Source organism: Mesocricetus auratus, unplaced genomic scaffold, assembly GCF_017639785.1.
Source record: "Mesocricetus auratus isolate SY011 unplaced genomic scaffold, BCM_Maur_2.0 Super-Scaffold_100021, whole genome shotgun sequence".
In the NCBI taxonomy this organism is placed as follows: domain Eukaryota; kingdom Metazoa; phylum Chordata; class Mammalia; order Rodentia; family Cricetidae; genus Mesocricetus; species Mesocricetus auratus.
The window spans coordinates 9654601-9726689 of record NW_024429202.1 but is presented as its reverse complement, the minus strand read 5'-3'; the positions used below and the strand labels follow the sequence as shown (position 1 = coordinate 9726689).

The 72089-nt window shown below is 45.2% G+C and overlaps 3 long non-coding RNA genes across 13 annotated transcripts; 2 read left to right on the top strand and 1 right to left on the bottom strand.

Moving 5' to 3' along the window:
- Positions 1-19518: 19518 nt before the first annotated feature.
- Positions 19519-21132, top strand: LOC121133349. Its single transcript, XR_005870195.1, has 3 exons — positions 19519-19642; positions 19789-19913; positions 20931-21132. It is a non-coding gene; the product is annotated as an uncharacterized LOC121133349 (long non-coding RNA).
- A 9385-nt stretch (positions 21133-30517) lies between these two features.
- On the bottom strand, positions 30518-48872 carry LOC121133348. 10 transcript variants are annotated; one of them, XR_005870189.1, is made up of 6 exons: positions 48324-48872; positions 46448-46634; positions 35990-36113; positions 33871-33980; positions 31259-31357; positions 30518-30685 (listed from the first exon to the last, which is right to left on the bottom strand). It is a non-coding gene; the product is annotated as an uncharacterized LOC121133348 (long non-coding RNA). The 10 variants fall into 10 exon arrangements; XR_005870185.1 differs by lacking the exon at positions 35990-36113 and having other exon boundaries at positions 30519-30685; positions 48324-48847; XR_005870187.1 differs by lacking the exon at positions 35990-36113 and having other exon boundaries at positions 30519-30685; positions 48329-48845.
- An 8614-nt stretch (positions 48873-57486) lies between these two features.
- Positions 57487-66465, top strand: LOC121133260. 2 transcript variants are annotated; one of them, XR_005870072.1, is made up of 3 exons: positions 57487-57694; positions 61552-61714; positions 66266-66465. It is a non-coding gene; the product is annotated as an uncharacterized LOC121133260 (long non-coding RNA). The 2 variants fall into 2 exon arrangements; XR_005870073.1 differs by lacking the exon at positions 66266-66465 and adding an exon at positions 63661-63731.
- Positions 66466-72089: the final 5624 nt, after the last annotated feature.

Genomic DNA, 72089 nt, shown 5'->3' with positions numbered 1-72089 from the left:
CCTCAGCCTCATCAGCAAGATGGAAATACCAGAGCTGGGTTCACAATTGTACCACCCACGGGCTTCCTCCCTTCTGCCTCTGGGAAGTCACCCACCCACCACAGGTCCCTTGCTCTGCCTGGCACTTTTTCCTGGGTATTAATGGCGAGACAGTCACCTCTGGCCTTGGCCACTTTAGGTCGCCCTTACGGTGGTTCTTCCCCAACCCTTGAAGTCCAAATGTTCTCATCTTGTGAGACCTCCAGGCTGGAGGCTTGGAGGGCTGAAGTTGCCGAGAATTATGGTATGCCCTGCCTCCATTCAAAGGGAATTGAAAGGAACGGCCGGCCCTTACTACGTAGCTCTTAGCAGATGACTCCAGGGAAGGGGCTGCAGCATGGGAGGCTTTCCAGCAGCCTGCAAGCCACACCACTCACACTCAGCACACACTGCCCACCCCACCCCCCCGCCCCTGGGAGCGAGTAAGGTGCCGGAAGAGGAGAGAGGGTAAAAGCCAGTGGCCATGGGACACCTGCAAGGTCCTGCATGTATTAGCATTTCTCATCGCTGTGACAAAACGTCTGACGAAAGCCACCTGCAGAAAGAAGTGTTTTTTGAGCTCACGTTTGGAAGGTGCCATTTGGCGCACTGGGAGGGGGGGAGGTGCGCTGGTGAGCATGCCAACAGGCAGGCTGGCCACACTGCTCTCTCACAGTCCGGAAGCAGAGAGAGCCTAATGCTGGTGCTCCACTCCCTTTCCCCAGTTTGAGGGACGGGGCCCTCCACATTCAAGGTGGGTTTTCTCCTTCCTGTAGACATCTCTGGAAACACCCTCACTGGTGCACCCAAGGCTGTGACTCCTTGATGACTCTAAGTCCCACCAAGTCCTCAGTGGAAATGGGCCATCATAGAATACCCAGCATCCTTCAGATCTTTGAAAAGCGATTTAGCAAAGCAGTCAAGTGGCATTCTCCTCACCTGAAGCCCCACCACCTAAAGGGAGGAGCAGAGAGATGTGCTCAGAAGTCCAGGTATTCTCAAGATGCATGAAAATATCAGGTGAAGTTTGAGCAGTTTGAAATTAACTGAGTTTGTTCCCTATTAACACTCCAACCATGGCCACTTGTCATATATGTTATGTATGCATGTTGTATGTACATACATATATTCAATTATATATACATACAGACAGACATATAGACATTTATAGCACTATAATAAGATAGCAGTGACACATTTTGTGGACTGAAGAATGCACTGTAGGACATGATATAAACACAACACACCCTTGAACACTCTGGGCACTAAATCAATTCTGGTACTTAGTATTTCCCTCCAAAAGAACCAACCCTGTTTTCTGTTATATCACATATATGGGTATGGAAAGCCCAGAAAGAATCACTTTATACTGTACTGCAGAGAGTCACCTATTCAAATCTATTAAGATTGATTCTGAAATGGATAGTAACCATTCATCCATTCTTGGAAAGTACTGTTAGGGTTCTCCTGACCTCTAAGAAATTATTATGTGTGGATGGATGCATTATAGGGATTTAATACACATGAAGCATGAGTATTATTAATAGCATATATAATACACTGTACCACATGGAATTGTATACAGGAATAGATGAAGAATAGATGACACAATGTATATTATGGATGTCACACATACAAATTCATACATGTTTACACATATGTACATATTTTTATATACAGATGATAGATGATGGCTGAATGAATAAGTAGATATATGGGTGGGCCCACTGATGGATAGATGATAGGTAGGTAGGTAGGTAGATAGATAGATAGATAGATAGATAGATAGATGGATGGATAGATTATTGATAGATCAACAAGTTCCAGGTGATTTCCTATCAGCCCTACCACTTTGATGAGATTTTTTCTAGAGAAAGCATAATGAAGCCCTGGCACTTCTTGGCAATGCTCTGCTATGCAGCTGTGCCAGGTTCTGGCTCTGGTTCTGCCACTAACCAGCTGTGAGACCGTGAGAAACACAACAGCTCTCTGATCCGCAAGAAGGATTCACTAATGACTTGGGCTTCCGTAATTCTTTTTCAATCTGCCTGATAAAATTCTGAACAAAGGAGTCGGAGCCATTGTGTTCAGAGTCCAGAGGCACTGGAGAAACAATGTCAGCAGTGACACTTGCGAAAGGAACTGTTCATACCTAAATAGAAACACATGGCCATTTCCCCCTCTCCATTCCAGAGCGCAGCAACACGTGGGTGGTCCTCACAGGGAAGTAGGAAAGAGCACACACCTGTTCAGGAGATTTTTCCACATAAGAAGAGTCCCCGCTCTCTCCCCAGACCTCCCACTCCTTATAGCCTACTGCCCTACAAAGAACACCTAGTGGGGAAGCTTCTAGCAAGGCCATGTTGTCTTAGTTTGGGTTTCTACGGCTGTGAAGACACCATGAACGCACCAACTCTTATAAGGAAAACATTTAACTGAGGTGGTGGCTTCCTCCAACAAGGCCATGTCCACTCAAACAAAGCCACGCCTCCTAATAGTGCCACTACCTACAAGATTATGGGGCAATTACATTCAAACATCATACTACGCGATACCAGCACTGGTGAAACTGGGTGACGATCTCATTCAGTTGAAGCCACCCAGCCTTTGCATGGGTGCTCTAAGAACTTCAGGTGGAAGCCACAGATCTGTCAGAAGATATGCTAGTCATCACTCACTCTCCTCCTTCATTGTGTGCCAGTACATATTAAGAACTATCTCAAATGCTCCTAGTCATGGGGGACTTGGAGCCTAAAATGAGGCAATATTTCCAGTGGAGGAATTGGATCCCAACCCAGCCACATACAATTTTCCCTGCCTACAAGATTTGCTGGCATAAAGGTAGTGCAGAAATTATGGGATAGCCAACCAATGACTGGTCCAGCTTGAGAGTCATACTATGAGGGGGACCTTACCTCTGACACTGCCTGGAAGGACCCAGAGTCTAGACATCCCAGAGACCTAGGATGAAGCCAAATATGGCTGGCAAAAAAAAATGTCAGTGAAATGATTCCTAATGATATTCTGCTATACTCATAGATTATTGCCTAGCCCATCTGTCATCAGAGAGGCTTCATCCAACAACTGATGGAAACAGATGCAGAGGCCCAATTGTTACCTAGTGGTGAACGAGCAAAACCAGCCTTTAGCTCAGCAAGTGCTCAGCCTTTAGCAAAACACACCATCAAGAAACATACAAATAAAGGCAGTGGGTTTAGACTGAGGAAATCTGAGTTGCATCTTGATTTGTCACTGTGATTACCAAGGACCCATGTCCTCAGTTACAGGATGGTGAAAAGAATGGTGACAGCAGCCTTGAAGGGACTCTGCTGTTAAGAATAAGTGGGAGTGGGGCTTTTAATAGCACACATCCTGGGAAGATTAAATAAAACAATACACGAAGTTCTTGGTACTGGGTAGGCACATGGCAGGAACTCAACAGTTAATTGGTATTCCTCCTGTTATCCACAGATCTGCCTTCTAGATATAGCTGGAAGTAGGTGTAAGCCAGATGCCTTAAGATTGTTATTGCATTCTTTCAGAGAGATGGCTCAGTGGGTAAAGGTGAGTGAGGCCTGATGACCTGAATTTGATCCCAGGATTCATGTTGAAAGGAGAGAACTGTCATCCAAAAGAGAGAGTCACATAAGTCACAAATAAATTTATGTAAAAGCAAACTTAATTTTTCTTAGTATTACATTTTGAGGTGCAGAGTAGGAAACTGTAGAATGTGCTGCCCTAAATGGGAGTTCTTTACCACACCCTTTCTCCAAGGTTCTGGAACTGTTGCAGAAGGCAGGGTGAAAATGTTGTCAGAGCAAAAGGAGCACAAGCATCTGTCCCCAGAGCCTCACTGGCAAAGGGACTAGAGACTGTCATTGAGTTAGAAGAGTCAGAACAAGGCCCTGGGACAATGGGAATGTTGAGGAACTCTGTGCTAAAGACAGAAAGAAGCCAGCAAATCCCTCTCAGGGAAACGAGCCCACACTCCCATCCCCACTCAGAACCTACCCTTGCTTTCTGCTGCTCTTCCACGGGGTCTCTTGGGGTTCTTTCTCTGACTTGACATACCCAGGCCCCCTCCACTTCCTCTCTGAGTGGTTACCTCCAGTCACAATACCAGTCTCTTGGGACCTTTTTGCTAATGACAGTCCTCTTCAATGACAAAGCCCAATCACAACTCAAATTGTTCCCTAATAAGGACAGTCCACTACACTGTGGCCTGAGTCCTAGATTCAATAAAAAAAGAAAGAATGCCTTGCACCAGAAGCCATCTCTCTAATCCTTGACTATGGCTACAATGTGAGCCGCCTCACAATCCTGTGACCATGGCTTTCCCATAAGAATGGGCTACACCCTCAACCCATGAGCCAAAATTGCCCTTTCTTCCTTAAGTTGGTTTTGTCAAGAATTTTGTCACAGCAGTGAGATAAGTAAGTATACATCTAATGAAGACCCTCCCACGTTGCATGAACTCTAGAATACTAATGACACAGTATAAAGGAGGACTGGCTAGGCTAATGGTCACTGCACAGACTCGGGCAACAAAGATTAATTGTCAAGAGCAAGGAAATATGAACGTGTTATTTGAATGAAGCAACGAGGTCATATGAGGCACTGATTGTGTGATGGTGACTGCCATATCTTTCCACAGAAGGCCCATGCAAAGACTGGACCAAGGAGAATGGCATTAGTAAGGACCACACAGATGCTCACAGGACTTTGAATGGAGACTTAGACAGCACTGATTAAGTCAACAGGGGCTTAGCACCTCACAGTGTTTAGTTGGCAAAGGAAGGTGACTGGAAAATTGCAGGATCCTTTCATGGAAATTCACTATCTCTAAGTATTATCAATGCAAAAGGAAGTCATGAAAGGAGCATTGTGAATTGTTTTTATATGTCCAAAATTGTTTGTTGAAAGTCTAGTCCATGCACAGCTCACTGGTTCTGTCCTTGACCCTGTGCGATTTGATGTGGGATGGCAACCAGGACAGTGTCAAGCCCGTGCAAAAATACATGAAGACAATCACCCTGCAGTTTGCATGGGAGTGCTGCCAAGAAGGATATAATATGATTCCAATCCTCCTTTCACAGAGCACTTTGTGAGCAGACAATGAGAGAAGCCAGCCTGGCTTTTGTAAAGTGGAGGGGGGCTCAGTGAAAAGTGTTCCTTGGAGAAAGAGCAAGAAGCGAGAGGCCCAGGCACTTGGTAGCAGCATCTGATGATGCTGCCGAAGGACCCGCCCCTTCTGGAGAGTCTAGTGTTCTGAGAGAAGAAGCTAAGCTGCAGAGATGAGCAATCTATGTGAGGAGGTGCCATGCCTGCCTCTTAGTACCTGCCCCGACCTAGAGGCAGGATGCCAAACCCATTCTGGGCCATGGAGATGGGAACAAGAGTCTCCAGGGAGGCAACTGGTATGTATGTTTCAGAACTCCAGACTGGGGGAAGCGGGGTGAGTAGTCTGTCTTAGCGTCAGACATTTCTCGTGTTTTTAAGCATTCAAGTTTCCTGACTCACACTAAAGTTTTTAGGTGATCAATATAGTCATGGTCATACCTCTACAACTAACCCAGTTATCCAGTTATCCCCTTGGGAGAGAACTACAGAGCCACCCAGAACTCCAGTCTATAAGCACCCCTCCCAGGATGTGCACTTCTCAGCTATAAGTGCCCGTCTACAATGAGATGTACTTTATTCTTCCATTGAGGAAGTTTTATGTCAGCCATGTCATTAATCAGAAGAAAATTGGTGCTTGCCATTAAATGATAATAGAATAACATATTGAATGGCAGTCACACCAATTTTCCTGGAAGCTGAGAGAACAAAACTTTAGAATCAGAAGCTTCATCCAAGACTTAGATGTAGATCAGCTGAGGATCTTGAACATCTAAACTGGAGGCAGTCAGTTCTCCTCTTCTGTTTCGTTCAAATCCCTCCAAGCAAGCACTCCACCCAAGTTGCTCTATTTTCTCCTGTGGCTAAGGGGGTGTGGTTCAGCCATATGAAAAGTGCAGAATTAGGTAAAAAATCTGCAGCATCTGGTACCCAGTAGTATAAAATGGTAGCAATGTTCATGAATAGAGAAACCATCTCAAGGTATCTATCTCACATCCACATAGGTTTTTTCCTTCTCTTTCTCTGAACTGGTCCCTTAAGCTCATCAGTTCATTGAAACCACCTAGGTCAATGAGGGATGCTGAGACCAGCATCCTTGCCTCTCAGTCTGGGGCCATTTTTCTTAGGGCTCCCACAAGCCAGTTCATACTAGTGGACCAGAATAAAAGAAACACTGAGAAAACTTCTTCAACGGTAAATCCCCATTGCCAATCAGACTGCATTTGCCTAAGAGATATACCTGTGAATAAGAACTCCTGAAAATAAGTTGGGTCTGCCAAGGTTGGTTCATGGGTTAGAAATTTAGTGATGTAGAAACATTGGAATGTTGCATATCCAGAGCACAGTTACAGTTCATTTTGGGCTAGCCTTAACCTCCTGAGGGCATTGGTACCATGGAGGGACTCTGGTATCTTACACATTTTGTTGTTGCTATTGAGGTCATTGCAATGACCACTGTGAGTTTTAGAATAGAGAGTCTCTGTTCTGTTCTCAGTAGGTTCTGTATCCTGGCTGTGGTGTCTTTTCTGGTGTCCCTTCATGTTCCCAACTGTCTGTGAGTCCAGCCGGACTCATGCTTGCCTAGAGAAATTGAAACTCTCAGCAGCTCAAGACCCATCCATGCCTTTTCGGTGGCTTGTCCCCTTCAATCACCTACTAACTGCATTTTATGCTCACACACAGTGGGGGAAAGAAAGGACAGTTAACCAGAGGGTCTGTGTTACAGGAAAAGTGAATATTCAAAACACAAGAGACTATACTCAAGCTCAAGGAGCAGAGTCGATCTGGAAGTAAATATGGTTTCGATATGCCTCTCACATAACCCTCCAAATATAAGGACCCACTATCTCTAATTCCTTTATTGCAATTTTCCAATAAAAACTGGCAGGGGCCCAAGTTCTCCAAAGGCTAATAGGCATAAGAATGTCCCTGATTTCCCTTCAAAATAAGAAATCATTTCAACGTGAGCAATCCAGCCGCAACTGGCATGGTCCCCATGGGTCTCTGGGTTTCAGGAAAGGGACCTGGGCCTTTCTCCGGGCATCCCAGAAGCCTCCCGGACTTATAATCTTTCAGTAAACATCCCAAGAATTGTGGCCTACTTAGTTTTCTCTAAAAGCATTTAAGGACGGTTTAATGAAAGGAAAGAGCAGCAGAGAAAGGGGAAAAAATGCTTTTTTTAGGATCTGAACAAAATATCATGTTTTCTTCTTCTTCTCTCTCTCTTTTTCCTTTTTTGCAATATTTCTCCTCAGAGAAAATTACAGCCTTGAGGGCCAGCAGTGTGCTCTGTGTGTTTTGCTTATTACAGTGGTTAAAATGAGAGCCACGGGTGATGGAGTATCATTATAGCATTCTTGGTACCCCTGATATATTTGCGCAAACATAGTTGTGGGCTGAGCACGCACATGGATGGATGTGCCTACGTTGTCTGGGATGTTTCTCCCTTTTGTTTCTTTCCAGTCTCTTCTATTACCTTGAAATCCATACTTGGTGCTTTTCTTTCTTCCTCTTTTTTTTTTTTTTTAGTTTCGTTACAATTTTTACCTCTTTGAATTACCCCCCACCTGTTTTGTTTTTTTTCAACTTGCCTCTTTCCAAGTTCCTCAAGCGGTGCCCTAATGCTCTCTGGTCAAACAATTTGCAAAGGAAATGGTTCAGGTTAGGAACCAGGCAGCTCATAATCATGGCCCAGGGTTTCTAGGTGGCAGCGCTTCACTTTGGTTTGTGTCTGTGTGTCTTCCTCAGTTCCCTGCTCCTGTCGGGGGGGGGGAGAAGCCCAGGAAGCGGTCCTCTGGCCTCCCATAGGAGGGACCAGAGAATGCAAAACTAAAAACAAACAAGCAAGCAAACAAACAAATTAAAAAATGACGTTACTCCGAGTCAAATGCTGTTGGGATCCAATGAGCTCTCCCCACCTCTGCCCCACTCCCTGTTCTGAAACACTTTAGAAGCACTGAAGGAAAGACCCCAGTTTTTAGATATCAGCTCAGGTATAGAAGGGTCTTTGGGGGTGGAGGAAGTGCTGAAAAGCCCCACTGAGAGTCCTGAAGGACAGATGAACCTTGCAGGGGGCCTGGGAACACACAAGAGAAGCAAGGGGAAGAGAACTTTCCAGACAGAAGGAGTGATAAGGCCATGAACACATTTTAGATGAGTCACTGTTCTGACCAGCTCAACACTTGAAGGCTCGCAGAGGTTTCCACGGGGATTTTTTTCATTATAATCATTAGTGCATATTAATTAATGGTAGAGATGAATCGGTTTCTCTGTGAAGTTTCCATACAGGTTTCTAGCACACTTCGACTGCAGCTACCCTTCCTCTTGCCTCCCTCCCTTGTCTCCCTGTTCCTCGTGCCCCTCACAATCCTCAATCGTCCTTCTATCTCCAAGTCTTATTTTACTTTTAGTGTTAACATATGAGGAAAAAATGTGATGCTTGTCTTTCTTCACTTAAAATGGTAATCTCCAGCTCCATCCATTTCTTTTTCTAAAACTGGTGTATTTTCCGCTTCTGTATGGCTGGACAAAGCCCCGTTGTGTGGGAGAAAGAACCATGGTTTCTCTTTGCACCCCTCCTTTGAAGGGCACCTAGGCTGAGATCACGGACTGGCTTTTGTGACTAGGTCAGCAATGAGCATGGTTGCCCATGTTTCTTGTCTGCTAGATGCTGACTTAGCTTCCTTCGGGAATTTCGGGAATAGATGCACTAATATTTATGGTTCATATGTGAATCTAGTTTTTTTTCTTTTGTTTCTCACATTTTTGTTTTTTGAGACAGAATTTCTCTGTGTAGCTTTGGAGCCTGTCCTGGAACTTATTCTGTAAAGCAGGCTGGCCTCGAACTCACAGAGATCCTCCTGCCTCTGTCTCCTGAGTGCTGAGATTAAAGGCATGCGCCACGACCACCTGGCTCCCATTGTGGGTTTTTCAACTTTCCTAGAATTCTATTTCTTCCCAGTCAGTGGATTCTGTTTGGGAATACAACATGTTGAGATTCTGACAAAAGCAATGGACTCTCTCCTCAGAAAAGTGAACATACAAACAAAATCATGTTACCAACGTCAGGGATCTTTTGAAGTTTCTCCAGGAAACCCAGGCTAAAATTTCTTGGTTAAACTGTCTTAAAGGCACATGAGTGCTTAGCCGTTGCTCAGAATGTAGCCATTGGTAAACACCGTGGAGCAGATGATACAAGAAGTTCTGCTTCTCCTCACTCTTTGGTTCCATGATAATCTCCATCTCCATCCATTTCCTTTCCTAAAACAGATGCACTTTTCCTTTCTTTGTGGATGAATAAAACTCCATTGTGTGGAAGAGGGAATCTTTGCACCCGTCTGTTGTTGGGCACCTAGGCCTGTCAGCGCTGTCTGGAAAGCCCTCCTGTGAGTTGCTGGATTCTGGGGGTGCATATTTTTTCTCTTGGTTATTAAGTCCTGTGTGTGTGTGAGTGTACACATACATGTGCGCTATGTAGAAGCTGATGCAGCATGCCTTCCTGAATCGTTCCCCACCTAATGCTCTCTCATTGAACATGGACGTCACCAGTTAGCCCTGACTGATTCTCAAGGGAATCCCCGTGTGTCTGCCTCCCCAGCAGCGGATTGGCGATGCAAGCTTCCGAGCCTGGCCACATACATGCCTGCTGGACATCCAAACTCAGGGCCTCATCTTTGGTCAGGAGGAGTGTTGCTGACTGAACCATCTCCCCAGCCTATTCCTTTTCCCTTTTCAAAACACACTTACTATTCATTGAGAGTCCAAAATCTACAAGGCTATATACTTGAAGAAAGAATTATATTACATGCCTTGCTTTTCCAGTAGAAACACAAGGAATCTCTGCACGACTGAAAGAAAGACAACCTCCAAAGGTGTTAACTTTTATATGTAAAGTTTCATTTCCACAGTCTCTGGCTGGGCGCCTGTCCTGCAGTTCCTGGATTGCTTGTATTCTTTCTCCATGCTCCCCAACTCTGGTGTTTTTGACAAGATTTCCCTTGTACCTTAAGCTTATCCCGGACTCACTGCATAGCTCAGGCTAGCCTGAAACTCTAGATACATGTCTTCCCTGACTATTGGAATTACAGCTTAGGCCACCACACACAGCTCAGGTACTCTCTCTCAAAGTAGTTTTAGCATCTCGTAGTATCCATGATTAATGGGTTTAATAAACCTTTGGCTTATGCTCTCTCTAGCTGCGTGGGTATTTCAATTTTCAGGGACTTATCAGCTGCTTTTCAAGCACATGCAGAAACAGGGCAGAGGTCTTTTAAACCCCAGCATGCTCTACTCTTCAGCAGTGAACCCCAGAACCTGGAGACTCACACGTGACCTGGGTTCTGCTAAGATGTGATTCTAACTGGGAATCCCTGAGGTGGGCCTCTTCTGACAAGCTTCCAGCTAATGTCACCTCTGTGGAATGGATGCCACCTTACAGATCCTGCAGAATGGGGATTGTGCTCACCCAGCTTCCATGAGTCTGGCTCACTGCCCATCTTCTACCTCCATGGTCATAAAAGATCTCCGCATTGGTCACAGAACTGAGCCTGCTTTGGAGATCCGGGAATTCCGGGGGAGGCTTCAGTGTGTCTGGAGGGGTGTAGACAGGAGGGTGGGGAAACGTAAAGGGCATGAAGTGACTACACTCCAGTGGATTTCAGGAGTGTTAAATGCAGTCACAGGGACACATGATCTGCATCAGAGGCATGATCCAGTCCTGAGCCACCATCCAAGCCTTACAGTCTCCACCCTGCGCTAACAGCCTCCAAGGCCCTTCCCTGGGGGCCCTCCTCATCTGTCAAGTGCAATGACTGTTCCCAGACTCCTTGTTTTGTATGGCAACGGAGCCCTTTGCACTTCTGCTCGGGGGAGGCCCCTTTTGCTTTCAGTGAGCACATTTCAACACTCCAGTGGTGGCAGATTCTCTACAGCATGCTGCCTTATATCATTGTAAGCTAATATGCTAAATCCATTATGTTTCTTGGAAACAGAGAGATTTCAGAACCCCCTCCCCCAGCATTCCCGGTTTAGTTCACTGTGGCCCACGGATCCTTTTCCACAGCAAAGACGCACACGTTCCCAGTGGGGAGGGAAGGATTCACCTGTGTGTCTCCAATGCGGTTCATAGCCCAGACTGAGCTGAGGAGGGAAGAGAGAAGAGAAAGGGAGAGGGGGGAAGAGAGAAGAAAGGGAGGAGAAGAGGGGAGGGGAAACAGAGAAGGGGTAAAGACGAGGGAAAAGGGGAGCTGGGAAGGGAGGAGGGGAAAAGAGAGGGAGTGAAGGCCAGGGAGAGGGAATGAGAGACACAGGAAGGGAAGTGTTGTTGGGGTTCCATTTATTTCGTGGACAAGTGATCCTTTATACTGACAGTGTAGGCTATTTTGGGGGAATGAATGTATTTATTAATTTTATATTAGTAGACTGTGACAGCTGCTTCACTTCTTTCAAAAAATTAAAAATGTCAGTCTTCTCATTTGGGGGACATGCAAAGCGACACCTCTGAGTAGTTTATTCTGCCAGTGGCCTTCTTCTAGCTGTTTGGAAAGCCAGATGTTTATTCCTACAAACATATAGCAGCAGGTAATTCCATGCCAGTCTCCTAAGCTCCATCACCAGTCTGTTGGGAAGGAAGCAACTGTGTCTTGAAACACAGTAGAGTCTTCTTCGTGTCTTTAACACAAAGCTTGAAGGCCTGGGGCGAGTCTTGGTTTTGCCACTTGCAAACATCCATGAACTTTCACAAGAGATGTAATCTTTCTGAAGCTGAAAACACTGTATTGCCAAGATAGTAAAATCAGGAACATCCATAAAGAGCACCATTTAACATGATATAAAGGAGCTGTGGAAATGTAATCTATTATTTCAAGACCTCTTTCTTTGTCCTGCTACATTTCTACTTCTAAAGGCGTCATTGTGTGTAGGCACTCATATGCACCATTGCTGAGAGATAAATCAGTGAGAGCCCCCTGATGCTTTTCATTGTTTTTATTTGCTGCTCTGGGATGTGTTGGGGGCATCAAGAGCCTCCCACGTCACTAAAGCACATCTCTGAGGTCAATTATCATACATCCTAGGAGCTGAGGTACAGAAAGCACACATAACAGAACTGGGCTAGTGGCAGTTTTTCAAATGTTCTAATGCAATCTCCTACAACCCTCAATGCAGTGTCTATGTCCCTATAACAATGAAAAACAAGCATTCAAGATAGCAATTTACTATGGCCCCAGGTCACTGAACATTGATCAGTGGTAAGGTCAACAGACTCTGATTCAGGCTTACTCAAACTTGTGTGTTTGCTTTAACAATTCTATTTTTAGTTATGTGAGTATGCGCCTGTGTGTATATACACACGAGCACAGGTGCCTGTGGAGGTCGGAAGAGAACATGATATGGAGTTACAGGTAATTATGAGCTGCTCAGTGTGGGTGCTGGGAACTGAACTTGCATCCTCTGCTCTTAACCACTGAGCCATCTCTCCAGCCCCTGTTCTTTCTGCACAACCCCGTGCTATCCACAAGCCAGTAACGAGACTTCCCCCATCGTCACAGGCCAGTTCTTTAGTTAGATATCCAGTGATTGCTCCAGTTAAACCCTTCATGCAAGATGTGTCTGGGGACACATCTGTTCAGTGACCTCCTATACAATTCACAGAAGAAGCATAGACCTTTCCATTTCATGTGGAAGCACTCATACATACAACACCAACAGGAGTACATAACATTTGCAGAGCGCGTAACCATTAGTGTTTGTATTCACAAGCTACAAAGTTTTCAACAGATTATTCAACAGAAGCAACTCCAAGGAAGAGGAACCTAGTGTGGTTCATCGTTCCTGAGGCCTCAGTCAGTGGTTACCTGATGCCATGTACTGGTGCAGGACATTATGGCAGCAAGACGGTGAGTGTGCCAGGTGTGGGGGTGCGCACCTTTAATTCCAGCACCCACGAGACAGTTCTTCACTGTTTCAATGAACAGGAGAGGAACATTCAGGGATAATGGATTCCTCAGTGACCCACTTCCTGAGGCTGGGTCCCCCCAAGTTCCAGAACCGTCTCCTAAGTGCCACCCTCTGGGATCCAAGCGTTCAAATCCTGAGGTTGTGAGAACACTGCATATTCAAACTATCACAATTTTTCTCTAAGGGAATCACTCTTTATGCTGTAACGTAAATATGAAATGCCATTTGTTTTTCTTACCAGAACTGGTGATTGGAACTCCTCATTTGTGATGGGTTAAATAAAATATTTCTTTCTATTTAGGTTGAGCCTACTCTCAGGACTAATATTGGACATGATCTCATCGCTGTACATTAGATGGAATGTAGGTATCTGTTACTGATACTAAGCATCTAACTGGGAGAGTGAAATGTAATGTAATAAAGAGAAAGTATACAGAAAGAGAAACCAACCCCAAAGTGCTTTCAATTATAGCACGATGCCTTCCATTTTATGTAATCAAGCCCTTTCTTATAACTCGGTTAAAATGAGAGGGAATAGAAAAGAGGGAAAATAATACTAAAATTTATTCCTAATTTTAACTCAGAAGTACACAGTCATCATAGTGATTTGATGAAGTAGTTTGAAGCTTCCAAAGCTAAAGAAAAAGAAAGTTATTTGTTTCTCATCCAAAGCTTCAGAAGATAAGTACAGCTTTACTATAATCACTTTAATATTCTGACCTCTGAAAATTAAGATGTAGATAATGTAGATAATGGGGACGTGTGTACTGAAATGGACATAGAGCAGAGGTGATGGGCCTGGTTCCCAAGGATCAGTACTAGGAGGGATTTAGAGCTAATCAGAGTGACCAATTATTCCAACTATATTGAATGAGGAGGCTCAAGTGTAGACTCCACAAACAAAAAAACAAATCTTCACCTAAAAACCCCATGACTGTTCCTTTTATAAGTCACACATCTCTCTCTTCCTCTAAAACGCTGCTACCCCAATGTCAACAAAAGCTTTTGGGAACCCTCGAAGCCACACAGCTCCTCTTTGAAGATATCCCTGTCCTCAACAGGAATTCTCTTCTTCAATGACTATCTCAAAGTGAACAAGTTTGTTTTTCTAAACAAATATGTGCTAGACTTAGCTGTACACTGTATTGACATTGTTTGAGACTGCTTTGGGTGCAGAGTTAAGTGACAGAAACTGGAGGCATCTGGTCTTGCCCTAAAAATGAATGCTGGATGTTGTACTAGAATGAGATCCCATACTTGGGAAAACCATTTGAAGAATTTCTCCGTATGTAACTCCTGGACACCTGATGGAGAGAAGCATATTCACATCAGTAATCCTGCCCTATCCTTGTACTGGAGATGATGCCAGGATACACATACCACGAGAAAAGGATTTTCCATGAAGATAGTGAAATATATTCAGGTGGCTTACACACACCTGGTCTGAGTTATATGTTTTGTTTTGTTTTTGTAACATCTGAAGAAAATAAGATATAGGAGCATTGTTATTTATTTTTATTCCAATTTCATCTCCACTATTTTTCTGTACTTGTTGAGTCACACTTGCGTGTGGGGATTTGGGGGCCAGACTCAGCAGGTGAGGCCAGGAACTGGGAGTACATCTAGTTTGAAGGAAGTCACAGATAGACAGATGTTTCATAGTCTTCTCTGTGTGGGTTAGGTAGTTGCTAGTCTGCCCTAGGTAGGACAAGTTTTGGAAGTAACTCTACAGCTCACTCTACTGGTGAGTGGGCACTGTGATGTAGAACTTTAGCTGTGTGCTCAGAATTGTCCGCGCATGTCTTGCAGTGCCCGTCACTGAAAGTATGTGACTGTGGTGCAGAAAAGATGAAAAGGTCTTGAAGCTAGTAGCTTGTCTCTGGAAAAGTCTTCCTATCATTTCAGCTCCTGTAGAAAAGTAACACCATAGATCTCCCTAAATGTTTGTGTGTCGGGGTTGGTTATACATCTGTGTATTTATTCGTGCATGCAGAGGTCAGGGTTGCCTCAAGTGTCTTTCCGAATTATTCTCCACCTCATTTTTGAAGACAGTCTCTTGCAGAACCTGAAACTCACCACTTTGGCTAGGCTAGCTCACCAGGGTGTGACAGGGACCCTCCTGCTTCCATTTCCCAGCAATGAGACTATAGGTGCTTACCATCATGTTCAGTCTTAGGTGAACGCTGGGATCTAAACTCAGGATCTCAGGTTTGTACAGTAAGCACTTTACTGACTGAGCCAACTGCCGCACCTCTTCCCAGATCTGAAGATATCTTTAATGATCCTATGAAACTTTCCCTAAGTGATTTTATGAGAGTCTTATCAACATTAAAGGGTTCTAGAGAGAAGGGGTAATGGTCAAGGGCACCTTGAGACTGCCGGTTCAGCACCCACAGGGCAGCTGACAACCATTCAAACATCCAGTTCCAGGGGACCTGACACCATCTACTTGACTCCTCAAGCAATGTTTGCACATAATGCGCATATTCACATGCTGCTAAAACACCCACACACATAAAATGAGATTTTAAAAATGTAAAAAACAGTGCTAAAGATAAGACCCGAGTTTCTATCTGCACAAAATTTTACATTATTTTTCTATAAAGATATGATCAAAACAGGCAGCCCACAAATATGGAAAGACTGGAATCACTAACTATGTCAAAATGTTAATTAGTAAAAGTATCATGTTTTTATGGATTGTGTGATGTTCATGGCACACTTCAAAAATTATTAACAATTTGTGTCATACTTGTAGATTCTTTTCTTTCACCAGTAGGGTGTGCCAAATTATGTAAGCTTTGGCCCATTAAAAGTCTTGCTTATAACTTTCTCTTGTAAATGAGAAACAAACATTTCTTCCTTTTCCTCTCATTTGACACCGGTCATCACACACCACTCCATAGTTGTTGTGGTCGACCAATGTAGAGATTCACGGTTGAAAAGAAGTGCCTTAAGACTGCTATAGAGGGGCCAGTGAGACGACTCGATTCGGCCAGGGTAAATGTGCCTGTCACCTAACAAGGGAGCATGCGTGAGACTCCCGGGGCCTATATGGTAGAAAGAAAGCTGACAGCCAGTTTGTCCTCTGACCTCCACTCAAGTACTGTAGTGTGCATGTGCACACACACATACACACATGTGCACACATGCACACACATGTACACAAACACACATGCACGCATGCACGCACGCGCGCACACACACACACACACACACACACGGGTAATAAGAAAAATCGTAACAAGGAAAAGGTAGGAGCTGTACTAAGAATCCTACTAATAGGCTTGGCGTGAAGGCTCAGTGGTAAAAGGTCCCGGAGACTTGAGTTTGATCCGTGAAGCCCATGTGATGGAAGAAGAGAACAGATTCCTGCAAATTTTCACTGACCTCTACAAGTGCATACCCACACGGGAACATACAAAATAAAAAAAGAAGTTAGCAAATTTAAAAGAATCATAGAAATGAATTATTAATTTAGCAAACCCTGTTCTATTTACTTTATGTATATGAGTACTCTATCTGCATGTATGCCTGCACACCAGAAGAGGGCGTCAGATCCCACTATAGATGGCTGTGAAGTGAACTCAGGTCCTCTGGAAGAACAGCCGGTGCTATTGACCACTGAGCCATCTCTCCAGCACGAACCCTTTTCTAATGGAGTCAACCTGCGTCAAGCACTAGCATACCCTTCACTGCTACATCGCCCAGTGACCTTATCTTGGTGTCACGCGTTTACCTGTGTCTTCTTGAACACAACATCTAGCCTTGTGGAACCCCAAATTTCTTAGCTGCCAGCTAAGATAGAGTTGACAGTGCTGTTGTGTGGGTGGAGGGAGGGAGCCTCCTTCGCTGCAGAGGGCAGGACCCACACGCGGCTCTTCTGGTCTTTGCTGGCAATTCCTTCTGCACCGTCATCCGTGTCTCCCTGCGAGCCACCAGCAGCTTCTACACTGAGAACACAGCTGGCCAAGAGACATTCAGAGGAAAGCCTCTATAATTAATGTCATATTCACTCAATTTCAAGTCTAGACAATATTTTTCTTAAACAATTGCTTCTGGGGGCCAGTAATAAAAACAGAACAATGTCAGTCATCAGGACTCAAAAGAGGGAGGGTAAATACTGCTGACGGCTCTATAGTGACTTTGATCAGAAATTCCACCCTCTCCTGGGAGACTCGCAGTAAATGATTTCCACACCTCTCCACGGGTGTTGGCCCATGCGATGCATGTCCTGAGTCTCAGTAACAAAAAGCAGGAATGAAAGGACAACAGGGCTTGAAGACCCTTTGGAAGGATCCAGGAGGCTCAGAATATAAGGAGGCAAATACTAACTACACTGCAGAAGACACTGTCCCACCACAGTGGGAGCTGGGGACTCTGGGAATTACTGGCAGCCCAAAATTTCTAACCACAGAGTTTTCCCAGTCAGCATCCCAGGGCCTGTGGATCTCATCTACTTGCTTAAGGTGACTGTGTGAGCAGCCACCTGTTTCCCTGGAGAAGCAGAAGAAAAAGCAAAGGGGATAATCGCTTTCCCTGGCACCAGACCTGTTGAAGGATCATGGCTTGAGAGGATGACATTTCGAAAGAGTTCTATGCAAATAGCACCCCAGCGATAGGGGCAGCTGTTATACAGGTGTTCATAATGTGACATCCTTTCCTCAAATGGAGCAGGAAGACCAGAAACAAGAAATGCAGAGAGGCCAAGAGGTAAGATAGGAGAGTGACAGTGAGCAAGCAGGAGACAGAAGCCCAGGGCCTTGGTGACACACTGAAGGGACACGCTCATTAGTAAATAGACGCGCAGAGGAGCCAGCAGACGGTCTCATTGACCCAGGGACCACTTAGCAAGCACACTGTCCCCAGATCCCAGAGTTTCCATTTTACTTCCAAAGCAGGGTTCTCAGTTAGCAGGGGTCCCATCTCACTGCTGTAGATGACTACGGTTGAATGAGGACAAGGCTTTTAGGAGCCAACAGGAACAACCATATCCAAGCCCTCCCCTGTTCAGAACTGCAATGTCTAACAGACACAGCAAGAAGGTTCAAGTGTCTGCCATCTTCTGGGCATGCGCATTCTCAGCTTATCTGACCGCTCCCCTGTTCAGAATTGCGATGTCTAACATAGTCACAGCAAGAAGGTTCGTGTCTGCCATCTTCTGGGCTTGCTTTCTGTTGCTGTGATAGACACCATGACCAAAAGCAATTTGGGAAGGAGAGGAGATATTTTGGCTTACACTTTCTAGTCCATCAAGACAGTAACCCGGAAGCAGAAACTAAAACAGAGACCATGGAGGAACATTGCTTAATGGCGTACTCCATTTGGCTTGCTCAGTCTGGTTTTTCTTATACAAGCCAGGACAACCTGCCCAGCAAGAGGCACAGTGGGCCTGGCCCTTCCACATCAACTGTTAATCAAGGAAATGCCCCACAAATCTGGGTATGCGCTAGTCTGACAGTGACATTTTCTCAGGTGAAGTTACTCTCCCCAAATTACCCTGCCTTGTGACAAGCTGATGAAAATCTAGCCAAGGCATTCACTCGCTAGGCATCTGTTTCTAGTTCCCTTACGAATCTTCCTATCTAATCAAAAAATCCCATCATGCACAGGGAGTGCCCTCAGCTAAGCACAAAAAGGAATCTGACTGAACTAAATTTTACTCGAGTATGAGACTTTCCTCAACTCCCAGGAGCTTCTATATTGCCTTAAAGAAACTTGAAGCAAAAATGAATGAGATGCAGGTCTGGTTGGTAGCGACCCAGTAATGGGGCCAAAGGAAGGATGCAGGCAGACATGAGAACTTCCGCGGCTAAGCTGGCCTCCTGGTTCTCCATAAATCACACCACGGAGATTACTATACCACACAGAGGTGTAGCTGCTCCTGCAGTCAAAAAGACAAACCTCACCTTGCTTCAGAAGCCAGGCAGCTACACCTATGTTCTGCCCGGTTACCCAACAGGAGGGTCTAGGCTCCGGGTCAGCACCAGCTGGGCTCTGAAACCCCTCCCTGTTTCGTTAGCAGCTTTAAGATGCCACCAACAGAGGGCGTAGTGAGCTGGAAGGACTGTTTCATCTAGCTTGAGTGGCTTAGTTAACGTGTGTGGGCCTCAGTATCGACAAATTAAAAAAAAAATCAAACAAGTAGATCGAATCCAGGTTCGTCAAATGCCCGTGGGAGGAAATTGTTTAATTACCCAGAAGCCTCCGAGAGACTGGAGAAACTCAGCCATGAGTTCACTCTGCTTGACCCTGAAGTGGTGAGAATCACTAGCCACCTCAGGACCCAGGAAGTGGGTAATGCTGTGCAGGGAACAATGGCCGTAAAGCTGATACACAGTGATTGGAATCTTCACTTGTCATTACGTTCCAGGTGGTCTTGAACAAGTAGCTAAGTGCTCCACTTCCTCCCGTGCTTTGGTTGGTTTGTAAAGTTCCACTTGTTTTCTTGCGTGTTTGTTCACGTGTGTGCATGTGGAGCGGGAATGCCCATGCGTACTTGTGCACATGTGCGTACCAGCCAGAGGTCAACGTTGGTTTCTTGTCTCAGGTATCATCTCCCTTGCTCTGTGAGACGGGGTCTCTCGCTGTCCTGTAACCTATCGAATAGTCTACATGGGACGCAGAGGGCCCCGGGAATCTGCCTGTCTCCACCTCCCCACAGCTTAGATTTCAAGTATGTGCTACCATGCCTAGCTTTTTTCAGATGGTCCTGAGGATGAACCCGGGGTCCTTGTGCTCGCATGCCAAACACCTTACTGTCTGAGCCCTGAACCCCTTACTTCCTTTGAGACGGGCTGTTAGAAGGCAAGAGAGACCAGGTATGGCTGTGTCACATGCTGTTGGTAGGTCCACACCCTGAATCCTTGGTCATCAAATCCCAGTGTGTTCGGCTATCTTGGTCTTCCATGTGACCATGCATATGACAGGGTGTGTTCTGAGATGGCTAAGGTAGGGCTAAGCTAACAGTGGTTGCTCTATTCCTTCTGTCAATGGTAGGTGGTAGAAGGAAATGCAATGCTATTCTGATCACCCTGTGGTAGGTGTCTTTGGGGTGTTGGGGAAAGGTCTCCTTGGTTGTTTTTTGTTTTATATGATTTGTTAAACTTTATTTTATGTGCATTGGTGTGAAGGTATGAGATCCCTTTGAACAGGAGTTACAGGCAATTGTGAGCTATAATGTGGGTGATAGGAATTGAACCCAGGTCCTCTGTGAGAGCAGCTGGTTCTCTTAACCACTGAGTCTTTTCTCCAGTCCCAGGTCTCGTTTTTTTTTTTTTTTGTTTTTTTTTTTGTTTTTTTTTTTATAAAAGAGGCACAAGAAAGAAATGAGATCCACTTCCGCAGTTATGGTCCTATCTGAGTAAGACACAGAGCAGCTGCTCTGGACATCTTGTCACCATTAAAAGACACACTTGAACGCTGAGCCGACTCTGCAGAGAGCAGAGCAAAGACATGGGGAAAACCTGGGTCTTTGATAATGTCTCTAAGCCACTCACTCAACCTGAAGATGGCATATATTACTTTTCCTGTTTCTGTGACAAAATATCTGACCCCCCCCCAAAAAATACAAGTTCAGGAAATAAGGGTTTATTTTGGATCATGAATTGAGTGTTCAGGTCATTGTGGTAAATGAACTGCATCATGGCGGAAGCATGAATAGCTTGGTCACATTGAGAGAGAGACAGAGAGAAAGAGACAGTGACACACCAAGAGTTAGTGTGTGTGTGTGTGTGTGTGTGTGTGTGGTGAGAGAGAGAGAGGGAGGGAGGGAGGGAGGGAGGGAGGGAGGGAGGGAGAGATTAATTTTTCCCATTTTCCTTTTTTATTCATTACAGGACCCAGCACACAGGACGGAGCCATCTACACTCACAATGCAATTTCCCACCCCAACTAAGCCTCTCTGTTACCCCCTTAATTGTCTCCTAGTTAATTTGCAAACAGCCAAGAAATCAAGATTAATATCCCATGCTCTATCTCTGCAATTTCCACAAGAAATCATGCATGTGTTTATTGCTAAAGATAGTGGAGTCAGTGTGTTGTGCTGTTTTCTGTCTATCAAAACCTTCATGAATATACCCTAGTGGGCCTCTAACATACTGATGTCTGTTTATGCAACATATATATATGGATATATATGCATATGTTATGTATATGTATGCATACACATTGGTGACAGCTACACATAAATATATACCTATCTCCTATTTATAGTGGAACATAGAACAATTATGTAGACCAAATGTTTCAAACTTTTTGTTTCCATGGGAAAGATTTCACAAATGACCAGGAATCCAGAGGGGTTTGTCACACTGGGATCAACAAGCTCCACTCTGTGATCTGTGAAAGGACACAGAATGTGTGAGGCTGAGCTTCAGGTCATTTCCCTTCACTGATGCTCAGCACTGGGTACCACACATGCTGTGTGCGTGCAGCAAATGATGATCATCTCAAAGACATAAAAAACCACACCCCTGGTGTGTCGCTGCTCCTGTAGAGGCTGTACTGCAAGCATTTTTCTAAATGCTTGCATGGCACCTTCCAGAGCTCACTACAAGCATGGCTCACCATACCACGGGTGAAGCAACTGCAAAAGCTAACGGGGAAGTCACAAGTACACTGCTTCTCTTTTTCCTTAAGTGAAATGGAGACATGTTGGCTGAACAGAGTGTTCCATTTTCTAAATAGAATGCTTTGTTTGGCCAGGCCAGATAGGACTTAAAGACCGGTATTCAATTGCATCTAAAAGGAAGAGAAATGGAAATCTAAGCATTAAAATGGCACAGTACTCAACTGAACACAGTGGATTTTTCTTCTTCTATGATCTACTTACTCTCACTATTCTCTTTGATTTGATGGCAGATGTCTTCAAAAATTACTGAAAATGCTGTGGGATTGTATTTAAGTTTTGGATTTGGAAGGTGGACAGCTGTTCCTGGCAAGAATCTGGTAATGTCATAGGGATGCCTTAATGGATGCTTGCCTCTCAGTAAAGAGAGAGCCTGCTGTTGGTCTTGGAGTATGGTGAATGCCTAATAAATATTGTTTTTTTTAAAGATTATTTTTATTTGTGTATGGGAGGGTTTCTGGTGAATGCAGGAAGAGGACGCTGGATCTTTTGGAACTGGGGTTCCATCTAGGTGACTGCATGCAGGTGGGTTTTGGGAACTGAACTCTGGTCCCCTAAAAAAGCAAGAAGTAAATTTAGTCACTCCTCATCCCCCAAAATATACTTTTAAAAAAGACCCATGATATCCTGTTTGATATATCAAGAACCTGAGCATCTCCCAAAGGTGGAGTCTGGTATTCTATAGACAGCTGAGATGGAATTTATATAGTAAACTACCAGGGTAACTGTGTTCATTGAGGTTTCTCAATGAACACAACATGGCAAAAATGACTGGTGTCTGTGAGGACCTGCTGAGATCCATCATCTCTCCACACATGAAATGGGAACAGTCTTATAAAAGCCATGCTACCTGGAGGTTATTGGTTCTGCTCCTAGCTCCCTAGCTTTTGAGTTGCATAGCCCGAGGCAAGATTCACAATCTGTATATTACACTTTCTTTGTTAGCAAGATGATGATAATAGTGATGACTTATAGGTGGAGTTTTCCCGTCCCAATGGATTGACTGCTCCCAAAAAACAGGCAGCCATTTCCCAAATCACTGACTCAAAGACAATATAAATTATAAATGCTTGGCCAATAGCTCAATCTTGTTACTAACTAGCTCTTACAACTCAATCCGTTTCTATTAATCTACATGCTGCCCCGAGGCTTATACCTTTTACCTCTATCCTATTTTGTGTGCCTGACTTGTTCTCCATCTGGCTGGCAACTCCTCTGACCACCCTTTCTCCTCCCATCATTTTCAGTTTGGCTTTCCCACCTAACTTTATCCTGCTAAGCTATTGACCAGTCAACTTGTTTATTAAAGCAATCATAGCAACATCTACTCACAGAGGGAACAGAAGGGTTATTCCACAGCAACGACTGATACAGAAGTCAGGAGGAATGGTGGTGATAATTCATGGAAAATACTTTGCCAAAGCATCTGGAATATCTGTCCTTAATAGGATTACCCAGGAAAGGAAGGAAGGGAGAGAGGGAGGGAGGGAATGAGAGAAGGGAAGGAAGGCAGAGAAGGAGGAAGAGAGGGAGAGAAGGAAGGAGCCATAGATTTTGAATCCATTCCATGATACTCTTAGCCCCGTTCTGTGTGGCCAGTTCATGGCTTACCCTCATGGGAGCTTGACCAGCCTGGTGTCTTGGTTCTCTGGGACGCCTCTACTCTTGTGCCTAACTCACTGTGTGCAGGTTTCTATCTATCTCAGAAATGAAGATCACAGAGGCATGGCTAATCCTCATCTTTTTACCTCCAATCCATTGCTCAGCTCTTGGCACATAGTAGCACTTACCAAACATTTGTAAAATGAGTCAGCGAGTGAGTGAATAAAGACTCTTGCCTTGGGCCAGACCTGCTTTCTGTAAGATGATAAATGATTGACAGGGAGGCCACTGGCAGTTCCTAAGACAAATTTGGATGAAGCCACTACAGAAAACCTTCTCTGGGGGCTGAAGGCTAGGGGTTCCCATGGCTGCTCCTGCTGCCAGATGGAAACCACATGAGCGGCAATTTACATTGTGTTCTTCCAACATGGAGAGAATCAAGACAGGCTGGCTCCTGCCATCTTAGGAGCGATGCAGCCCCAACACACTGGCTACTGTTCTTTCTAGAGAGTAGCGAGGTCCCACCCCCCACCCCCACCCCCACATATCAACAAACAGCTACAGAGTCAAATTAGTACTGTTTACTGTCAAATTAAGATGGAAAGTGATCCTTTCTGTTCTTTGTTTATGACATCTGCAATGCCCATCCCAGACTCCAGGACTCTCTAAATGCAAGTGGACGGCTTCTGATGGTGGGTGCTGGGCTAGATCAAACCGAACCCAGATTTTGTTTGTCTTCTACAATAAACTATCTTTTCAGGTTCACGGGCGCAGAATCACAGCTATCATGTTTCACCAGCTGTTTTTTATTCCTCTGCTAATTTTACAGTTCAGGCTTTGAGAAGGAGGGCTCTGTCTTTGTTCTGCTTCTATGGTGCTGGTTCCGTGCCAGGGAAGCAGAATATTGCAAGAAGCTTGGGAAGCCAAGACAGAGGGGTGGGGTGTGTTTGTGATGTGAATGCATGGATAGCAGTGTTCTGAAAACTCATTGTGAGATAAATAGTGTTTATTGTCAAAGCCTTCACATTAACTAAATAATTGGTTTCTTTAACCCTGCTTCTATTGCCAAGTATTAATTTCCCTCCCCATCATCCCACTATTTGCATGTTTCATAAACAGACCTTGAATATATCCCTCTAAGCTCCTCTTGGAGTGTTGAGCAAGACAGAACTTGGTCACATGTCATTAAAAACCATATGCACCTGTACTGACATGATTCTCCAGTCATTACATGGAGACATGGATATACAACTTGCTTGTAAATTAGTAAAACACATTGCTAAATTCTGCTGCTGACATTTTCCCAATCTTGTTCATCAGCCTGTTATGGGAAAGAGTGTTGCCCAGTCATTTCCATCATGTGGAGAGCTACAACTGGAGACACGCTGTTAGCAGAGTTTGTGCAATAGATTCTGTAATCCCTAAGGGGGTGGGCTTGCCTTCTCATCCACTCATCCTTTTGTAAGAAGATACTACCTACCATTGGAAAGATGAAGGTAAGAAGATGGGTAGGAAGAGATGGCCCCTAAGCACAAGAGTGAAGGACTGATGAGAAGGAGAACCTCAGAGGTTACAATCAAGACAGTAGTCCCCACAGGTCCCAAGCCTTCAAAAGCAAACACTTCTCGAACTCAGAAGGGCTAGCAATCTTCCCACTGGCTAGAGCAAGATGGAACTGAAGAGTCACAAGGATTTTTTCTAGAAGAAAGGTAAGTTTGGGGCAAATGCTTAAATGTAGAAGTTGCCAAAGGAGCTCAGACAATAGCAGATGGGCACAGGGATGAAACACAGTCCATGGAAATCACGGGAAACTGACAGGAAGACTGAAGGCGCCTATGAGCAGCAGCTAATGAACATGACCATGTTTGAATGAGCTATGGAGAGCCGCAGTTCCGAGTAGGAAAGTGACTTGATTATTATGTTTAGGAAGTTTGTACAGCCACTTATGGTTTGTCAATCTCAAATGGAATAATCTGAGCAGAGCTTCACACACCACATGCCCTAATGTCATCCCATGTGGATCCTTCTAAACATTCTTTAGTCTTCTAATCTCTCTTTGTTCACCTGGACTCATCACATGTTAGTCCAAAGTTGGATCCCAACGTGATTATTTTTTGCTGCTTTATTTGGTGTGTTTATGGGAGATGGGAGCTGTGTACACACCACAGCACATGCATGGAGGTCAGAGGACAACTTACAACAGTTGGTTCTATTCTTCAGTCATATATGGCCTGGGAATCAAGCTCAGGTTGTGAGTTTTATAGTCAATCTTGCTGGCCCCGTTTTCTGTTCTTTTTCTAAAATAACATAGAGTCACACACCACTTAAAGATGTGAATGTGTTCTGCAAAATTCATTCTTAGGTGGTGTTGATGCTTCTATAAACTAACACAGCCATGGCATCAATAAGAGTTGTTAGTACAGTTTACCATTCACTAAAATGATGCCATATGGCATATGACCATATCTGTGTTAGACCTAGTTATTAAATAACAATGGCTAATTCAGACACATTTCTACAAATTGAAAGGAATTTCAAGATGAAGGCTTCAATTTGATATCAATTAAAATCAAACAGCAGAACATAAAGCTATTAAGCACTTATCCTTTAATGGACTCATTTGATCTTTTAAATATGATAAGCTTGAAAGGTGGTTTACCTTCCATATAACAATGTGATCACCACTACCACTATCTTCACCATCACCACCACCATCATCACCACCATCGTCATTTATTGTGATGCTGTGGATAGAACCAGGACATCATGAATGCTAGTCAACCACTCTACCACTGCGCTACATTCTAAGTTCTCAATAGGTTTGGGGGCATAAATTCTTTTTGATGTATGCATAGTCCAGGCCAAGAATAAAATTTCTAATCCTTCTGTAACGGCCAGATGAGGACTCAAACTAGGCCTTTCATAACCTTATTCGGCTTTACTGTAAGAATTGATTGCTATGGGGGGTCTGGATTTCTTTCGTTCTTCCAACATTTCCTAAGTATATGTTATATTATTGCCAAGAACTTTGGTGGGCAGATCTGTTCCTGCTTTCATCAATGGATTTTCATTGAAATGCCAAAAAAGTAGAAACATTCTCACCAATTCAGAACAACGGAAAAACCTGGGCATAAGACTGGACTCAGATGATAATGATTCTGGGACTTTGGTCAAGCTCTTGGACCTTCCAGAGGCTGGGGTTTAAGAAACAGAATTCCCCTGAAGTCTCTTAGCTCTGCGTCAGAAGCAGGACATCCAGAGTTTCCTACACTATAGTGTGCAGAAATTTTCTTGAGATTCCTACCCCAGCCTCTCTGCTCTACAGGCCTGAAAGAGTCTTTAAGTGAATGACACCTGCTGGCCCTTCTCACTGATGCTAATTGGAGTTACTCTTACACCTAATGGGTTAAGCCATCTGTTCTAGGACACTATGAATGTGAACCCAGTCTACTTTAACTTGACATTGTTTACTTTGAATCATTTCCTCTGTAAAAATGACTTTTGGGGAACTGAGCTCAGTGAGTCTAGCAGGTGTCACACAAGGATGACGACCTGTGTTTGAGTCCCTCAAATCCTCATATAAAAATCTGGGAATGGTGATATATACTTGGTCCAGCCCAGCCTCGAACTCACAGAGATCCGCCTGCCTCTGCCTCCCGAGTGCTGGGATAAAAGGCGTGCGCCACCACCGCCATATACTTGGAATCTGAGTGCTGATGATGGAGAGACAGGGGTATCCTGAGGTCTAGCTGACCAACTGGTCTACCTACTTTACAAGTTCAAGGCCAGGGAGAGAGCTTGTCTTAAATATAAATATAATAGTAGTAGTATTAAACTACTTTTGGAGTTGGGGAGGGATCAGTTAGGTGTAAAGCCTCTCTCTCTCTCTCTCTGTGTGTGTGTGTGTGTGTGTGTGTGTGTGTGTTTCCTCTCCTCTCTCCTTTTTTTTCCACATCTCCCTTCTCAAATCCAGGAAATCTGACCCAAAATGGCATCTTGAGGAAAGACACACATGGGAAAGATGGATGGCTTCAAGTTGATTTGATTCCCAGGGAAAACTCAAAGGGCACAAGTCAGTGAGTTCTCAAAGATGTCCACTAACCCTGTCCACACCCTGCTCCTCCCGGTGGTGGCTCGCTGGAAGCTGGAGCTGGTTTTCAGTCCTCTCCCCTGCTACTAACGGGTTCCAAATGCCAGGCAGCCATAGTGACCCTCCAGCATGGTCCCTCAATAATGAGTCCACCAGCACTCATATTCTAGGATGCTAATGAGCACAGGGAAAGAAACTGAAAACCAGCTCCTGGGGAAAAAAATGGAATAATTTTGACAATTCCTGTTCTTTATTTCACAATTACTGGAACTATTTAGAACATATTTCCATGTTGAGGTCTAATTACAGAATTTTCTAATTTTATTTTTTTGTTGTTGTTGCTATTTGAATCCAACTTGTTTTGGTCATTCCCTCAGATGGAAACTTTTAGTACTCGATGTGATTATTTTTGTATGAGCGCCTTTAAAAAAGAGAGATTTCAAGGCAGTTCCTCTGCCTCAGTGTGGACTTTCCTGAAATTTACAGGGAAATAAAACATCGAGTCACTTTGAATTTAGGTCAAACCAAATTTTAATATCCAAAGAATTTAATCAGAAGGCTGGAGTCTGCATTACTGCTTTAAGATACCGGGTTTTGGCATGTTTTCTATTCTGTTATGAAGACCCCTACCTATCTCAGGACTAATGCAGTACATATTAACATTCAAGACTCAGGAAATCTCATTTGGGTTCCCATTTAACTCTAACAACCCTGGCATGTGTAAGATAAAGAAATCCATGTTTCATGTGCAGGCCCAAAGATCATACAAGATTCGTTTCCCAAGCTCAGGGTGATTTGAGAGTTATCAAATTGCTCAACACATTCCAAAAGCAAATAGGAAAACATCTCATTAATTCCGACTTCTCTGATTTAGAATCCATTCATCTTGCAAATCTAAGCAACTGGCAGCATGTCCTATGTTTAAATAATATTTTGGGTTCTTGAGAGGACATTGCTGGTGCTGGAGAGATGGTCCAGTGGTTATGAACACTGGCTGCACTCCAGAAAGATCTGAGTTTGCTTCCACCATCCACTTGGGCAGCTCACAACCATCTGAAACTTCAGTTCCTGGGACCCAATGCCTTCTCTCACCTCCGAGGTCACCTGCACACATGTGGCATTCATTTGCAAGCACATAGACATATACACATAAATAATGTATTTAAATCCTTTGAAAAAGAAGACATTGTTTGGGGATAAGGAAATGGCTCTGTGAGTAAGAGTATTTATGCCAGCATGAAGACCTGATTTCACATCCCCAACAGCCAGGTGAAATGCCAGGCATGACTGAAGATAATACCTGTCATCCCAACACTGTAGTGGAAAGAGATGGGAGGAAACAGGATGCTTGGAAGCCATCCTGTCTGGCAGATAATAGCTTCCAGTTTAGTGAGATACCCAGGCACAAGGCAATAAGGCACAGAGAGACAGAGAAAGATACTCGGTATCCTCCTCTGGCCTCCGCATGTGTGTACACCAGCTCACAGAGCCACACACGCGTGTGCATGCACCATACACCATAAACACATGTACACAGACAATAAGAAGAGAAGGTATTGTTATAAGTGTACTAAAAATATTTGGAAGTAGGTGGCTGAAGAGATAGCTCAGTGGTTAAAGGTGCTTGGTGTTCTTCCTTGGGACCTAAGTTCAGTTCCCTGTATCCTTTGGGCATCTCACAACCACCTATAACTTCAGCTCCAAGAGGGATCTGATGCTCTCTTCTGACCTCCTCCAGCAACCCCCCACCAAATCTGTGAAACAAATATCTTTTGCATTTACAAATCAAAGGGAATAAATACAAAAGCTGGTAAAAAAAAATCCCCAAAGCCGACACAGTGGCTCCTCTTTGTCAGGTCCTCATCTGTGACACTGGCTAAGGTTGAAGATTCTTCTCAAACATTCTGCAACTCCAGCTTTTCCCCCTCTGGGTATGCTGGCACCAAGCTTGATGGGAATTCTTAGGATGGCTGGTGTTTGGTATGCCACAGTGGAAAATGGGATGTGTTTGATCGTGAGGCAAAACTTGTGTTTTGTGACTCACCCCTGTAAGGATGAAAGCCTTCACGGTGGGAGGGGTTCTGGAGGTGCGTCTGGGTAAACACGGAAGGAAAGCATGTCATCAAAGAATTGATCCCAAGTCAGTTCTTCAAAGGTCCTCTGGTGCAGTGTGCAGCTGGAGTGTGCAAGCCAGAGCCCCGGGGTGGGCTTTTCTTACTGTCCTGCTGTTTACTTTATGAAAAGAACACAGCTGGTTCGCAGCCCGTCTTACTCTTCCTCAGACGCGCCTATGCTGACTCAGCCCATTAGGCTCACATAGTCACTGAACTACTTGTTTAGGATGCATGGAAAACATGCCTACAGAATTGTTCACGTTCCCTCATCTCAGTGGTGGCAACCCCACACAGGTTTCATTACTGGGAAGGTCCAGGGCATTTATCTCCTGACCCATGTTTTTTTTTTTTTTTTTTAAGCCCGAGTGTTCAGTTCATCCCCTGCCTGTGCTTTCTGGTAAATCAGGAGTAGATGGGTAATTTAGGAAAAACAGGCTGGGAGTTCACCAAAGCAACTTGGGTTCTCTCCCAACCGAGCTCGAGAGCCCCAGGCCACAGTAACCCGACTCTTCCCCAACATGCTCATCACGGATCCTGGAAGCTGTTTTCTTTCTGGGTTGTGATTTTTTTTCAATAAGATCCTGGGTAACCATGGGGTGGGGATGGGACATAGGCAGGGACAAACGAGGAGAGAGAAATCCTAGCCTTTCCAAACCAGACGTTTCTCACAGTCATCCACACAGTAACCTCAAGGCAGGTCACCACTACTTAAGGATTGGCTATGGTACTGTGGCAAGTGCCGAAAGTCAATTTTTGACTAACAAACCAATTAGCCAATGACTATAGCCACTTCCCTGCCCCTTCCTAAATTTCTTAAACATGTGTTTCTTGTAATCCACCTCTTCTGCCACATAGACCCAAGTGACAGACCATGAACTCCAAAGGGCCAGTGCCCCGTGACAAACCACTAAGCAACTAACCATGCTGTCCCAACTGCCAGAGGGTAGGAGGGAGAGATAAACCAAATTTGGTAAAAGGAAAAAAACCAAAAAACAACTTCTGCTTGTACAAGCCCTGTGGTGTGTTTCAAAAAGTGGGGATAACACTTATTTTTCAAATATTCTGAGATAGATGACGATTAAAAGGAAGGCTGTCTTCCAGAGAACAGTAGCTTGATGTTGGTGGAGTAGCGACTGTCCACATGCCCTGGTCCTGTCCCTGTCAGGGCAGAGATGAAAATCAGTTTCCAGAGGGTACTGTTGGGTAACTAAGCACACAAGGAGGCTGATAATTACACCAGAGGGTTCATTTATTAAGTTACTGCGGACACTAGATCATTCCGGAAGCTGCTACACCCTGTCTTTCTAGCTCCAATCAGAAAGACACCTGAGAAGCCATCTCAAGGATCTGAAGACCATCGGCTACCAGAAGACCATTGGCTCTTTACACAAGAGATGGCCTCCAGACACCCCAGTCAAAATGTCTCTTCCTTCATCAAGTTTGAAGGACTCGACACACTTGTATCTTGCTGCAACCCCAAGTTGCCAACTGAGGAATTCTCATTTTCTTTTCCTTTTTTCTTTTCTTTTTTCTCCTTTCCTCTCCTCTCCTCTGCTCTGTTCTTTTCTTTTCTTGATTCTTTGGGAATTTCAGGAAGTATATCTCTGTGTAGACATCCACTGGAGTGCAGTCGACCTCCCAGGGATCATACTTCTAAAGAAAGCTAACTCTTCCTCTTCCTACAGCCATCAACTACCAATAACTCTTTGACTGTGGGTGGGAGATGCTCACCATTCCACACTGGGATTTTGTCTGCCATGAGGTGGCTCAGGTCTTGTGCACACGGGTCACAGTCACTATGAATTCATTTGTGCATCTGCTGGGTCATGTCTGGAAAAAAATGTTTCCTTGGAGTTATCTACGATCAGTGCTCTTAAAATCTTTCTTCCCCTTTCTTCGACAATGATTCCTGAGCCCTTGGGACCATGAACATTCTTCATTCTCTCATTTATGGCCGTTCTGCAAGATGAAACCCACACCTGGTACTGTTGTTCAAGCCAAGAATCTGCATCTAGGCAGTTTCAGGCCCTAAAGTATTTTTGCAGGTTTTAAATTTTATTTAATGTTTGTGTGTGCATGTGTGTTGTGTGTGTAGAGTATGCATATATATGTTACGTTTTGTGTGTGAATGTGAGGTGTGTGTGTACGTGTATTGTGTGTATACATGTGTTGTGTGTACATGTGTTGTGTGTGTATGTGTATGTATGTGAGGTCTGTGTGTTGTGTGTGTATGTGAGGCGTGTGTATACATGTGTTGTGTGTATATGTATGTATAGTGAGATATGTGTTGTGTGTATGTATGTGTTATATATGTATGTGAGGTGTGTGTGTGTGTGTGTTTATAAAGATTTCAAACTGGCCAGAAGAGGGCATTAGGTCTGGAGCTAGTATTACAGACAGTTGTAAGCCGCCATGTAGGTGCTGGGAACTAAACTCTGGGCCTCTGGGAGAGGAGCCAGTGCTCTCAACTACTGATCTATCTTTCTATCCTGTTAAGCATTATTTTCTATAGAGAGAGGGAAAAGGAGAATCCAGTCTTTCTCCTAGCATGAATGATCTTCCCCCTTCAGAATTTTGAGTTTGATGAGAACTAAATCTTCCACTTAGAAAAAAATGTATGAATATGAGGATGTGAAAATCTTCCACAGCGTAAGTTCTGGTTCCACACACTTGTAATCTGCTTCCCCCTTCATGACGCCAGTCCCAGGAACCTTAGACCACTGCCTGTTAAACTTCACCGTGGGAGTCATGAAGAATTTGTCAGTGCTAAGAGCTTTCTGAACATATAACAGCCAAAAATTACTTCAAAAACCAAACATTGTCGTAAGTCTATGAGGTCACCTACACTGCATTATGTGACTTCCGTACAACCTTGGTCTTGAACATGCAGCATGCACTTTGCAATAGCTCGAGATGAAACAACACTGCACAAGCCATCCTGCTACACATGATGAAGGAATGCTGCCTGAAATACTTGGGCCAGGTTTCAGGCTACTGTATACAATCAATTTTCATGTTTTTATAGTACACACCATGTTAATTGTTTAATTACAGGGGATATATAAGATAGTATTCTTCTGCCATCAATCATCAGAATGTATCAAGGTCGTGTTAACTTTGGGTTGTATTGTATCAGAATGCTTGATGTGAAACATTGCTGTTTGAATTCCTGACTTGCGTTAAACACAAAATCATTGCATGAATTTTAGCTTGAGAATAAGGAAAGAGTTCACAAGGACATGTAAAATGACCTTAAGCATGCCTCTGCCATGTTGCACTGTATATGTATGTCTAACAGCATTCTCAGCCTTGACAATAAAAATCAAATATTCAACAGCTCTGGACAATATTGAGGCGGTATCTGTGGTGTTAAATATTCAGCCAAGATTGAATGCTTCACATGAAAATGCACACACGCACGCACACACACACACACACACACACACACACACACACCACGCACTCATGCACGCACACATGCATCATCCAATCCAATACAGGTCTGGGATCCAAGGAGACCAGAGCTGCAGTGTGAACCTATAGAAAACACTTTGTACCGAAGTTCCTCAGCTCCAGGTGCAGGGTCATCCATTTCGTTATCATGCAAACTTGCTTTTTCTTTCACAAATAGTACAAATGCAGGTACACCAAAGAATTGTTCTAGAATAAAATCCTTTGTGACTTATTATCAATAAACACTTGGTTTGTTTACCTATTTGGTATACCTAATAGTATTCCAGGGTCATACAAAAATGTCTTAGATGTAAATGGCCACAAATGGAGAAAGTTTAAGAAATACTCCTTTGAACATGTTGGGAATGATTGATACGTTGGTCCTATAGCTCTGTACCATGGCGGGGACAAGTCCTCTCATGGGTGATGGGGGACTTCCTGCCATTCCTTCTCAGTCCCTCTATAGACCTGGTGGCAGACAATCCTAATATACTCCCATAAACCTGAACCAGTCAGTTGTCCTCTGTACAGATTCTCAGAATCCCCATGGCCATTCCATTCCCAGGGCGACTCCAAGGCTGTCTGATGGGAACGGAGATGCAGTGGAGGAGATGTTGAGAAAAAGACGGAAGACTTATCTGACTCTGCTAAAATAGTGTTTTGTACTATGGCCTCCATTTAGCACCAGGGGCCTCACAGGCAGTCTGGAGGGAGCAGGCAGAAGCTCCAGTGCCACCAGCTTGGGAGGAATCCAGGCTGTAAATCTAGAAAGACCAGACCTGCTGGCAAAGCTGAACATTGTCCCTCCAATGAGGCAGATTACCTGATGTCTGGACCGAGGGACTGATCTTAGCGTTGTAGCTATGGGGTGACAGTGGGGGTGGTCTCACCTAATCCTTAAAAATGAGTCCATATGTGGCTGGATTTGCCTGATGAAGTGGAGAGGAAGGCGAGGAACCAAATGCAGCAAACATCTATATCCAAGAGTTGATTAGCATCTCTGGGGAAGGAAGGAGAGTCCAATGTCAGTGTGGGAAGCAAGGCAATGGGGAAGATAGCATCCTCTTCTTCCCTCCCTCCCTCCATCCCTTCTTCCCTCCCTCCCTCCTTCCAACCCTTCTTTCCTCCCTCCCTCCCTTCCTCCTTCCCTCCCTCCCTCCCTTCCTCCCTCTCTTTCTCCCTTCCTCCCTCCTCCCTCCTTCCCAGTCACTCTGTCTCTGTCTCTCTCACACACACGCACACGTACACACACATGCACTCATAAGTACACACACCCCAGCCGACCTGATATATAGAGAGAAGTGTGAACCAGGAGAAGACACACTTTCTTCTGTATTTTGATCAGCCACAGGCACAAGTGTCAACAACCAACCAAGCCCCTAGCAGCCAAGGTGTGTACCCAGGAGGTGGTGTCTCCTTCATATCTGAATAGAACAGAGACTGGTTCTGGCAGCTCTTAGAGGCCAGCAGTTCTCTGGAAACATGGCCCTGAAAAGGGACCCAGGGTCCAGGGGCCAAGGTTGGAAGAGGCAACCCAGGAAGGACTAGGATAGGATAGGACATCACATAGTGACTATAGCCAGTACACGTCATACAGCTTTCCACCGCTGGAGGACTTGGGGCCACAGATGAGTGGGTAAAATTATGTTACTACCATCAAGGCTGGAAGACTCAGGTGCATTTTGGGGACATCAGTGACAGCTCATTTGTTAGACCCCCGCCCACGAAGAGTTAGGGATCTGAGTTGCAGGAAACATGTTCATGATAACCCCCTCCAGACCCAATGTTTACAGGTGACAAGGCCAGGATGGAATGAAGCTGCACTTATTTGCTAAACATCCTGAGTTCCCATGATGCACCAGGTACCTCTAAGAGCTGAGCAGGGAGGCTAGAGGGCCGAAGGGGCTGGAACTGGCCGTTTCACTGAGCTGGCATGTGTACTGCATGGGACACATCACAATGAATTTCACTGAGCTGGCATGTGTACTGCATGGGACACATCACAATGAATTTCAAGGCTCTGGACTCTGGAACAAAAGTGAGCTGGCCTTGAACCCACAAGAACATAGGTGAAGAGCTCTGCCCTCCCTTGGCTGGTGTGTTGGCCTAGTCCTGTAAAATGAGACTCACAGTAAGACTCACTCAGGGTTAGCCTGGGCACTAACATGCAAATGGTCCGCAGGAATTAAGTGTCTAAGTTTCTCGGTCATTTCTGTTCCTGGGTAGATGGTCCCTCTGGAAGTCATGCCAAGTCACAAAGAATTGTAGAAAGAAATGAATCAGCTGCAGCAGGGACGGGCAGGAGGCAGTGTGGTGGCCCCAGGGGCGATGATGCCTGCTGAGCTCACCTGAGAGGCCTCAGCAGCCTGGATCTCCAGAAGTGGCAACGGACACACAGGTGACAGGTGTGCACGCAGCACCTTCAGGAGACTCAGAGAAACTAGAAGAGGGGGCCTCCGGAGGATGACTGGGGCTCCCATCGTCACAAGTGGAACCATGGCTGGAGGGCTTTGCTGAACTGTGTTCCTCCCTCCAGGCTGGAGGCAGGGGAATCACTACCATCGCTGGGTGAGGCGATGGCACTGAGGGGATCCCACAGGTTGAATAGAAGTTTGCAGCTTGTTGTCTTTCTGTCTGAGCGTCTGCACCTGAATCTACTGATGTTTTAACCACGGTCTATACTCCAGCAGCCTGCCGTCAGCACCCTGCTGCTCAGGTCTGGCAGGGTTTCCATTCCCGGTGGTTCCAGCCTGACCACAGCTGCCAAACGTAGGTTGTAAATAAGTCACTATCGTTCTATTTACCAATAAAAACTCAGAAGACAGGTGTTGGAGTGAAAACCCACTAGATAGAGAAACTGAGAAGCAACACGCTGAACTTCCTTTTGGGCCAGAGACCAAGCAAGAGAAGTGTCTCTCCCCTTGTCCCAAACCCAAAAAGATGGTGAATCTCTAAGTCCCTCCCTGCTCCTTCCTGTACATCTCTATCCACGTTCCAGGGAATTCTTACCAACTAGTCACAGCTTCTGCCCCCTGATCCAAGGGTAATTTTATCAACACAGCCTCAGAGTTTCACAGTGTGATCAAATACCCTTCAGGCAGGACAAAGCCACCAGTTCAGGAAGCCATCACTCCTGTGTGGGAAGAATGAAGGAAAGGGGAACAAAGCTTTGAAGTTATGCTGGCACTAAAGCCTGGCTCCACTCCATTCTGCAAGCTTGGGAGATGCAGCAGAACTCGTGGACCATAACTAGAAAGCACTTGGGACAACCAGGTACCCATTTCCTAACCCTGTCATACAGCAGCATGGGAAGTAGACTGTGCATTCTGGAGACCCGAGGGTGGGATGTGTAAGATAACCAGCAAAGGCTGCCTATGTGGCCTTCTTTGCACTATTGCAGGAGGGAATAGCTTTCTTCATTCAGTGTCCCCTGTGGAACTGGAAGACCCCGATGACTTCTCACTGGCAAGCATCCTGTGGGAGCCCCTCAGTTCTTCCAATCCGGAACACACAGAGCAGATCAGAGTGTGGGCATTCTAGCAGTCTCAGAGACTAAAGCAGCGCTCAGGCTAGAGAGGAAAGACAGTGCACTGCAAACACATTTCCAGTCTCTCGCATAGCATAGAAAGCTGGCACGATTGGGCACTGAGCCCCAAGCCAGGTGTGTCCAGGCAAGATGATGGCAGGCCCTGGGTATGTATCTGAAATCAAAATCATTTTGTCTGTTAGATGGGAAACTAGAAGAAACCACGAGCTGGGATTTTTGTCTCTTCTTGGAAAGGATTTATTCTTAGCAGAAGGACATGGAGATGATGGGTTTAATGTTTTTGCTGGGTGAATGGGTCCCCAAACTCCCCTCACTCATGAACCCCTCAGAATATATCCATCCTGCCAGGGCAATCTCAGATCTCAGTTCTCCTGTCTCCACCAAGAGCAACATCTGGGAGCAGGTACAGGACCATGTACAGGATGCTGAGCATCCCGGTACTCACTGGGCTCTATAGTGCTTCATATCCTCATGAGGACTGTCCGTTATTGACACCTGACATGAATCTTCTCTAAGGCTTTAACGGCAAACAATGGGGCAAGCTTCAGGCATGAGTCAGCCTCTGTCCAGCACTGTCACCCCAGTCTTCCTATGGCACTGTAGCTGCCCTGTGTGGGTCAGGCCTTAAGAGATTACAGTGTTTCTTCATTTGGTGCACGATGACCTGGCTTCTCACCGTAAGATCATATGAGGTCCAACTGCTTTGTCATTACTCCCGTAACATCAGACACTATGCTGAATCCAAAATACTTACAGAAAGGGGCAAAGACGGCCTGTTTCATCTCCCCGGATTCTGTCTCCACTTTTCAGCCCATACATTTAACAGCAGAGTGAGAGGCAGTGGAGTTCATAGACACTTGAAACCTCCAGGCTGCCTTCCTGTCCCTGGTGCCCAGCTAGTGCTACAGGAAGATCTCTTTTAAGGGTACCATTTTATGACATCATGTGTTCTAAACTTATTGCATCATGATTTTTATTCTATTTTCCCTTCCAAGGTAAATCATGACTAACAAATCCCACAGCTTGGATTCATAGGCTGACACTGGTTAAGAATCACCTAGCCCCATTCCCTCATGAGAAACGTGGGCCTTAGAGGAAATTCTACCGAAGTAGTGTTGGTTCCTGATTCTGAAAACTAAGCATTACGCTTGCAGGAAAAAGCATCTCTTTGTAACCCTTGGATGTAGCAGTGTCTTGCCTGTGAACCTATAACGGTGGCCACACCCCTTTGGGTGTGGCTTCAGGCGAATGGAAGCAGGGAAGCTTGAGGCTTGGCTTCTCTTGCATGCAGTCTCTCTCTTGGGTCAGTTGATCAGGAAGGGCAGGGATGTGCTCTCGCGGTTCTTATTATTGTAAGTTCTTCCCCAATAAACTCCCATTTATCATTTATCTTGGGTCTAGGGAAATCTTTACACCTTTACCTTCACTTGGAGACCACACTGGTTGAAATTTTGCAAACAAATGATCATGGGGTTCTCTGCCCTACCAATTACATCCATAACATAGCACCATCGTAAAAGAGCAAGAAGAACAATTGGAAGAGCCCAGAGACCAGGAAATGTGCTGTGAGTGAGATTGTTTTTTCTAAAAACATCAGGGAAGCTTCAACGGTGATGTTCCAACAATATGGCTGCCTATACAAAACCCAAACAACTACATCACCAACGAATGTGCTAATATGGAAGGGGGAAATCTCATGAGACCCACCCCTAAATAAAGAACTACAGGCAACTAAGGAATGCTGAGTGGAAGAGAAATCGTCTTCCCCATGGATGAGCCCCTAGTTGATTATCCAATACCAAGTAGCCAGCCCTGAAATCAAATATACACAAACTCAGTGGTTGTAACACTAACAAAGAAAAGGGAGGGGGCCATGAATTGTAGAGGGAGCATGAAGGGGGACACATGGGAGGGGCTGGAAGAAGAGAAAGGGAAAAATAATGCTACTTTTTTTTTTTTTTTTGGTTTTTCGAGACAGGGTTTCTCTGTGGCTTTGGAGGTAATCTTGGAACTAGCTCTTGTAGACCAGGCTGGCCTCGAACTCACAGAGATCCTCCTGCCTCTGCCTCCCGAGTGCTGGGACTAAAGGCGTGCGCCACCAACACCCAGCAATGCTACTCTATTTTAATGTGTTAGAGATTAGAAAGGTGTCAGCAGCAGGAGAAAGAGACCCTACTGGGATGGGACTTCATAATCTGGTTTCCCACAAGGACTGAGCGGTTCTGACCTGAGCAAAGTTAGCATTGCCTGCCAGGGTTGCCTCCTTGTGCCTACCCAGGGCCTCCGGTTGTTTTGATCCTGTAGTCTGCAAAGCAGGTCTCAGGGTGCAACAGTGAGAAACTCTTTCAAAATGTTTCAAGTGCATCGCTCCTCCCCTTCCTCTCCCACCCACTTGTACTTCCTTCCCAAGCTTTGTGACAGGTACATTTGTCAAGTGCATCAGTCCAGCTGGGACTATTCTTTTCTTCTCTATCCATTCATACACTGTTTTTCATTTATTTTGCATACCGACTGTAGTGTGTCCTTCATCCTCTGCTCCCCGCCACCCCCCCATTCATATACTGTTTATGTTTTTGCAGTGCAGGAGGTCAGACTCAGGGCCCTGTATGTGGTCCACCACTGGGGACAGATGTGCTCAGGCCTGGTGTTCTTCCTTTATAATGCAAAGATGTAGGTACTATCTAGGAATTCATGAAGCTTGGAATGAGGATTTTCAATAAATTCTTTCAGCAGTCATAAGGATGACTAAGATGATATTATAATGTGTGCATAAAAAAACCACAGAAGATGAGAGACTGTGTGAGAACAGGAAAATCTGTGTGATGGCATGAGGGCCCAGGTATAGTTTGAGTTGAATTAATATAAGGAATAGATATAGAAGGTAACTGCCTAAGCTTGTGGCAGTAACTATCAGAAATGAAAACGGGCATGGTTAAGGAGGGTGTCCAGAGCTCAGAGCTGGAAGGAGAGATACTTGCCCTCTGGTACGCTGGATGCTTGCCTTCCTGATCAAAATAAATGGATGTTCTTGTCAAATATGATTTCCTATACACTGGAAGATATGTCAGATGGATATCATTCCTCCCATGTTATATGTAAAGAAACAGCAATTCGCCTTGGAGCACATATCCGTGATGAGAAGCCATGCCTGCTGGCCACCTGCTCCAAGCTTTTCTCTCTGGCCCAGGCTCCTACTCTGAGATGCATGTTGACCAGGCCTGGGGTTCTAGCTTCATTGGTGTGAATTTTGAGTCTCCTTTAGGACAGGGACAATGTGATGGGTACACCCATGGCCTGGAGCATACTAACTGCTTGAATGTGTCATTTAGCTTTCTTTATTTTTGACCTATTTAGAAGCCAGAATGCTAATGTCATTTGCTGTCTTGTCTCTCTTGTTTTTTCACAAATTATCACTGACTCTAAATTGACAGCAATTTATTCTACTGTGTGGGCTGGAACACATCAGAAGGCTTGACTTAATTTAGCAAAGTAGAGAATTTAAAACAATTTTAAGGACTCTGGAGATGGTTCCCTTGGCACAGTGATTACTATGCAAGCTCAAGGACCTGGGTTCAGATCCCGAAAACCCACATTAAGAAAAAACAAAGCAAGACAGGCATTGTGGCAAGCTGCTGTAATCCCAGCTCCAGATACCCAGAAATCAGAGGGTCCCTGGGGTTCACTAGCCAGCTAGTTTAGCTGAATAGGCGAGCTCTGGGTTCAGTGAGAGAGCCTGTCACAAAATGTACTGTAGAGAGAGATCAAGGAAGACATTTGATGTCAACCTCTGATGTCAACCTCTGGCCTCCACACCTATGTGCCTGCCCGCACATCTGTACAAAAAGCATCTGCAAGAAGACATTCTATGGACACTCCCGACCGATGTCCGTGCTGGTGAGGTGGGCATACAGTGAAGGAGTGCTGGGAGGACCGTGAGCTTCACCCACAACCCCACTCACCACACTGAGGTGTTACCCTTGGACCTTAGTCACTCCTTTGAAATTTGAAGAATTTGGGGTTTCCCTGGTACCCTATGAAAGTATAGGATCCCCAACTACCTCACAAGGGTGATTGTCCAAATTTGAAACATTCTGCTGGGACAAGACTTCTGAGGAAAGAGAGGTGGAGAGAGAAGATGGAGGGAAGCAGGGGATGGAAGGGGAAGGCACCAGAGATGGTTGCAACAGCTCCGTGGGGTTCTCTCGCTGCTCTAACCCAGCAGCAGAATGCCCTCCCACAGACACTGAGGATAATCAAGAATGCCCATGAGCCTGGTAGGCGCTGTGCTGATGCTTAGCGGCAATGATGCATGTAGTCCTTGAAACAACCCGTCAGGTGTCATTTGGCAGATGGAAAAATGGAGGCACCGAGAGGCCAAGTGTCATGCAGCTGGGTGATAGAGCCTGGACATTGGGCTAGATGACTAGACTCTAACAGAAGGCTCTGTGTCACAAGGCTAGAGCACACACACGCGCGCGCGAGCGCGCGCACACACACACACACACACGCACACACACAGACAGACAGAGAGACAGAGAGATAGAGAGGGAGTATTGTGGAAGGGACTTTTGGAAAATTCGACTGCCAAGGATCAAGGTATTCTGACTTTTAGAGCAAGTAAGCAACGACAATGTGTTTGGCTGCATACAAGAGACTTTATGTGATGCTGACACGGTTGGCACAGCCTGTCTCTCTGGATAAGAGATAGGTGGGGCTTACAGCATCTCTTCACAAGCAAAATACTCAGGAAAGCACTCTTCGTGGTGAGGCCTGAGTGCCCCACCAGCGGGGATACCCAACGTGGCTACTGAACTTCAGGGGTCAGCAGACTGGCAGATAGTCTCTGCTGTGGGGTGAGGTTGAAGGAGATGAGAAGCCAGGCCCCTCCTGGCCCCCTACCCCTCCAGACCTTCCCCAAGAAGCGGATTCAGGACCACTGAAATCCAACCCAGCCTCTCACGAGTATGAAACGTGTTTCTCGGACTTTACGGTGCTACCTTTGTAAGTTTCTGGGAAGGGTTTGGTGGGAAACAGAGAGGATTTGTTCCTCTCATCTCCTAAGAGTAGGTCTGTCCTCACCTGTCTCCAGCACCTTATCTCATCTCTGTCTGCTTATAGGGAGCATTACTAGAGTCCAGGCTAGTTTTTTTTTTTTTTGAGGGAAAGTATGTCTGCATCTGTACCACAGAAGAAAAGTCATGTGCTACCAAAAATAATAATTTGTAGGTCAACAAGGTTGCTAACTATTTCTCCTGCTCGTTCTCACTTCCCCCCAGACTCTCATAATGACTATGGCTCTGTTCCTCGGCCAGCATCAAGAACCCTATTTGTCTGTCCAGGAAATGACAGCTCCTGGGACGCCCCTGTCTGTAGGGAATGCCTGGGTAGCCGAGCATGGAGCCTGCCTAAAGCCCACGTCAGGCCTGACTGAGCGCCTGCGTGAAACGCGCCAACGCACCCAGAAGGACCCACAGCTGCAGGTCCTGGCACCGGGGTTCTAAAGGAGCCTCTGGTACCAGCTGTGTGACCCCAGACAAGCCACAGAACCTCCTGGGTCTCTGTTCACTCATCTGTGAAGCTGAGAACACGGCACTCTCCGTGACTAATAAACGGTATTGCTGGCTTTGTTTTATTTTACATTTTATTTCTGGGCCATCAGAAAGGACCAGACGCTGTCACAGAGCCTGGGGGGGGGGGGCAGTAGCAAACGGAGCAGACAAATATCTCCCTCTCTCCAGACCTCCTCGGCGGGCTGTGACGCAATCATAAGTGAGCCCAACACACGGCTCTCCAAGGGTTTGGGTGACAAAGTAAAGCACACAAGGAAGGAGGCAGAGGGCAGGGAGACCCCCCTAAAGGCTGACACCACCGCGACAGCGACACAGATCCGCAGGAGGCAACAGGCAGAGTCAAGAGAGGGTCTGGGGAGGGAACATTTGATAATGTGGCAACTACAGCTAGCGCAAAGGTCCTGAGGCGAGGGTGAGCATGACGCATTCTAAACACGGGAAAAATGGAGCACGGGGCAGAGAGCCCATAGAGACAGGAGAAGGGGGCCAGACAGGATGCGGCTGCTGGAATTTTGCCTTTAACTTGCAGTGGGGGCTCTGAGTGGGGACTCGGAGCGAGGCATTACATACCTCATGTGACTTGGGTTTTACAGCAAATGTGTTTGCAAAGGAGAGTCTAACGAAACTGCATGCCCCAAGATGTCTTGAAAAAAGCAAGGAGAACGGTGGGAAAGCAGATGAAGGTTAGTAAGGACCCAGTCCTCCAAGGCTCCCAAGAACAGGTTGTTGTGGAGATGGGGTGGGCGGGGTTAAGTACAGCCTAGCTTTCCCTGCTGCTTCCTCTGGCAGAAGTCAAGTTTTGTTTCCATTCCGGGGAATGCGGTTGACACTAAAAGCTCTAGATCAAATGGGGCCCAGTGGGCAACTATTGTACGGATCTTGGTTTAGCCTTCTGATGCACTGTCTGCTTTCCCTCGCTTCCTCTTGGAAACCTTCGTTCTTGGGACATTTTACTCTCAAAATCTAGCAGCCATGTGGTGAAAATTCCAAGTCACATGGAAAGGCCACATGTAGAAGCTCCCGGTGGCAGCCCATGTGGGTTTCAAGATGACAGCCGCTGTCTGCTGCCAGCCACGTGAGGGAGCCACATTCAAACGGTCCAGCCCAGCTGAGCCCCCATGACTATGGCCCAGCCAACATCCTTGGGGGCAGAAGAGCCTTCCAGTTGTGCTCAGTTAAACCCACAGCATCATGGGTTGCAATAAAATGGTTGTGGCTTTCGGCAATTATATTTTAAGTTACTTTGTCATACGGCGACCGAGGTGCAGAGCTATAGGTGGCTTATGGACCTGAGAAAGCCTGCTCAGTAGGTATCAAAACTTGAAAAAGGTTTGCATCTCAATGAGTGGGAAGTTTCCCTGGATTAAAATGCACATTTTCCTTCCCTCTTACACAGACCTTACCCACGGTGATTAACCCTTTCCTGGTGTTTTGAATGGACCAGTGTGAAAACCCATGTATGGCTGTCTTGGCTCTGTGACATGATGAGGGCCTACCCATCTCCAAGTTAATTGGCCACTGGTACTAACAAGCCCCCTGCCCCATCTTCTTCTTTGGATATTTAAAATGTAAAAACGTGTTACACTTACTGTTCACTTTTCTGTGTATTGGTGTCAGCTCTCTCCTGATAATTTCCTAAACTGTGCTTTTCATTTGAGACCAAGAAGCTTTTTAGAGATGTCTGGGGTATCAGTGAGCGGACTCTGGGAAAGGGCTGGCTCCCTCACGCCCTCATACTCAGGAGTGTTGCACCAGTCTCCTGACCCTATTGCTTCACAGAATTCCACATGAATAGGCTGCTGGACCTGAGCTCGGGATGGTGAAGAATTTTCACATTGTCTTTATAAATACATTTAGGTACCTACTGATAAAATGCTGGAGATGGAGAAGACACAGCAAATATTTTTGTGCCCTGATATGCCCAAGTTTCATTTTTGTTGCCATGATTAGAATATTCTGACAAGAAAGCCCTTTGAGAGGCCAGAGCAATGGCTCAGTAGTGGTAAAGGTGCTTGCAGCCAAGCCAGGCCACCAAGTTTAATCCCAGGGACTCACATGGCAGAAAGAAGATAAGTGGCCCTAGAAATATTTGTTCTCTGGCCCCCACACTGCACTGTGACACACACATAGACACACAAACAACAGACAAATGTTTTTAAACTAATTAGTGGGAGAAGGGGTTTATTTTAGCTAACAATTCCAGGTTACAGTTCACCATTGGGGAAATCAAGGCAGGGACTTCAAGCAGCTGGCCACATGACATCCACAGTCAAGAAAAGGGAGAAGCGAGTGCTGACAGGCTTGCTTGTGTGCATGTTTGACAACTCGCTGTGCTTGCCTCATTTCTCTAACACAGCTCAGGACCTCTTGCCTAGGGAATGGTGCTGCCCACCGTGGGCTGAGCTGCCTCACACCAGTTAATTAAGGCAATCCCCCGTAGGCATGCCCGCAGGCCAACCCAGTGAACATAATCCTGCACTGAGACTCTCTCCCCAGGTGACGGCCTAGGTTGTGACAATTAAGATGACCATCACACATTCCTTCCATTTGGGAGAAGATCTAGATTGTTTGACTTGTGAGAAATTTCAGAGCTGCTATTGCTATTAAGAGTTAATATTTCTATCAGGATTTGAACTAGGGCTCCTAACTCACAGGCAGTTCTCTCAGGTACTTCTGTGCTCATTCCATTGAGTGATCTGTATGCCCCCATTGATCCCAGAAGGTCTAAGACACATTCCTATGCTAGCCTACAGGAGCACTGTCTGCCCAGGTGAGCTGCTCTGCAGCCAGGCCACACATTCTGGGCCTGATGGGGGAAGTCCTGTGATTATGTCAATAAAGCACTGTTGGCCAATAGGGAAGTTAGATAGATGGGACTAGGAGTCCAGGAGGACTCTGGGTAGGAGAAACACAGAGAGTCAAGATGTAATGCCATGGGGTAGGAAGCCCGGAAACCTCTCTGGTAAGAGACATATTTAGATTAGCAATTATGGGATAAATACTTAAGTCAGAGCTAGCCAGTAAGAAACAAGCAAGACCAACAGCTTCATAATTAATATAGCCTCCTGTGTGTTTATTTGGGACTGATGCCGCTCTAGAACCAGGCTGACGGGAAGGCTTCTCTCTCAAGGAAAAAGCTTCCCTTTACACTGGGCCTATTTATTCACTAGTCACTTCCACCACCTCCGAAGTTTATGAAACACCAATGAGTTAATCCACCCTGAGTTCCTAGGGCGGCGTCTGGATCTTGGGTGTTGCTTTATCATTATCAGCCCTTGTGTGTATTCTCAAGGGGCTCAGCTCTAGGCCATGAAGAGTGAGGCCCCGGGGAGTTGCATTAAGGACTGAGAAATAGAGAGACCCACAGAGAGACCTTGGAACATTCATCTCTAAACAGGATGCCTCCACCGAATCCCACCCCTCAGTGAAGCCTGAGGAAGAGGAGGCAGGAAGAGCATTAGAGCCAGAGGGGATGAAGGACACCCAGGAAACAAGCAAACCGACATGCTCAAAGCTCCCATGAGTGAGGCAGCATGTCTTCCAGGGAAGTCCAGTCCAGGACTTAGTGAGGGCACCTGCCAGGAAGCAGTTGTCCCAAGAAGAGATGGCCTGCAATGAGGGATAATTCCTCAGCTCCCAACTCCATCAGCTCCAAGGAAACTGTCAGGGCCCCTCTATCTGTTTTGGGAAGAATTTAGTCAGTATTCAAGGGGGGCAGTAGATCAATAGCAGATTTTCCTGCCCATCATTTGAGCTCAAGCATTCAGCCTATGATCTAGAATTTCTAAATTGTAATGGAAAAAAAAAAAACAATGGCAAGATTTTTTTAAAAATCTGAACTGCCCCGAGGAAACCACTATTTGGAGTCCGGGTTTATCACGGGTCTCAAGTGAGCTGACTGTGGTAAAGGGTGACACCTTAGGCTAGCCAGAGGATTCAGGGGGAAGCTTTCATCACTGCCTGGCTTAAGCTACACGCTTAGACATAGTATTTGTGCTGGGCCTTGTTGTTTCTCCTCCAACTTACTTCCCTAACAGAATCCCTGTACTCTGAGTTAATCACACAGAAACATCCAGAACAACGAAGGACATTGCAGGACCCAGGACCAGCCCCGTTGTCCGTGATTTCACAGAGACCAGGCACTGAGGTGGCCAGTAGCCAATAGCCCAGAAAAAGTGTTTACCGTTGACGAGACTAGGAGACAAAGATGAGTTGGGACTCTAGGGCCAGTGCCTTGAAAGCAACCGCCTGGTCCATGTCCTTCACCAGAAGCTGAAATGCCCTTGGTTCTTTCTCTGCCAGAGGCCAGAGAGGCCAGGAGAAATTCTGATTCCCGGTCTGGTTTCTTACCTTTCATATCCTGAATAAGCTCCCTTCCTGGGACTGTATGTGACGGTGTGGCAGAGACACTGGTCCAGATGCAAATCTCTTTTGGTGAACAGCTTTGGCACCAGATCTCCAGATTTTCATGATGGAGATGGCTTATCTCTGTTTCCCCATTTCAATCCGTTTCTTACATGAGGTCAGGGTCTCTGCTCTTTAAGGAGGAATTCTACAATAGCTTGAGGTTACTTGGGATGAACCCCTCCTTCATGGCCAGGTGTGGCCCCACCTCCCAATTCCCCTGTAATACTAGAACTTTGACATATAAGCCTCCTGTCTCAAAGAATAAAATCTGCCTCTGGCCTCAGGTGGAGACAAGATACTTTGATCTGCTTCAGGGATTGAGGCCATTGCATCCTATTGTGTCTTCCTTTAGAGTCAAGTCCAGCTGGGCCTGTCAATCAGCTGGCCAGGAGCCCAGCCCCTTGGGGAAGCTGATTTACCTGAGGACACACCAGGGAGATGGGAGGAATAGTTATCCCTCTAAGGAGACATTGTAATTCTTCCTAGAAGCCTCTCTTCTGTGTAGCTGCTTGCACTTTCGTCTCCGGCCCACTTTCCATAATCTTGACTTATAAAAGCACAATTTCTCATTTTCTTTCTTTCTGCTAGACAAACCTGGGGGTGTTTGTTTTCCCAAAGACTTGGGGGTTTCTCACTCTGTCTGAAAGAACACTTTGTAGCCCCCATTGCCAAACCTGCTTGACCTCTTGGACACTAACATAAAAGGCATGGCTTTCATTCTTCCCTCCCTGGGACACTGGCTGCTCTGTGTCTTTCCCTCAAATGCTAATAAAATTGCCCTGTGCTTCCTTTCAATTTTGTTTCTAGAATCTTTTATTAACAAGACTAGGGACCCAGTGAGGGAACCTTGATTTCACTGGCAAGTTGTCTCTGCTTTGTACACGAACAAACCAACGCTTAAAGGCAGTAAGTTTTTCAGATTTCCACAGCTATTAAGATTAAAGAACTGTGGTAATTTTTGTCCTAGCTTTAAGAACCATTAGTAGTTAAGATTTAAGAATCATCTCATTAATTATCCAGAGATGTTCTCTTGTGTTTCTTTTCACATTGCTCTTCACTTAATAACGTTTTATAAAGAGCTTCCACTGTGTGTGTCTGCAAATATAACACTGAGGATGGAAGAAAACTACACAGGACAATTGTCTGTTAATCCCATGGAAAATAATGGAAGCTCAGAGATGGAGAACCGTGTGGGCCAGAGGATCTGGGGGAGGTTTCTTGGGGAGAGTGAGCACTGGTGTGGGTCTTGAAAAATGAAAAATGAATCCTGCAGGGCTGAGTGAAGCAAAGGCAAAGGGAGTACACGGAACTAAAAAATAATCCATATAATGTTTTAAAGCAAGGGTTTGTTGTGGCTCACCATTTGAGGGTCAGTTCACGACAGAGACGGTGGGACAGCAAGGACGTGAGGAAGCGTTTCACGTTGTGTCCACAGCCAGAAAGCAGAAGGCAATGATGCATGCTTGTGGTCCCCTCATTTTCTCCTCTTTATTTGGCCTGGGACCCCAACCCAGGAGATGGTGCCACCCACATTTGAGATGACTCTTTCCTGCTCAGCTAAGCCAGAAACTCCCTCACAGCCATGTCCAGAAGCTTGACTGCTAGGTGATTCTAGATCCTGCCGAATTGACAGTCAACATTAAATATCACATTCTCTCTAACAATACTTCATCCACTGGGACACAGCAACGTTCACAAATGCTGGTATCATTGACCATGTTTGCGCACACGCGCTTCCATTTTAGATCAAGAACCCCACGGGGTGGCTTCCACACCTATTATTACCCTGTTTTGAAATGGAGAGAACTGAGATTCATACCTTACCCGAGTCTAGGAAGTGGGAGCACCACAGCTGGAGCACTCCCATCCGGATGGATGCTTTGTAAGAGGGAGATGGTGCCGTGTGCTCCCAGCTGAGCTGCCGCGTTGTTCTCCAGCCTCGTCGCCTGCAGGTTGCTCCTCTGTCACAGTCCCCTCACCTCGCACGTGTGGAGGCAGAAGACTGCGAAGTTTCAGTGTCTGTGGTTTAATGCTTAACCTCAAATCAAAGTGCTGGTTGGGTCAGTCATGAATGTGAACAGCAAAGCTAAGAGGTTCCAGCCTGTGGATTGATGTCTGAGGAGGGAACTCTTCCCTCACTGGCTGTGAAAACAACAAGAAGCCCCGTCTCTCAGGCCTCACCCGAAGCTGCTCTGCTACCTCCAACCCCTCTTTCCAGCCCTTCAATACAGCAATAATTCCGTTCATGGTTTCCATGACAACGTCCCTGATGACCCTTTCAAGAGACTCAGGAGACTTGAATGACACAATGACTACTCCATGGCAGTGAGCCGCTGTACCACCTACGGTTTCTTTCACACTGTGTGCACCCATAATCAACTGTCATCACTTAGGGGACACTGCTCCCCACTGAGAATCCATGGTGCGGAGCACTTCCTGTGTGAGGAGAGGCCTTCAGGAAATGACCGGAACTCCGCCCCTCCCAAAACAGGCCTTGCAAGCCAAGCCCCACCCTCCTTAGAACTTAGAGGAGCCAGAGGCCCTGGGCTCCCTTGAGTCCAAGTCACCAAGGCTGTTCCCAGACCTTTTACTCTGGAGGATTCCAGGGGCCTTCTGCTGCGTTTCTGTCCAGCCGCCGTCGGCGAGGGCTCCCCGTTCGGAAAAACTGGCAAAGACCAGCCGCCTGGGTGGAACCACGTTTTTATGGCATAAAGAATAATTTTAGTTTTTGCTAACAGAATAGAAAAATCCGAAACGCTGTTTATAATGAAACCCAAGACTGAATGGAACAAATCCCTCAACAACCAAAAAAAAAAAAAAAAAAAAAAAGCCAGTCACTTCTATTGAAAAACCGAAAACGGCAGCATTTAAATGGCCAATCCTAGTCAAGATAGCGTTTCAGTGTCTTTAACCAGGGAAAGAATGCGAAGCTGAAGAGCCAGCCGCTACTTCATCACTTTAACCCCCCTCATCTTGAATGGGAAAGCCTTTCCACCCCACGTTAGCACCTCGGGACAGTTATTTTAGTGCTTCTGGAGGGGGCCGAGGGAGAAAATCACGTGCCACCCTCCTTCATTTAGCAAATATTTATTAAGTGCTGCTCTTTGCCAGGCATCACAGGGGGAGGTGCTTTTTTGTTTTTTAATTTAAAAACTCCATTAAGAAAAGACTTGGGACTTCTCTTGGACTCATAGCAGGCCTAGATTTACACTTTACACCGAAGCTCTAACTGCAGAGTGGGAAATTATTATGAAGGCAGCAGGAGACTGGGGAGCTAGATCAGCCTCTGATCCAGCTCTATGGGATGGATAGCCAGTTACTTAATGTCTCTATGACCCAGTTTTGCCACTTATGGAGTTTGGGAGCTAGGAGCTGAAGACAGGATTAAGAAAGAGGTTAAAAGTGCTTGTTGTTCTTCCAGGGGACGTGAGTTCGGTTCCCAGCACCCAGGTCAGGCAGCTGGAAACATCTTATAACTCCAGCTCAAGAGGATCTGCTGCCATCTTCTGGTCGTCTCTGTGGGTATTGCACTCACCTGAGCACACCCACACACAGACACATAATTAAACATTTTTAAGTAAATAAAAAAAATAGGAGCCATTCTAGAGAGTAGCTCTCAGTAATTGCTGGCATCTGGGGAGCCTCAAGAAAATAGTAATTTTCAGATCCTATCCAATACTGACTAATTCAATGTCTCTGGAAATGTGACCAGCACAGTTACGTTCTGAAAGCTACTACAGTGATTTTTTCCAGTTCTGTCTCCTGTGAGAAAGGCTAAAGATGAAACCCTAGAGAGGGTGACATTCTAAAACAAGATGGACCCCTTGCTCCTGACCACCAGTGAAATTAAGAGGAGGGAGCGCTCTCACCCTAGTATTTCTGGTTCTGGTTTGACCACATTGGTGACTTCCTTCTTCTCCCTCGCCATCTGTTTCCTGGTTCCCCTTCTCCTTTGGCCCAGTGGCTATGGTCTCACGTCCACTGTCCCTTCCATAGGAGGTGGCTGCATGCATCTACACCAAGAACAGAGTTCACCTGCCATCCCGGGAAGGATGGCTCCTCAGTTAAATGACAGTCTGCTCTACATACAGGAAGTACGAGCAGGGGCAGGAGGCCAGGCTGCTAATCCACCCATGGTCTAGCTCTGTGGGAACATGGTCAGACACCTAATGAAAGCAGTTTCAAGTGCAAAGGAAACTCTTTTTTTTTTTTGAGGGATTTGTTCCATTCAAATTGTGTTTCATTATAAACAGTGTTATCTCCTACTGGTTGCAGCAAGGGTGAAAACAAACCCTGCATAGCATCCTCTCTCAAGGATACATGCATCGTGGACACTTGACTTCCACTGCGAAACCAGACACTTATCCAGAATTTAACTGAAAATGCTAGGAAGTGTGAAAAAGACCAAGAAATCTTCTGGTCAGAAACTGCTGCTCACTGCCCAACTCCAGACACACCAGCATTTCTTACTGGATGTTTTTCAATGTCTGGATGCTGCTCTTAGTAAAAGAAAAAAGAATGGAAATTCTAATAAATTAAAATGTTCTTTTAAAGATTTCCATACTGGAAACCCTAAGTCCCTCTCAATTGACACTGAGACTTTAAGTTTCCTGAATAATGACCCAAACATGAAATCTACTCAAGTAATGTTCCCTTCCTCTTCCTACAGGAGAAGAATATTTTGCATTATGGAAGCAATAATGGATCATTTTTCTTCAGTGTCTTTCTTTTGGCCTTCAACCCCCAAGCCCTTCAAGGATAAGAACCCCAAATCAACCCCACTCTCTCCCCCCAGCTGTGTCCAGCACTAAGCTGTGTGAAGGAATTAGTGTGCTAATGGGTGTTAACATGGAGGAGTCCCTCCGTGAAGCCCTTTTCTGTAGTTTTCCTTTCATAAACTGCTCTCCATTCCGTGTTCTCCCAAACACACTTTCCCACTACACGAAGATGTGATCCGTAAGATCAAGGAGCCTTCCAGTCATGCCCCTGTGCTAAACACACCATTTGTACCCTGGCACAGTGCCAGCACCCCAGCCCTCCCCTGTTCTCCAGGAAGCTGTGCCTGGGTGATGGTTGGAACCTTCGCGAAGAGGTCGGCTCTTTGGGTGTCTCATCTGGACATGGGAAACTTCCCCCTACACCCAAACTACTTTTTAACTGTTATGTTAATATATATATACACATATATATACATACACATACATATGTGTATGTATATATATGTGTATATATATATACACACACATATATATATATATATATATATTGAGTTTTTTGAGACAGAGTTTCTCTGTATTGTTTTGGAGGCTGACCTGGAACTAGCTCTTGTAGACCAGGCTGGTCCCGAACTCACGGAGATCTGCCTGCCTCTGCTTCCCGAGTGCTGGGATTAAAGGTGTGCGCCACCACGGCCCAGCGGCCTGGGGGATAATTATACGTTTATAGGTTGCAGAGATGAACAGGTTCCCCTAACATCTTTCACTAAACTTCATCCACTTCACCAAACCAGTCTGTAGCTCATATGCAACATTCACTCAAACGTCTGTGTGAAAGGAACGGTAGACTGAGAAGCTATCTTGATTTGCCTGTAACTGAAACTATTTCCAGACTATGAAACTTTCAGTTTTAACACCAGGAGAGTCCCAGGCAAATAGGGGAGAGACTGACGACCTGAGAAATATCCATGTAAAACTGCTAAGCCAGCAATACCCATGTGTCTGCTGCCCATGGGTAGCTCTTTTTCAGATGACCCTCAACACCCTCATTACACTCTTCTTTAATTCCCCAAACCTTCCTTTGCCATCAAAAGGTGCGTTTATCCCAGTGTGATGCAAAGAATCCAGAACAGGGTAGCCAGAGGCAAAGGCTCTCATCTTTCTCCTGCCACCAGTTGGTTGAGTGGCCTTTACACAGTAAAGGAACCGGTCTATCGTATCCTTTCTTACTCTTGGTGGTAAGGACATTTGGGGCGGATGTGATTGGAGTCTGGTGTGTCCTCCATGCTGGGAGGTCAGTGAGTCCTTAGGGGGTAAGAGCTGACTAGTGGACACAGGCTGTTACCAGTGGGCTCTGGAAGGCCTTCTCACACACACACTCTTAATGCCATACCTTCTTCAGCACCCTAGCTGAGATGTCTCTGAACCGCCTTCATTTGTTCCTATCAGATATGTCTTCATGGTGTTACAAAAACGACTAATGCAGAGGTCCCGCTAATTCTCTGCGAGTGTGGGGTAGAACACAGCATCACCCTGGCCTCTACTTACTAGGCCATCATGCAGGGGTGGGGGGGTGGGGGAGTGGAACCATCAAACATGTCTCTAGACATTACCAAATGTTCCCTAGGGATAATGCCATCCTTGATTGAGAACCAGTCAAAACTGGTTCCCAGTCATTTCCAGTTCTAAAGCTTTTGACTGGCTTTATCCCCAGCAAACTGTGAGTCATTTATAGTTTCCCTCCACCACCCATGATGATTTGCATTTTCAAATTATTACCTTTTGGGGGAAAAAAAAGTCTAGATGAAACCTTCCTGAAAATTAAAAGCAGTCTTTTTTTTATGGTAGGGTTGAGCAACTTACATTTCCCTTTGCTTCCCTCATAACTGAACTCATGTGAAATAAACCAACTGGATGCTATTTAATTCAAATGAAATCTGTGAAATGTCAAGCCAGCACTGAGGAGCATGGGCTTAGACAGGAAAAAGATGGCCACCCTCTGTTACTCACCTCACCTTAGTGCTATTATGACCTTTTCATATGCTTTGACAATTACATGATGTGTTTATTCAAAATCAGTTGGCAAACAAATGCAAGTTCTGAACTACTTTTCGTACTAATAGCAGTCCTCTGTTTTGGTTTTGGGGTGCCTCACCTAGAATCATCCAAAGCCTATTGGGTCTAACCTTCTAGAACAGTCAATGGGAAAGACTGGCCTATGCCAACAGGTCTGTCTGGCAGAGAGGGCATCCTAGGAGATGAACTTCCTGGAAAGGGAAACCCACAAACACTTCCAAGAGCAGGTGAATTTTCCAATAGCATGCCAGATACTTGATTGCAGGACACGAACCCATCGGCGTCAGAACTGCGGTGGTCTGTGTTTCTCCCTCCCCACTTAGTAAGTGTTGAATAGATGCAGAAAGCCCTCAGCTATAGTGGTCTTTCCCTGCCCCTCAAGAAGAAAGTAAGAGAAGCAAGAGAAAGGGTTACTACCCTTTGGGTATTGTCCCTCAAAGGCCCTGAGGGAAGTCTTGGTCTCTAGCCTGTGGTGCTTGGGGGAAGGGGTGCTTGGGGAGGGGCTGGAACCTTTGGGAAGTAGGGCCTAGTAGAAGACATCATGGTGGGGGGTGGGGGGATGAGTCTCTCTGTCTCCCTCCCTTCTCCTCTCCTTCCCCACCTCTCTATCATTCCTTCATTCCAGCAAATCCCCACATTTCTCAGCCACCATAAGGGGAACACCTTTTAATCACAGGGCCATGCTTCCCCTCCTCCCTCTGCAGGGCCTGAGTCCTTGAGCCAGAGTCTCTTTATAAGGTGGTTGTCTGGTGTCTGTGTGTCACAGCGACAGAAAACTAATGCTGTGTTCTACTCTATGCCTCCTGCTAGCAGATCACACTCAGCAAAGGTCCAAACAGTAACAGGAGTAGGACAATTTAGAACACCTGTCCAAGTGAGGCAATTCACGAGGCCATTCCTTCCATTGTGAACTCCTTAGTGTAGACCCACTGTTAGAATCCAGACCTACCACAGCCCAGGTCACAGTGCCTGCAGCAGCCCTCCCTCCTCCCCAGTCTTGGGACTCTGGCAAGTGCTCTGTGGAGCATTGTATCTCCAGCAGCGCACAGACTCCTGAGGGCATTTGTAGACTCCGACATATCAAAAGGCTACCTATTTTACCCGAGGCAGCGCTTGTCCCTCCCTCTCCTCCTCTGCCTCTTGCTGGGGACTCCCTGACACACTGTGCGTCTGTTGGTCCATGGATGTGATAATGCTTCCAATGAACGTTTTACCCTTGACAGTCCACCCCAGTGTCTCCATGAGTTGCCCACCTGAGACCTTTCACTTATGGCCAAGAAGACAAATGCTAGCTGTTGTGGTGGTTTCAATACCTCCCCAGCTCTCGAGCTATTTCCAGTCTAGGCAAATGAGGCTGGAGGAAGCCATCTCGACGTTACAATCCCAATGCGACATGGTTCCAGGTGAATGGCTTCATCTCTGAGACAAGCCATCTGAGGAAACTCCCTTGGGGTTCATGACCCCAGCCTCCCTCATAGATGACGGAGCATCACTGAAGTAAAGGAAATGTGGCTGACAAGGAATTGCATCTACTTCATTAATGATTAACCCTTCTCAGGCTTTGAAACTCGTTTTCTGGACTCTCATAAACCATAGATTTGGTTCTATTGTGGAAAGCATAGGTTAGCAGTGAATGCTTCCATTAGTATCACAAACTACCTAAGGTCGAAGTGAAATTATAAAGAAGCTTAAGATAGTTTTGGAATGTTTTGTTGTTCATTTACCCCTTTCTAGAAGTTGCAGCTTCTGGGCAGAATTGCCTTCAACTTTCAGTTGATGGAAAGCCAATTAGATTAGTTCCTAATGACTAGAGCTGTCAGTGTTCGCTTGAGTTCAATGGGACCAATAAACCCTTATCCAGCTGTGTCTTAGAGTGCTATAATAAAATACCACAAGCAGGATTCCTTACCAACAATAGAAGTGTATCCACCACAGTCCTGAGAACTGGAATATTACTCAGGGACTGGTGGAAACTGATTTCTGCCTTATAGATAATATCTACTCCCGTGTCTGCCTGTGGTGGATGAGCTTGCTGTCCTGAGGGGTGGGGGTGGGGTCCTCTAGAAAAGGCAAAAATTTCATCCATGTTGCTTCATCATGACCTAGTACTTTCTAAATTCTGCCATGTCAAGGGTTAGGGGAGTTGAGGGAAATAGACACTTAGCAGAGGGAAAGCTTTCTCTCTCCCATAATTCGACAACACTTTCAACGTTTTCCAGTCTCATCTCTTTTGACTAGCTTCCTGTTTCCCACACATTTATGTCACTAATGGCTTCTTCCAATGTGGCTTTGATCAACTTTGAATAACTGTTTAGGGCTAGAGACTCAACCTGGCTGCAGAGCATTCACCAGATATAACCAATGTGTGCAATCTTCAGCTGTGCTTACCACAAACAACAAACAAAACAACTTGTCAGGCATGGGGCAGGACCGCCCGTATGACCCTATTCCCCGTAACTTTCTGATGCTGATGTTACCATGACATCAAGACCAATAACATGAGCTGAGTGCCTCTTTCTGTTCCCAACAGAGAGCCTAGCCATCTTGATGCAACTTGCTTTGCAAAATCCCTTCTTGGGTGTCAACTTCTTTAGCAACAAAGAAGACAAGAAGGCAGAAGGAAGGCCAGGCCAGTCTGAAACAAAGGTCACAGGAGTCCTGATTGCACAGCCCATCTGGTACTGCAGTGTCCTCCAGAGCATGCTTGGATCCTAATCACCTCATCTACAAACTGCAGATTCCTTCAGCTCCTGATTGTCTGCCGTCACATGGCTAGTTATGAAAACCAGCATGCTGCCACCCCCACCTCCGCCTCCTCTTCTCCGGGCATATGTAGGGTGCACACAGTAGTGCCCCCCACAAAGACCATAGTTTTGTATACTTTGGTCATAAAAAGCACGCTTCGTTTTTGCTTCCTGTGCGTCCATCCCCCCACCCCCTCCCTCGCTCACTCTCTTTTTCCATAGGGCTTGCAGATACTTCCCAGCAGCCAAATAGAAGTCATTACCAGAAGCACCACAGCTAAACAGAGGGAAATGTTTAGGTAAGCACTATAACGGGCATGGAAATAAAGAGACCACAATTCAAAGCGTAAGTCACCCTAGATGAGCGCACACATGTCTGGGGCTGAGTTTATGAGAAGAGAACGGGATGGACTGTGCTGGCGAGTCCTCAGGCTTGTGTTTTCTCAGTGCCAGGAGTGATTTATTTTCTGGTAAACAGTTTTGCTCAAGTAAGGCATCCAATTACTACAAACCTTGTTTAGTATAAAAACTAACTGCATAGAAAAATATTGCCTTAGCAAGGTTTAACTGGTTGTTAATCCAAACATGTGGTGGAGCCCGGATTCCAGGGCTCAAAATACTCTCTGGTGATTTTCAGCAGCATCCCAATGTCCAGAGATCAATAATCATCACTGACAAGCATGCGTGATACAGACCTAGTGTAGGGGAAAGACGACATTTCCAGAAAAAATCGTGGGATGGAAACCAAGACCACTGGGGGAGGCACAGCCTCCCTTAGGTGGACCTCGGCTCCTTTGAAGTAGGAAGCTGGGCTACAAGGAATGTGGAGATGAAAAAGAGAATTTTTCAAGATCCTCCTTTCTACACAAATTTTTTTTTCACATACAGATCTCTTCTCTGGGATTTTTCATCACCTAAGGAACTAGATTTAAAACAGACACTTCATCCAGTACCCCTTTGTAAGGAAAGCAATGCACTAGACTAGCATTTTTTAACAACAACAAAATCGAATACTTCTTCCTCACCTTCTGGGTCTGCCTCTCAGCATCTTACAAGACCCGGTTGTCATACTTTATACATTTTGCTTTCAATTTTTAAAAAAAGCATGTGAGAATTCATGATAGAAAGAAAACCAAATGAAAAGTTGAAAGACACCCCATCATCAAGAAATCAAAACACCTTAGAAATGCAGTGTCTTTATCCAAAGTCTATTTTATGAGGAGAGGGTTGTAACAGCCAACTTCCCAGTTCCAGTTCTGGCTCTCTTGTGCCAGATCTGGGTTTCCCGCTGGGCTAATAGTTCTCCATGGCCCCTAGGAGGTGTCTAGTAACGTTGTCTTCTAAACCCTGTATTTGCCTTCTCTGCCTACCCGTCCACTACAGGGTTTGTTTAAAATACTTTTCCTGTTTCAAGGTGGCAGTTGGCAGTTAGAAGGATCCTAACTGACTCTGGAGCACTCTGAGTGGGAAGGAGTGGAGAGTGTCAGCTTACCCCAGCAAGCAGGCACAGCCTTGCCACAGGCAGCAGGCTCCTGGGTGCTGGCCCAGCCTCCTCTGCCACAGACTAGTTGCTGGGCTCACAGAAACATGGCACTCCGAAGGCTTGGCCTACGGAGTCCCTGTTCTCCACCATGCCTCTGCTGGCTAGCAGACAGGTAAGGAAGCCATTCCTCGGAGTGAGTTGATGCAACAGATCACATTAATGTAAGAATTCCAGACGAGGAGGGTTTCCAAATTCTCTTTGCTTGTTCATTCCAGTTTTGCAACCCTATCAACCAAGACCTGCCTCATCTCTCACCCTAATTTCCCTTGGTGCAATTCTAACCTCCTGGTTTTTTGAATCCCCCCACCCCCTGTCTTCACTAGAAATGAAAAACAGCTGGACACTGTCCTCGGCCTAGTAACTCTCCGTAAGTGGGAGGCCATTATTAAATCAACGAGGTCCTTGTCTTCCCCAGGTTAAATGACGCCAAGGCTTTCAGCTTTCCCTCCCGGTTGCTGCTCTCTAATGCTTACTATTTTCATGACTTCCCACGTCACTCAAATTCTGCAGACCCCAAGTAGGAATTTTAGGCGGATCTAACTAATATAAAACTGTGTGTGTGTGTGTGTGTGTGTGTGTTGTTTCATTGTTCCAATGTCAGTCCATTTTTAAAAACATTTTTTTAATTTTGAAAAATATTCAAAAATATTGATAGTATACATGCTGAATTAAAAAACAAAACAAAGTGAGAACTTAAGTGCTTACCACAAGCTATTTTTTTCTTTTGACTTTGTCCCTGTTTTAAGAGGAAGCAGAAGAGGAGTACAATTTAAAGATGTGTGTTTAAGTGTGTGTGTGTGTGTGTGTGTGTGTGTGTGTGTGTGTCTGTGTCTGTGTCTGTGTGTCTGTGTGTGGATGTGCATGGTGTATGGATACCCCCAGGTACTAGAGGTGTTGGATTCTGGAGCTGGAGTTACACAAAGTTCTGAGCCACTGGACACAGGCCTGGAAATTACACTCAGGTTCTCCAGAAGAGCTGAGAATACTCCTGGCCATGAAACGGTCTCTCCAGCCTGTCGGTGGGCAGACTTTAAATGACATTTTCCTGTCAGTTTCCCTGGTTGCATTTTAAGCCAATGACACAGCTCTAAGTCAGACACACATATCTCTCACGGTCTCTTCCAGGTTGACAATATTTAGCTGGGACATTAGAAGTTTCATAAGACAATGCTTTGCAAAAATGCCAAAGAAGTCATGTCAAGGAGTCTCTAAAGTCATGTCAAGGAGTCTCTAGATAAAGAACGGTTTTAAGATCTGCACTCTCTTGGTGTGGTCTGTGTGATGGACCCATTCACGTCTGAGCAAAGACACGTTTTCATAGGGAGATGTCAAAAAAATAGGAGTTTAGTTACGTTTCTATTTGAGGCTGTTGCTAATCATTTGTCATTCAAACTGTCAGGGGTAGGGTTTGTTTGAGATGCCACTGAGTTACAGGCTGAAGCCCTCATACACGTATCATCAAGAATTTTCAACTCTTCCTTATTGGTTAAAAACATTCTACTTCATGATAGCACTGGAATGAAACAACCAGCTGTCATTGCTGTTTTGTGGATTCGAGGGAAGCACGACCATGCGGTAACACGGTAGGTAGCTTTGGTCCTCAGCTTCTTAGCCATTCTCCTCCTGAATCTCTGGCTGAGTCAAAAAGTCAAAAAGTCTGGGAAGAGGGCTCAGTGGGTGAACGTGCTCACCACACAAGCCTGGGAATCTGAGCCTGAGTCCCCAGAACCGACGTAAATCAGGCCCAACAGCAGCGTCTGTGCTCCCGGAGCTGTGGACACAAAATGGGAGACTGAGGCAGGAGAATGTCCAGAAGCTCACGGGCCTGCCAGCCTGATATGCACTGTATAAAAATAAGAGACTGTCTCGAACAAGAGGGCAGGCAGGGGCTGACACGTAAGGCTGGCTCTTGACCTCCACATACTTGCCCTGGCACACACAGCCCTCACTCATATTTTTCCCTAGAGCAACCACTGAAATCCTCAGTTTTTATTTTTTTTAAGATGTGGTCTCATGTAGCACTGGCTTGTCTCAAACATTCTCTGTAGCCAAGGTTGGCTTTGAACTTCTCTGATCCTCCAGATTCTGTTTCTCAATGGCTTCAGAGACAAAAGTACACTGCAACCCCAGCTCAGACCTCAACTGGCCTTAGCACGAGTGCATGTCAATCCGTGCACAGCTTGCTTCCTGCATCCTGTCCCTTTATTTGATAGCAATGCTTTCCCTTGGGTTCTGTTAAAATATTTTTAAACCATCTCCATGCTTCCCAAGAAATTATAGCACATTGCACCTCTCCATGCGTCCATCTGAGCCAGGGTGCTCTGTGGCTGGTCAGTACTAGAACGGTCATATCAGTAGCTTAGAGTGAGTCAGCCTCCACTTTGATTGGTGACGATGTCCTTTCTGGTTGAATGTAGCAACCGTTACATTTGGTCTTGGCATTCATCCCTTCCAACTGCTCAAGCATAAATTAGTTAAGGTTAGCCAAGAAACAAGTGTGTTCAGATAATATCAGAGCAACTGGGTGACAACCAGTCGGAGACATGACTGGTTCTTGTCGGGAAGTTCATCTTGGAACAGAAACAGAACGAGCCTCTCCTATAGTCGTTAGAGATTTCCTTACAGGATCTCTATAGGGTACTTCTTGCTTGCTTGGAGGCTGGACAGGTAAGTTAACAGTACTCATGCCGCCTTTGTGGCTAGGACATGCTGGGCCAGCAACATATCCCTGGAGAACATTTTATCTTTCCTTTTGGCCTCAGCTTCCTGCTCCCACAGAACCTGAATATTTTCCTCTAATCACCCTTTTCCTCTGACCATTCTTGTGCTAAGCCATCCTAGCCAACTTAGATGCTGTTGGAAACTCTATCCCAATTACTGAGCACAGCTGGAGTCAGCATGGAATTAGTCTTACAAGCTGATGGCACATAGGAAGACTTTTATATCCACCAAGCCTTGTCTTCAAGCCCTTAGGCACTGTTACTGCATATACCCCATTATTTCAAGGGATAAGTGTCCTGCGTTGGACCATAGCTTCAGTTCTTAATTCTAGCTCCTAGAAATAACTCACAGCCCTCTGTTCTTCCTCCCTATACCCCCCCACACACAGAGTGTATCCTCACATCATGATAGAATAAAAATGGATGTGGGCTCATGAAGAAAAAAACTATAATCCTTGCAATGGGGACACAGTTCAGCCCCGTGGCTTCTGGGAGGAGAACATGGAACTATGAAATATTGGTGGAGAACACATAAATGAGGAAACAGGGTGGGAAGATGTGTAATGGTCAGAGAAGGCTGTGGTCAGCAGGGAGCATGAACTACACTGTGCGTTGTTCCCGGGGCATCTTCTCCACCGGACAGCGATGTCCATGTGTCAGTATAGAGTGAGGAGATGAACACTCCAGAGGCAGGTTAGGTCCAGCATCTGCTTTATTTTGCATATGAGCAATCACATAGGGGAAGCCTACTGACTGATTGGTTAGCACATTACCTCGGATTGAACAGTGAGTGCTCAGATCACCAGAGTCTCTACGCAGAAGAAGCCGACTCGTCGGCAGGCCAGCTATGGCTACTCATGCCGCTTCAGAATTCAGTGTTCTGACTTCAAGAGCATGGTGTGCCATGCCTCTTCTCTAGAAGCAGTCACCAGGTCATGCCTGCTCTTTGTCCTATACCACTGTCCACACATGATGGACACCCCCGAGCGGAGCATCTGGCAAATGTAAGAATTTGAAGGTGTGTTCTCAAGCTTTATATTTCCAGAGAGGCCCCAGATCTTTAGAAGTAAAAAAAAACAGCTATTAGGCTGAATGGTTAGGATACTGTAATTATTTTAGCCCATAGTACCTAATTTAGTCATAGGAGACCTGGTTGTAAGGAAAACTACAAGTGGGTATGTTGGTCACTATGACAAAACACTTGACATGACTTTAAGAAATAGATGTTTATTTTGGCACATGGTTTCAGGGCTTTCAGTCCATAGGCCTGTGCTCCATCGATTTGTGCCCATGGTGAGGTAGACCATCATAACAAGAAGTACTTATCCCAGAGGCTCCTGACTTCCTGGTGGACAATAAGTAGAAAGAGAACCTTCAACAAAAACCTTCCAGTGTCCTCCATCCTCCTCCAGGTAAACTCCACATTCTTTTCTTCCTTCCTTCCTTCCTTCCTTCCTTCCTTCCTTCCTTCCTTTCTTTCTTTCTTTTCTTTGTTTTTTTGAGATAGCTCTTATAGTCCTGGCTGGCCTCGAACTCAAAGGTACTGGGATTAAAAGCATGTGACACCACCGTCCGCTGAAAAGCTCCACTTCCTAAAAGAGTGTCATCACCAGAGAACCAAACATACCAAGCATGGAACTATGGGACACAATTCATGTTCAAACTGTAACAGCTGTTCTGAACTGTGAAATTTATTGTCTAAGAAGAGATAAACGATATGATGTCCCAACTGCTGTTAATGTGAGCACTTTCGTCAAAGTTAAGACAGACATCAAGAAATCCCATCTGCAGGCTGGAGCAACCAGGCTTAGTTCCCAGTACCCAGACTGGGAAGCTCTCAGACACCTGCAAGTTTAGCTCTTCCTACACCCTTTTCTGGCCTACACAGGTGCCCACACACATGTCAATACACACATACACACACACACACACAAACTTTGGAACAAAAAGAATCTTTGAAAAGTTAAATAAAAATAAAAGTAGGCAAAAGTTTTATAATTTAAAGAAGAAATCTCTTGTCTGAAGACATAGCTCTTTGATGTCAGGCCCTTCCCCCAAAGAACATTGGAAATATTAGTATCAGAGGGCCAGAGCAAGGACCAGAATTTGACAAAAGGCACGGGATACACATAGAGACATTTCCCATCCTTGTGAGTGTAGGTATCTTTGTTAGCATCAGCAGGGTGCTAACAAATTGTCTTGAAGTGTGGCTTCTGTACAGATCAATGGTAGCCACATAAGCTCTTCTTCTGACCAAGAGAAAGACACAGATATTCTAAGACACTCCTGGGGAAAGCCTAAGTAGCTAGGGAAAGCAGCTAGCAGTTCCATTATGGGAGAGACTGAAGCACAGCCAGACTCCATCCATCAATGCGATGCTTACCTTGGAAATCCTGAGAATTCAGCATAAGTCAAAGGACATTTTCTTTGCTTTGTACAAAGCACAAGGTAGCAAATCAAGTATTCCTGAGCAGGAAGCTCATGGCAGAATTTTTGAGGAATGGGTGCATGCTGTGGCTAGGACTCAATGGTAGAGGACTTGTCTATGGTGCAAAGACCTGGGGTGGATCCCCAGCATTGCAAGACAAAGGAGGACCTAAGATATTAAATCAACCTCAAAATTGCAAGTTTGACTTCGAAGAAAAATGTCAAGGTCATTGTTCTTCCTAATAGGGTGATCAATCACTCTGAGACCAAGGAGATTCCAGGATTTGGAAATTTCATAGCTAAATCTGGGAGGACCTTAAACAAGCTGGATTCTCTGATCTCCCATTTGAGAATGCTGATGCAAGAATCAAGTCATCTGTGGTGGGACTGGACCAATGGCAGCATGGGAGGGACGCCTAGGGCTGACATCTAAAGGATGGTAGGACAAAAGCAGATCTCCTCAGCTCCTGTTCTGCAGAGAAGGAATGATCTTCTGGCTGAGAAGGTTACAATAAATATTGGTGTACGTCTATGAATGCTCAAGATGTCTGTAGACTTAGTAAGAGTTGGTCCTGTTGTCTAAAATCAATTCAAGAGTCTAGCCCTTGCTCAAATGTGAGAAACAGCAATAGATATTCCCAAACTCCTATGGATGGTCATTCAAGAAAAGTGCAACTTGTGTGTGCCACATGTCTCCCTGCAGGGGCCACAAGACCCACTTTCAAAGAGACTTATTTGATTGCTTTAAAAGAAAGAGTTGTGAGGTTTTCTTGAATGATTGATTGTTAATTGGTTAAACGATTGATTGCATGAGGGAGGTACAGGCATACAGATGCCACAATGTGTGTGTGTGTGTGTGTGTGTGTGTGAGAATGTGTCTGTGTGTGTGTAATCAAAGAATAACTCTCAAGGGTCGTTTCTCTTCTGCCAGCTTGGGGAATCCAGGGATTGAACCTGAGTCATCGGACCTGGCTGCAAGTGCCTCTGCCCCCTGAATCATTTCACCATCTTGGGTTGTGTATTTCTAATAAACACTATAGATGACTCTCTCTCTCAAAGACCAATATTTAGTAGACCACTCTTTGAGAAATTCTTTTGTAATTGAATATTGGCACATGGCCAATTGTTGAACACTCACTAGCTGGTGAATAAGCAAGCGAGAAAATGAAAATAAATTGATATTCAATTTTATTTACATCGATTAATTTTTAGTTTGTGTGCGCATGCCATGGTGCTCACATATGTGGAAGCCAGAAGGCAGCTTTGTGGAATCTGTTCTCTCCTTCTGCCATGTGAGCTCCAGGACCCTAACCCAGGTCATCAAGCTTGATGTCTTTACTCTCTGAGCCACCTCAGCAGGTCAAGATTTGAGATTTTTGAAAGAAAATGTAAATATATGAAAAGATGAGTGTCGTGTGTGTATATGTGTATGTCACTTTAAATTTCCAGTAGGAAACATACACGGCGTATTTCACAAAGCACAGCCAAGGGAGCCTTGCCAGTCCATGATGGATACAAAGCAATACCTTTTGGAGAGAACAAACAAGGAGTTGAGCGTGGCTCTTGATACCTCATCTTTCTCTAGAGCGGTGGTTCTCAATCTTCCTGCTGCTGTGAGCTTTGAATTCAGTTCCTCATGGCATGGTGACCCCAGTCACAAAATTATTTCATGACTACTTCCCAACTGTCATTCTGCTACTGTTGTAAACGTCTGATGTCCAGGGAATCTTATATGCCATCCCTCAAAGGGGTTGAGACCTCTATTCTTAATTGCACATAAACAGGATGCTGGATCACCTCCCTATGAGTTAGGATCCAATGCCCAAAGCTGAGCTTCAAGTTAGAAATAAATGATTCCTTGGCAAGTCAAAGTTACACTTGGGTCAATCCTTGCACAAGTGTAGACTGGGCAGTTGTGATGTGTATATGGGCAATGGGGGTGGTAAGCAAATCAGAGTCCTGAAACTCAATTTACTAAGCATCCCAGGTTGGCACCTCCCTGCCACTGTGTCGGCCCACAATCTAATAATGGCATTTCCTTCTATCTGGTTGCTTATTCTCTGAGAAACAAAGAAGAAACGAGTAACTCAGCGGAAAATTTCCTCCTAGATTTAAGATTTTTATCTTATGTTAACATCTGTTTCTGAAATAATGTGTGTGTGTGGTACTTTCCCCTCTCCTAAAGTTCTTTTGTGTTCATTAGCCCATCTGCTTCCCCAGCAGGCCCGTGAAGTAGCTGGGATGAGAGGTTTCACAACACCTGAGTCTTTCAGGCTGGGGCAGAGCTCAGAAGGGAGATTCGAACTCAGCCTGTTGATTGCAAATCTGAAACCACAGTCTGTCGGCTGTTGAGTTCTAGGTGGAAAACAGGGCAGTGTCAATGACTTACTGAGCTAATTTGCTCATAAAGAAATGGCTCGGGTAGCTGTGGTTGCTTCTCCGGATCAGCAGTGTATTTTTGTTTGCTTTCTTTCCAAATCTCAAAATTAACTTCATTATGCTCCTGAGTTGGCAAATGGTGACTATCTGCAGAAACATTCTGTGTCGGATGGAAGCATTCCTCTTGGATGTCTTGCAAAGGCCCATCAAGGAACATGATGGAAATTGAGCCTGTCATTAATGAGGCAGAGCAATCTGCTGCAGAGAAGGAAATCTCCTAAAATGACTGTGTCAGCAACCTCACCTCACTCCCTCCTAAAACAGATCAGGCCCGGGTTCCCAGAGGACAGGGAGCACGTGGATCAAAACCATGTCAGCCAGGGTACCCAGTGGAGCACACAGGCAGAGTGGGCGCTTGGAAATATACAGCAAATAAACTCTGCAGGAGCCAGAGAGAGGAGCAGGGCAGTCTGGAGAGACGGCTCAGTAAAGTGCCTGCAGTACAAGCAGAAGTTCTGGCCAAGAACCCAAGTAGAAAAGTTGGGTGTGGTGGCCTCTACCTGGATTCTCAACACTGGGGAGACGCAAATGGGCAAATCCCTGGGGTTCACTGGCCAGCCTTGCATACAATACAAGTGCTGGACAAAAGTAAGTCTATCACAAAAATCCAAGCTCCTGAGGAACAGCATGAAGAACAGGTTAGGGTGTGGCTTCCACATGCATACATATTTGTGCACGAATACATTCATACACACACATACACCCTGACACTAACACACACACGCACACACACACACACACACACACACACACACACACACACACACACCTTTTAAAAATAGTGAGCAAGGGCTGGGCATTGGTGGCGCACGCCTTTAATCCCAGCACTCGGGAGGCAGAGGCAGGCGGATCTCTGTGAGTTCAAGGCCAGCCTGGTCTAAAAAGTGAGTTCCAGGACAGCCTCCAAAGCTACAGAGAAACCTTGTCTCGAAAACCCCCCCAAAAAATAGTGAGCAAGGAACAAAACTTAAGAATAAAAATGTCAGGACCTAGGGGTTTCTTACCTTCCCTGGCCTTTCTCTGGGGCAAAGCACGCTAATGATGGGAAAGACAAGATAAACATCTCATTTCTCCATAATCTATACAAAATTCTCCAGTGACCTTAGGTAAGCCAAACAAATCAAGTCAAGGGAAGTGAGCAGCAGAAGAGGAAACAGCCCATTTTCCAAGTGGAGAATCCTAGCTACAAGGAAACTGGAGCCAGCCGGAAGAGGACCCTTCCTGCTAAGTGGAGGTTAATTGTGTGTTTAAAGGGTTAAATGTATTACCAGTGGGCAAACCACCTTCTGAAGAAATAAAGGGGAAAGCAATGGAGACCAGTGTTTCAGAAATAACTTGTTTAACAAAACTAATCTCCCCCCCCTCGCACTTCTGACGCCACTGGGCAGACGCACCAGCCTGCCTTGGGTCATCAGATACAACGCCATGAACTTGAAGGAAATTGCAGAAATCCATCATGGAGTTTGCTGAACTGGTTATTACTGGCCCCTTTTTTATCTTTCAAACGGTCCCTAAACTTAATTGCCTTGCAGTAATGGATTAACCTCTGAGGTCCATGGTAGCATTTGTATTATGTTCAAAGGGAAGCAGGGAGGTTTTGAGCCAGTTTTTGGAGAATGTCTTTATCAGACCCAAGGTGTCCCTGTTTGGTGTTGGATAACTCCAGCAAGCATCTGGAGAGGTCACAAGAATGTCAGGCAAAAGAAGGACAGAGAGTCTTTCCTTTGCCCTGAAAGCATCCATACACCCCTTTGAAGCTTATTGTATGGTGGCTGAGGAGTCGGCAAGGGTCTTGGGACCATAGCTCTATTAAGGGATAGTAAAAGTTCTGATATTAGAGAAAGGACAGGCATGGATCTTAGTTGTCCCTGTGCCATTTATCTCTCTATCTAGTTCCAGATTCTTCCCATTAGTAAATGAACCTCTGCCAGCTCCCTTGGTGATGGTTAATTGTGGATGTCAACTTGACAGGATTCAGAAACACCTTGTAGACACATATTTGGGTATGTGTCATAGTTTTAACTGTCAGCCCAACACAGTCTGAAATCCCCTGAGAATAGAGTTCAGTTGCTCAGCTGGGACCGTGTACATGTCTGTGAGGGGATTGTCTTGATCATCAGTTGATGTAGGAGGGCTCAGTCTACCGTGGTTAGCACCTGACCAGGTGGGCCTGGCATGTTTAAGAAGGCTACCTAAGCATGAGCTTGTTAGTGGTCCATTGTTCCTCCACAGTTTCTTCTTCAATCTCCTGATTTCCCTCAATGATGGGCCGTGACCTAGAAGTATATGATGAAATAAACCTTTTCCTTCCCCAAGTTGCTTTTGGTTAGAGAGTTTTACCATAGCAACAGAAAGGAAAGTAGAGCCAGGTGTCCAGGAGTTTCTAGATAGCCTGAACTGATGACCCCCACCCTAAATATGACTGAAGTTTACTATGGGCAAGGGCGCTTGACTGAATAGAAGGGGGGAAGGAGGAAGTCAGCTGAGTACCAGTGTTCAGCTCTCTCTGCATCCTGACTGCAGGTGCCCAACAACCTCAAGCTCCCCCTGCCAGGGCATGGACTACGGTCTCTCCCAAACTGCGAGCCAAAGTAAAGCCTTCCTTCCCTTACGTTGACTTGGGTGGGGGGATGGTGGGTGGGTGCTTTGTCAAAGCAACAAGAAGAGCACCTCCCCATCCGTCTTTCTTTACTTAAAAACAATATTAGCTACATAAGTAATTTGTCATTCCATTCCCACTCTGGTCACATTTCCCAATCAATGTCCGTGGAGCTTGATTCAGTCACTTTCAAGGCTCGATTTCACCTTTTCTATAGGGAGCCACAGGACTGTTCTCTTCTTGAAATACAGCTGCCTGCTAGCTGGCAAACCCTGCCCACTCCTCATTTTCTCTCTTACCTCGGGCTTTCCTCCCCACAGTCCAACACCACTTTCACTTCCTCAAGTTTATCAATGTCAGAGAGTCTTGAGTCCTCACATCTGTCTGTCTTTCTCCCCTCAACATTCTCTTCTGTTCCCAGAGCTTGAAATATGAGACAGTATTTAATTCAAACCATCATCTTCCCCTCTCAAAATAGCACAAGGTACTCGTGACACTTGTAGAGGCTTCCTCCCATGACCTGCTTTTCATCCACTAAGTGATGCCATAGATATGAAGAGAGATGAGTGTATTTACCATACTTGGTTTCAGCTATTTTGTGGCTATCTGCCATCTACTGAGATGGCAAACCAATAATAAAATAGACTTGGCCATGTTTTTGGCCTCTCTAGGATACCTCAGTGGTGTCAGGTCAACAATGGAGTGTAATGGCCTGAAATTAAGAATGGGAAGTCAGAAAAGAGAGAATACATTTACAGCCATCAGTGTATAGTTGGTATCAGACATTTAATTTCTTAGTAATCTACACAAGCTCTGCTGACAGGGGTGGCCCAGTGAAACCTCCATATCAAAGCAGGTCAGCATTTGTACAAATGGAAAGCTAAAGGAATGAGCCAGACTGGAGGGACAAGTTGAAGCCATAAAAAGGGAAATTTAAATATTATATCATTAGAATCATTTAATGGATAATATTGTCAACTTGGCATGATTTATGACAGAACAACTTAGGCACATCTGTGGGAGGCCTTTCTCAGGTTAGCCTCTTGGGAAGTCTATGAAGGATTATCTGGATCTGACTAACTCAGGTAGGAAGATTCACTCTAAATGTGGGTGCATCATTCCCAGAGCTGATGTGTTAGATGGAATAAAAAGTAGGAAGCTGGCTGAGTACCGCCACTCATTGTCTTTGGAGAGACAGAGATACCAGCTTCCTCAATTCCCTGCCACCATGACTTAGCTGCTGTCAAAGACCATGATAGATTATATCCTGGAATTCTAAGCCAAAATAGACCCTGTCTTCTTTATGCTGTCAGGGTATTTTACCATAGCAACAGAAAAGTAATAAATAGAAATAACAATGTCCCCGAGATGACATTGATTCTAGAGTATAACACAAACCACACATATAATTTTTAATTTCCTAAAAAATGCACTAAAAACAGTAACACAGACTCCATGGAGAGGCCTTATTTGTTTTATATCCTATATTTAAGACATATTATTTCAACCTATAGTTACTATAGGCAATTTTTGAGATATTTTTCATTTGCCTTTCACACAGCTATTTTGTAGTTTTAGCCTATTTTAGTTCAGATGAGATCCATTTCAAGTGATCAACTGTCATGCGCAGCTGGTGACATAGGTATTGCACCGTCTCGGTCAAGAACATGGTTAGTAGAACTGGCCTTTGACGACATAAAGAGCATCTTCCATGTGGAAAGACAACATGAATAAGAGTACAGCTTCAGGGACATTGGAAGATTGTACGTGCATTTGCTGCTTGTCTTGTTGCTGAGACAAAAAATTACCCAGGAAAAGCAACTTAAGGAAGGAAGCCATTGTTTGGGCTTGCAGTTTCATATGAGACGTAGTCCAGCGTGGTGGAAACAGTGAGGCAGCAGGAGGATGCAGCAGTTGGTTGTAGCACATCCACCGCCAGGAAGCAGCGTGTGGACAAGGAGTAGATCTTTGCTATAAAACTTTAAGGCTCACTCTTAGTGACCCACTTCCTCCAGAGAGAGACCCTGCCACCTTCACACACCACAGCTTTGGAAAACAGCACCATCAGCCAAGGACCAAGCGTGGACACATTAATAGCCCATGGAGAGCATTTCCCATTCAACATACAACAGGGCGTTGGGGGATGAGGGAGGAAGGAAAGAGCATTGAAGAACATTTATCTACCAGTACACTGCTTGAATGGCCCCTCTTCTTTCGAATGTCCTTTTCCTCCTCTGCATACATTGAGAGTTGTGGGGGGCATCTTGTGTCATAGAAGATAGCTCAACTTAGAATTGCAGAGTCTCCCAGAAAGTTTAAAATCAATCAGTCCCATCTTAGGCAATCCCCTGGCTTCCTTACAATTTTCTTCTCATGCACTGTGAAAAGCCAAAGCTTCCATCTGTAGTTAAACAACTGTAAGTTGTTGAGTCCAAGTTCAATCTTGATGTTAATCCTTTGTAGTAATGGTATGCATTAAAAATGTAAAAGAACTAGCTATTTAGTGCCTATGTACAAAATAATAATAATCACAACAGTGACAATAATGCACACAGGACCAACCACATCCTTCTGGTGTTGGCGGCTGCTGCTGCTCCCAAACCTATTTTTCACTCATGATCCGCAAAAGCCCAAGTGTGACTGCCTGAGCCTTCCCCTTTCTCGTCAAACCCGCGGTGTACTCAGAGGTAAATCTAATCCATGTGTTTCTCATTCATTTACACTTATCTCACCAAAACGTTGTTTTCTAGCAGTGGGTTGATGGCCAAGAAGTCACTCTTAAAGCTCTTTTCTTATAAATAGGATGTTGTGGTTTGCCAAGAGGGGAGAAAAGTCTGAGCCTCCAAAAGTTGGAATTCAAATCAAAACTACAGAATCAGGAAGTTTGAGCCAAAGTTTGACAGGGCTTTCCCATCATTTCTAGGAATCTTTCTCCCCTAGGTGTTTTTCTTTTTCTTTTTTTTTCAGTTTAATTCAGTGACAGTCAGGGTGAAAATGCTTAGGCTAGGTCTGATTGCTCTTGCAAGAAGTTGGGCCAGAAAATAGGGTGCATCCAGAAAAGATGTGTTTCGAGGATTTCGCTTCCCTCCTTAGAGGGCTCCCCTATTCCATGGAGTACCTTGACCGGCCTGTCAGTTTTTCTCCTCACCTGAGGGTCCTTTCTGTGCTGACAAACTCCTCTTTCTGCACCGGGTTATTCATGGTCTGGAACCACTCTCCTTTATTTTCATTTGTACTGAAAGCCTTGTATGAAAAACTTCAGGAAAACAAGTCTCAGAGCTTGAAGAATTCCATGGCCCTGAAAATGAATTGGAGAAACATTAGGTCAGATGTGAGACTGATAAACCTCCCAGCTCCCAACTCCCTTTCACTGAAGACTTTAATTAAAAACAAACACACACTTCTCTGAAATGCCGTCGATTTGCATGAACACACTGCTTCTGGTTTATCATAGCTCTCAAAGACTTTCTGCCCAGATAGATTTTCTTCCTGACATTTGGAATTAGGACAAATCTTCAGCAGCCCTCACAGGCTTAGATACTCTGATCATCGTTTATGTTTGTTTCTCTTTGGGAAGCTTCCAAACACGGGCCACTGGATGCCTGCTACAATAGTAGAACGGATTTACGAGGTCTCTTGCAAAGGAGCAAAATGTGTAGTCTGGCAGTGCTCAGAAGGACACAATGAATTAAACAATTGAATTAATGGGTAGCAACAAAATTCAGTGAGTGCTGGATGTTGCAGACTAAAGGTGAGGGGCTGTATTCACGAAGTATAAGGCAGGAGAAAAACTGAAGGGGTTCAGAGAGAATGGGATGAGGAGAAACACAGAGAGGAGGGACCTAGCAAAGTAATTTTTTCAGACCACCCCAAACATTGGTCTATTTCCAATGAGCAATAAATGGTCATTTTGGGGAATATTTAGTAAAATGACAATGGATAAGACAGGACAATACAGACTTTGTGAAGAATACTAATCAAGAGAAGTTCAGTAATCATCATCCTGGGACAAGGGCAGCTATTCAGTGTACACTGGAGGAATTTTCTGAGTAGATATGTTAAAAGTAGAATAATGGAGGAAATGAGTCATAATCTTTGAACCAGAAATCTGGAATGTAAGAATCTGCAGGGCCCAGGCTCAAAGCCATGGATAACATAAATCCATTTCAGTAACATGAACTATCCCCGAGAAAGTAAGCGATAGACAGGATTATTTAGGGGGACAAAGGGGGCCAGAAAGGAAAAGCGAGGGGGACAGATATCAGCAAAGTACAATGATGTCTGTAGGGAAATATAATAAAGACTACATATAAATAATGAAT